Here is a 72,089-nt window from a genome sequence, read left to right on the forward strand (position 1 = left end):
AACAACAAAATTACTCTAGTGATGGGTGCTTTTGAAATGCAACTTAAAAGCAAACTCAAATATTCCCTTTTACTGCAGAGTTTCTCAGAACCTGTATTATAAGCTCTGTGAACACAAACAAGTATCTAGAGTTCCAGTTCTTTCATAAGCACTTTTGACTAAGATATCATTTTGTCATGAAACTCACTTTGGGACATGTGTTCCTGGATGTATTTTATCTTTTTTCTTCAAACCAAATGCTACATTGTACCTATATGCTATAAAATATTATGTAAAATAACTTTGATAATGAATAAATACATGAATGAACAGAGATATTTTCTTCCTATATTTTCTTTCCTCCTTTCTTTCCTTCTCTCCCTTCCATCCTTCCATGTTCCTTCTACTAGCAAATTTTGACAATGAACTTTTTTATTAAAAATAAATAACCCATATTAGTGAACTGTATTTCAATCACTAACAACAATAACTTAAAAATTTTAAGTGACTCTTGAGAAACTTCATTAACAGAAACTATGGGCCAGCATCTCTAAATGTTTTAATTCCCAGTTCATAAACACTAGTCATCTAGGACTCCAAATTTCCTTGAAAATACATAAGGGTTTGAGGTGCTGGTATGCATCAGATTCTTCAGTAAAACAGAGCAACCGAGTATGCTTTTAACTTTAACATTACTCCTCGCTATGGTTGCCTCATAGCTATTTAATCAGATATTGACCACAGTGGATTCATGAGGAAGGCAGATGTGTTTCGCAAAGACATAGAGGTTGACTGTGGGTTACATCACCACCACCCACCTTCATTTATGTTCAGGAAAAAGAAGCCTCTCCAAATGTTTCCAATTTTTATTATGCATTTGTCTCAGGCAGGCACTTCCTGAGAATGTTAGTATCTCATTCACCATGATCTTCTGTCCCTCGATTTTGCTCTTCTGCCTTGCATCTCAGTGGTGCAAAAAGCTCATCTCACTCTGTCCTTGTCTCCCCTCTGGGGATGTGTTCTTTATGTGGACCTCTTCCATTCTCCTTTTGTGGCAGTTTCCTCAGTGCTAAGGGGCTCTATCCTTGTTTTGTATTGAATTCATTTACGTTTCTCATTTTATTTTTAATTTACAACCTTTATTTACCTTGTAGTAAGTAAGGAGCTTGTTTGGCCTCTCTGTTAAACCCTCTACAAAGAAACATCATCTATACAATATTACCTTTAGGAGTGGTTCAGATGGTTTGTAAAAAGCCAACCTTTTGTGAAGCCTGCCTTTTCAAACTCCAAGGTAAATTGACCACTTTGAATTATTTATTTCTATGATCTGAAATGTTTCTGTACATGCTAGCCCTGCAAAAGAATGGGAATGATGGGCACAGATGGAGGGAACTTCAACCACAACTCCCACAACACCTTACAAGAGAGGCCATGTGTCCCTTCCCTGTCTCTGTTGTCTCCCCTAAAACAAAAAGAACTTCCCTTCTGACCAATGCGCAAACTGCTTCAGATGGAGTCATTTAGACTAAAGTCACAGGATGACCAAACATGCCTGTTCCACAAGCATAAAATACTCGTAGTGATTGAGATATAAAAGAACCAACTTTAAGTGTTTCATTAAAATTACTGCAAATACTATGCATAACGATTTACAAAGAACTTACGAAGCTGCTTGTCTAATAAATGAGGTTCATCTATAGTGAATGACTTGGTGCAACCAGAGTGGCTCTAATCAAATTGGGGACAGATGAGTTCTGTAGATGTAGCTTATTTCATTAATTTACTACTGTTTAGGGTTCATAGTCAATGCCCAATTGATATTATTTGTGACAACACTAAATAAAATAAGTAAAGGGAAATAAGTTAGGTGATGTATTGCAGAGATAAATCACAGCCCGGCATGTGGGGAGATGAAACCCTCCAGCAGAAGCACTTAGCACACTTCATTTCATTCCCATTCGTCAGCCTCAGTGCCGGTGGCTCACAAAGAATGCAAAGGTAAATGAACACTGAAATATGATTTGCAGCCCTGGAAAACAGTCCTCCCCCAATAAATCAAGGTTTCACTTCATTTCAGGCATTGGTTTGTTCATAATACAGGGCTTTTACAATCAAGTCTACCATTGTAAACAAACCCCAACAAACACACACCTGCACTAGAAGATAGGCATGATAGTGTGTGCAGAGAGCTAATGAGGTTTAAAAATAACGGCAGCTATTCCATGCATGGAAAAAGGAAATGGGCAGCACAATTTAAAAGACATTGCTGGTTTGGACAATGATGTTGTTGCCGTCTGCTTATATTATTAGGAAAGGAGAAGCCACATCCATTTTCAGAACGTGTAGACTTAAAATGCTTAACCAAGCTGTGTATACAAATAGCTTTGTTAAGACTCTTGGGAAGACTACCGTGAAGATTAATTCTATGTCTAAGATTTCAGGAATTAAATAAGGGTAAAGACAAGAGAAGAAAAGGAGGGGTAAGTGAGAGAAAGAGGTGAGTCTAATTAATGCAGTCTCCTATAAAATGGTTTAATTGTCCAGCTCCTTGGGAGGCTAAGGTGGGAGGAAATTTTGATTCTGGTTAGAGACCAGCCTGGGCAAAATAGTGAAATCCTGTCTCTAAAACACACACACAAAACAAACAAACAAACAAACATGCAAGCAAGCAAAAAACAAAACTAAACTAAAAAAAACAGAAAATAGTTTAATTAGATTTTCATTTTAGATATAACTACTATCTCACTACTGAAGAACTTTCCATCTGATGTACTTTAGAAATAATAAAGGATAACACTGACAGGTTACTATTAGAAGCATGTCTCCTTAAACTAGATATAGGTGGTCACGTTATACATACAAATATATATTAAGTTATTTTTATTAATAATATAATTAAAAGAAATATTCAATTAAAACAAACAAGTTGGGTATGGCAATTCACCCCTGTAATCCAAGTACTTGGGAGGTTGAGTCAAAAAGATCACAGGTTTGAGAACTGCCTCAGCAACCTAGTGAGACTCTGTTTCAAAAACAGAGAATAAATATAAAAAGATCTTGGGTTGTAGATTAGACGTAGAGTGCCCCTGGGTTTAATTCTTAGCACCACACATACTCATACATGTACAAAACCAAAAGAAAAAGCAGTGTAAACTTAAAGAATGTTAAAATTGGAACGAACCTCTTTCTGTATCACTTTAAAATCCAACTTCCAACTTCCAAACTCAAGAAAAAAATATTTGGAAATCAGAGAAAAAAAAACAAAAAAGAGTTAGCCAAGATCACACCATGGATTAACAAGGGAGCAGGCTCCACATTTAGTGAATTCTGTTAGTCTATCCAGCTCAAGGACTTCAAATTCTTAGAAAAGTTAAGCACATTTTGTTCAAAGCTTTATATATTACAAGTTTATTGTGAATGCAAACGAAACAGTTAGATGTCCCACCTTATAAATTCTGTGAATTTATATATGTTCATGAACTTTTAATACGTGTTTATGTATTGTGGATGCTTTTGATTTTAGGTTTTGTGCATTTCTTATAACTCATAGCAATGTTTTATTTGGCTTTGTTATATTCCAACAATTGTTTCAAGAAGCAAGTAGTGTGGTTTCCAACAGGGAAGTATCCTCCCAGATGCTATTTTAAGGACTGTTGCACTTAAATGTCATTTGTTTCCTCCTTCTTAATTGTGTCCTGAGAAAGACACACTGAACTGATTGGCTGTCTCCATAGTGCCAAGCCTTCAAAGGTTATCCATCGACTGTGTTTCCTCTAACAAGCTGCAAAGCGACTGTCTTGAGAAGCATTGGGAGCCAAGTTGAAAAGTGTTTTACATCTTTCCTGAAGATAATGTAACCTTTCCCCCCTCTGTTTGTACTATAGAGGCTGCTTATACTATTGAAAGTTAATATTTCACCTCTAGTTGAGGAGAAATTATAAAGTACCAAGCCTCAGCGACCATGCTGCCTAAACTTAAGATTATACATTGCTGAGGTTTAAATAGGTGTTTGCTTAAGAGTGGCATTCTCCATAGAAAACAAGTTTTCAGAAGGAAAGCAGAAACAGTTGGGTTTTCATTCTATTACCATTGAAATTGCACTTCTTTTTGTTAATGATTGAATAAATCAGAACTTCAGTGGTATATTCTCAGCATTTTCTTCTATTTATTCCATCTGTTATGGGAAAGCACCAGCATCTTGAGAAATAACCCACTTTATAGTCAAAAAGTATAGTCTGCAAATTTAAGCTGTTTATTGTGGGATAAAAATAACCATAAAACAAACAAGCTCTCCTTGAATATTTGTGCCCCTGGCTGGAGAGCTCTTCCTTACCCTTGAAGGGGCTTGGCTATAAAACACTCTGAAAAATAATTCCTCAGTCCTCGCTTGTATGTAAGAAGCTGTGAGTCTCATTCTGATTAGCTTGACTACAGGTTTGGCTGGGGAATAAGTAAACTACCTCACTTGCAAAACCTTTTCCAGGGAGAAAGGTCTCTGCTGCTGTGTGTCACCCTCACTCAGGACCAGCCCTTGACACCCAGGTGAGGTGGCTGGGAAAGTGTGTGTGTGTGTGTGTGTGTGTGTGTGTGTGTGTGTGTGTGTGTGTGTCTGGGAAAGTGTGTGTGTGTGTGTGTGTGTGTGTGTGTGTGTGTGTGTGTGTCTGGGAAAGTGTGTGTGTGTGTGTGTGTGTGTGTGTGTGTGTGTGTGGTGTGTTTGTGGTGGGCGGTCTCGTATGAGCTGATCACAGAAATAAAAAACAAAAGAACATGGAGGTTTCCTATGGCATTGCTGGGAAATAAGGTGCTAGTCCACCTCTCCTGATTCATGTTTTTCTTACCTGTTACAAGTCATTAATTTTTTATGGCATCTTTAATGAAAGTGACCTATAGAAAGGCTTTTTTTTTTTTTAATCTTGGCTGCAGTAAGCTAAGGAAAGAAAAGAAACTTGGAATTATTGTGGTTTAGGTTACCATCAAGGATATAAGCTTTTACAAGGAAAGGTAAGTTATTTAAAAATGTTTTAAGCAAGCTGGGTGTGGTGGCGTACGCTTGTAATCCCCGCTCTTGGGAGGTGAAGACAGGAGGATCGCGGAGGTTTGAAGCCAGCCTTGCTGGCTTAAGATACCCTGTTTCCAAATAAAAAAATATAAAAATAGGTCTGGGAGTGTAGCCCGGAGGTAGAAGGGCTTCCAGGAACCTCAGTACCACCAAAAAAAAAAAGATAATATAATAATAGTATGAGAGGGAGAAAATCTAATTGAGCCCTTTCTCCTACTATAATTGATTCAACAAATACACATTCAAACCCAAACCACATGCAAGGTGCACTTCTATCTGTGTCTTTTCTGCATGCAAGCATCACCATTGCTAGACATATATGTCTGTACTTCAAAGTTAGCATTTTGGCAACAATATATTTTATTGGTCTATGTTAAATATTCTCCCCATATTTACAATCATTAAGCATGTTGGTATCTTGAATGACAGAGAAGCTGGCAAAACAAATTCTTTTCTTTCTTGTATTTATCTGATGCTAAACCTTGAGGGGGAATTTCTAAGTTTGCCTTCCAAACATGCTTGTAGATTATTTCCTTGTTTGGCAAGGGAATGGAATTTACCATCACTTGGGAAAATTCTGAAGTCAAGCTGTGAAATTGAACAAAATTTTCATCAGCAGAAATTGAGTTTGAAAAACATGTGTTTCCCCTTTGGTAACAGGAGGATATGAGGTAGATAGGAAGCAGGATTGTAGACTTTAAGCCTTCATCATTCTTTCCTATGAAGCAAGGCAAAGAATGGAGAGAATGCCAGCTGCGATGCCCAGAGCAAAATCCTTATGAGAGTGAGTGATGGAACTCAGAAGAAAACCAGGTGTCCACCTCTTGATCTTAACACACAACATTTGTATACACAACAGAAAGGAAAGACAAGTCAGGAAAGGGCAGATCCCTAGGAAACGTGGAGAAAGAAAGCAAAGAGGAAGGAATTTTGTGAGGCTACAGAGCCTCGTGGTATGTTCACAGGCACACTGAACAATAAGTCCAAGATGATATTTTCATAAAGGAAATAGCATAATTAGCTATTTCCCAAAGTTATCCAAGCCCAGCCCAAAGGATATGTTTTGGAAGATAATAATGACTTAAGTTTGTATGGCACTTTATATCATCTGTTGATCTTATCCACAGGAGTCTGTAAGATAGGTTATAATTACTGAAGAACTTAATGCTAGAGGTTAAATACTTTCCCCAATGAGCCAGAATTAGGCAGGCAGACTGTCTCCATATTTTTTATGCCACATATTTAAGCAGGTTCGCAAAAAAAGTGAATTTCACAGGCTTGTCATTCTCCTAATAAATATGAAATAATTCTCCAGCTTACAATGAAAGAAATATCCAGACTAAGAATTGATATTATGAACTTAACTAATCATGATACTTTAAGGTGAGTACTCTTTCCAGCAATCACAAACTTAGGGGGAAGCTCAGTCTGTTTTTATTGTATAAACATACTCTAAATTTCGTATCTCACTGCTCAAACATTATTCAGGAGTATCCTTTTACTTCTGGGTGCCAACATCAGTTGTAGATTTTACTTATGTGAGAAAGAAAATAAAAAATATCACCATCATTACCATAAAAGGAATTTAGGGAGGCCTCAATCTGTGCACCTATTGTTTCGCTAAGTGAGCAACCAGACGTGGTTTCTGTCCACTGGGATATTAAAGACAAAGAAAAGCATCCAGAAGGACATACAGACAACTAAACAAGCAATGAGACTTGTACACAAGCACATATGTGCTAACTCTATTTGCATATGGAAATGTCGACTTTGTAGATTCAAGTTAATGATGTTTTGCTTTTGTCAATTCATTATGAGTTGTCAGCTATTAAAATCTGGCCCCAAGTGGTATCTCGATGCAACGACTTGCCTGATCTTGTTTGGTAGTGTAGGTTAAGATCTCAACTTTTCTACTGATCTTCAGGGAATCCTAGCCTATAAAGACTTAAGCATTCAGGGTCACTGAGGTTTCAAGAAACAGCTTAGCCAAACATCAGGTTTTTTTTTTTAATTTGAACAGTTAAACAATTAGTGAGCAAAACCATTCTCCCGCCCCTTTGTATAAAGTAGAGCTTAGAGGAACTTCTTGAATTGAAAATGAAGTTTAAAACAATTCTTAGTTTGGAATTTGATAATAAGACTGGATACAAAATAGAGCTTCCCTATTTTTACTATTTAGTTTTCAGTGCTATGAGCGCACTTATCCCTATGGTGTGAATCCTCAAGTCACATTAAAGATGTATTATGCTAGATAGAAGTGATGGCACACTCTTGTAATCCCAGCATTTGAGAGGCTGAAACAGGAAGATGGCAGTTTTTGGACAGGCTCAGTTACTTAGTGAGGCCTTTTGCAACTCAGTGAGGCCTTGTTTGAAGAGAAAGAATAAAAAATAGGGACGGGGGTATAGTTTGGAGGTAAAATGCCCCTGGGTTCCACACCCAGTACAGCAAAAAAAAAAAAATGTGTTATACTTTATGGTATCATTTTATGCATAAACATAAGTGAAAATAAGAAATCAGAAGGTTGTCAGTCATCACCTTGTATAGCAGCTAATGATTTTTTTGATGAGATGCTACCTTTCAAGACTGTGAGGTAGGTGATACTCAAACATTATCTCACTTAACATGCAAATAGAAACTATCTCCCACCCTTCCACTGAGAAGAAAACTTTGGGTACAAGTCCATACAATAAGGCAGAATTAGATAAAACATTCAAATAATAATTTATTTAAGTTTAAAGTGTATACTTTTGGGTTTCTTTGTTTTGATTCTGAGTGTTCAACCCAGGGGCATTCTTTCTCCTAACTGTACTCCCAGTCATTTTTATTTATTTTTTATTTTGGAAAAAGGGTCTTATCAGGTTGCTGAGGCTGACCTTGAACTTACTATCCTCCTGTCGCTACCTCCCACATACCAAAGCCCATCTATTTGATCTCCATCTCTGTCTATGCTATAAAACAATTCTGAAAGAATTCATGTTTAAAATGTCTTATTTCTCTTGCCTTCAACTTCTTTTCCCTAGAGGTGTGTCTCCTTGGGCAAGCACTAAATGGTCAAACCCTGTCAGAACAGAGCATAACATAAACCTTTTCCTCACCCTCCCTATCGGCTCAGTCTCATCTCCTCCTGGCTTTTCTGCTTCTTCTAGGTCAGCTAAGGTGCTAAGCAGGCTCAGGCGGATGAGTCTGACAGTATCCTCTTAGGCTACTAATGCTGTAGTGTGGCACCCCATCTCAGTCTCATATATACAACCTGGAGCGAGGGGACATTCCTGTCCATGAGGTCAGAATTGAGAGCAGAAGGCAGTGGAGAAGAACCTCTCCCTATTAACTTCTGAGTGAATGACTCTGAGGCCCATTTCATAAGTCTGCGTATAAACCCTGGCAGAATGAGATGCCACTTTTCCATGGTGGTGGCTTATCCTTTAATAAGAGAAGGTTTTCTTTCCTTTTCTGTTTTATCCTACTGCCCCTCACTTTTGGATCCTTGGCCCATATGCCTAATAAGAAATCTGCATGCATGCCGGTCCTTTCCCCAGATTCTGCATTCAAAATATTTGGGAGCTAAGATCTAGGTATTGTGTTTTATTTATTATACGTCTATTCCTATCAATATATTTTATAGAGCATATATAATAATTAATGGTGATAGAATTGAATTTGTGTGTGTGTATTTTTGTATTGCCTAATATAAGACTATATTAAAAGAAGCTAATAAATCATTATTTTTCAAAGTTATAAAATGGTCATGATGCTTATCTGTTGCTATGGATGCGTTGCCTTGGAGGCCGGGGAATTGGACAGGGTTGAATCCATTATGGTCATTTCTAGGGGTGTTAATTGGGCAAGCACATCCAGAATTAGTAACTCCCAATTTTCCATGATGATGAGATCAGTGTAACTAGCACTATTGTTTTCTAATTGTAAAGCCATATCCCTACTAATAAAATTTTAAAAATAATTTCTATCACTCATTTCTTTTTCCCTTTAGCACAGAATGGGTGCTGTAGTAGATTCCTTGATTTTTCTGATATAGATAATTATTTTTAAGGAACTCAATAGCTCATATTCTGAATTAAAATAAGCCTCACTTATTGGTCCATATCTAATTTGTCATCAAATAGATATCAGTCTTTAAAAATAGAGTCATAATTAGGATTAATTAAAATAATTTAAGAAGATCTTGTAAGGGAAGTTAAACACTGAGAAGCAGTTGAAATTGAAACCTTTTTCTCTGTTACTTCCTGATCAATGTTTGAATGCCTGTGGGCTTTCTGGCAATAAAGTGTTCTGGTGTCAAGGATTAAAACTGGGCTCCCTTCAAGTGCAATAAATCCACTTAAAAATATGTAAATGTGTTTCACTTACCACTGACCTGGAGGTGAAAGTTCTATATCAAATTATAAGCCTGAGCTGCCCATTCTTCTATTCCAATTCTAATTAAAAAGAGCTGAGAAATGAGCTATGTAAAAATGTTCATTTATATTACAGTGAAAAAGTAAGGAAAATTTACTGTTACTCACCACACAGAAGCTGTAACTGTGGAAAGCAAGGAAAAGACGACTTCTGTGTTCCTTCCAAATTGCACATGCTTTTCTGAATTTATTCTTTTTTTTGAAATTTTCTCCACCATTATAGAAGAACTTATTGCTTCATGTTGAGCCTTTATAAAAATCTTCTATAATTGAATTTCCAGAGAGCTTGTGTTTCCTTTATGTGTCCTCACATTGCTAAAGTAACCATCCTAAATATTGTGATGTATATGGTGCTACTACATCCTAAAATTGGCTGAGTTCCACCATTGCCCAGCATAGATTACTTAAACTCCTTTATTTAAGCATTCTGGCTACTTTGCCAAGTTTCTATCTCAGAACTAATATGGATGCTAGGAAAAGCAAATAAAAATTCCATGATAACAATAAAAGGCCTTTTAAGTGCATTGTGACTTAATTTCATTTCCATTTATTTTCCTGGTATACTGGGAACTGTGAGGTCAGGAAACTTCTTCTTTACTGAGTTGCTTATATGCATCAAGCACACTATCATTTATTAATTGAATGAGAGTTAAACCTCAGAACATTGTTTAACTGGTGCCCCATGTTCTCTTGCTTTCCATAGTTGTTATGGTTTAGATTTAGAATGACTCCTGTATTAAGGTTCAAAGTTGATGTAACTCAGTCACGAGGATTGCAAACTTATAAGTCCATTGTGATGGGTTTACTTGACAGTAACCAAAGCAGATGGTGTGGCAGGAGAAAGTGGATCCCTTAGGGGTGTGGCCTTAGGGATTGTGCTTCTGTCTTTAAATCCCCTTGCTTGTTTTTTCTCTTGTTCCTGACATCTATGATGAGAGAGCAGAGCCTTTGCTCTACCCTCTTTCTGCTTCCCATCACCATGTCCTAAGATACATAGATGCTAGCCTCATGTGGACTGCACCTGAGATTTCCAAAAGCTGTGAGCAAATAAATCTTCCTTCCTCAAAGCTGTGTGGTCAGTTGTTTTAGATAAAAGAAGTGATAATGTTGAATGAGACAGCAGCAATGGAGGAGGCAGGGCCTGGTTACTGAGGAGTCACTGGGGATGTAGCTTTAGGAATTATATGTCACCCCCCCCCCCTTGCTCTCTCTTTGCTTTTATCCTCCATGATATGAAAGCAGAGTCCCTGTGATCATTCTCTGATTTCTGCTATCATGTGCTGAGTTCTATAGACTTCAACCAGGTTGATATAGACTGAAACCCTCAAAACTGTAAGAAAATAAGTATTCCTTCCTTTAAGTTGTGATGGTCAAGTGCTTTGGGTCACAGCAGTGAGAATGCCGACTAAAATAATATCAATAGGTTTCAAGGAAAAGAACATACTTCAGATAAAATTATTCTGGATAAATACAGTAATAGGTAAAATATGAATAAACTATAGCTAATTCCTGTCTAGCTCAAAGTTGTGCACATAGTTGTGCAGGTGACAATACAAAACTTTTGGAGCCTCAGATGTATTATAGTCAAAGTAAATGGCATCCCCTACCCCAGGAGAGGTATAGTGAAACATCTACAGACAGACCTTTATAATCTTGTAGATTTGGACATGTTTCTTAACTTACCAACATATGAATAGTGTACAAAATGCTACTTTTTTGGGGGGTGCACTGTAATTATACATCTTAATGGGGTACAGATGGTAGAGGCATACATGCACACATCACTCATTTAAACCCTTCCCAAATTCTCATCCAGTTCCCTCCTCCCTCCTTCTCATGTTTCACTTAATGGTTAACTTTGTTATGTTCGTGAATGTACATCATGTACATTATGGAATTTTCCTCTTCCTTTCTCCCATCACCCCCAGTTAGGTTGTCTTACTTGCTTATTTATGGGTTCTCCTTCTTTGACTAGAGTTCCTCTATGACCCCTTTCCTCCTTAGCTTCCACATATTTGGTAAAGCATCAGATTTTTTATTTTTTGTGACTGACTAATTTCACTTAGCATAATGTTCTCCAGTTCCATCCATTTTTGCCCAGTCAAAATGATACTTTAAAGGCCTGTAAATGATAAAATTATATTTATTTCAGTATTATTTACAATTTTGAATGTGGTTTGTATTTAGGTTTTCCATTGGAATATATACCTTCTATGAATGTATAAAATAACTGTTTTTTGTATCATAATACTATCATTTTTGTTATGTGACAGCTATAAAAAGTATTTGTTAAGGGAAATAGTAAATGAGTGGATTAAGTGATATAAAGTATCTGGCACATACCTGGACCTAAGTAAATATTGGTGCCTTGTCATCTCCCTTCTATTGTTTATGAAAGGCAAAAGATATGTAGGAAGATATCATTAAAATGTTTGCCCCATTTTAGAACCTATCTAAATGCTATATATTTTTAGAGTTCTTAGAAAATAAGAACAGAAGATTAAGCATCTGAATAACATATTGTTCAATACCTTGATTACATAAGAAGGGCTTAGCCCTTCTAAGTATTTCCTTTGTAACTGATTCAACCTTATTTATAGCTGGGTATGGTGGCACACACCTATTATCCCAGTACTTGGGTGGCTGATGCAGGAAGGTTCAAGGCTAGTTTCAGCAACTGAGTGAGACCTTTACCAAAAAAAAAAAAAAAGAAAAGAAAAGAAAAAAAGAAGAAGGCAGGAGTATAGCTAGCTCAAAGGTAGAATACCCCTATGTTCAATCTCAACAACTCCCAAAATAAATAAATAAATAAAATTGAAAATCTCATTTTAAAACTATGATCTTAACAGCATCACTGAATCAGTCTGAACTACCTGCTAATTAATATCTGTAGCCATTTCATATGTCACATGTTGACCTATAGCATTTGGCCATTGTGGCAAAGGTTTTCTAGCTGTCCCATAGAATTTTATGGACTCATGAGCTCACTCAATAATTTCTAATAACTTGTATTTTAAAAGGCTCACCTTTTCTCCACTTCAGCAAAACCAAAAACCAAACAAAAACAAAGGCAAGGCAAAACACAACAGAAGAATTTCAATAAATCTTATATACTAATAGAATTTTTGTTTTACCAAATTTTTCTCCAATCATCATTTTTGTATGCATATCTATATAAATTCTTAGATGATAACTAGCATATATAAAATAGAATATCTAATTACATAAAATCAGATTTATTGGTATCTCACTTATCATATAGTGATTTTCATGCTTTTCTAGGTCCACTGTCACTTAGACATATTTAGAAATATTGTGCTACAAAAAATAAACCATATATTTGTAATTGTAATTACAAAAGCCATTTGTTTTAAATATTCAACTACATTGGTTATTCAGGGAGTAAGTTCAGGAAGATTGTCATCAGGTTAAAGAGACAATCTATACAGAGATAAACAATTAACTGTATAAGCAGGATGCTAAATATGCATGAATGCAAAGATTGATATTTGAATTTGTCAGCCTAAGGTAGCATCCCAGATCAGGGTAACCAAGATAGGTTTTCTGAGGGTAGATTTAAAATATGCTCTGATACTTGCTAATACTTTAGAAAAGCAAGGAAACAAAATTCATTTAAGGGGAACAGTAAGTGCAAAGAAAAGCTCAAAAGATGAATGATAAAGCATGTTTTCTAGATGGTGTTTTATTAATGAAACAAGGAGTAATTATATATCAAACTCAACAAAAACAATATTGGTCAACAGGACTTGAGAATATTGCTTTAATTCATTTTATTATAAATCTTTATTATTTCTGTTATTAATACCTAACATATATAAGTTATAAGATTTCAAGACCAAAATCTTTAGTGATGGATATTGCTTCCTTCCATTTTCTTATCCCAAATTTTCCTGCTCCTGTTAGTGTAACTCACCTCATCCAAATCTCAGTAATCATCTCAAATAAATTAAGCCAATTAGCATACCCTTTCCCTTATGCAATAGTGGGGGGGGCATCATCAGTATATCTCTTAACCTAAAGTAATCAAATTCTAGCATGAATGTCAACAATTATTCAAATAAACTGAAAAGAAAAAAGACATTAAAATAATCAATATTAAATTTATTTTCTATGATTTTTATAAAACAATGTTAAATGAGAACAGTATCTTATGGAAGTGCTTTTAAATTGGGGAGATGAAAGGAAAATAAATCTGAGAAGGCTTAGTAAGATAATGGAATTTGCAAAATGGAAGAACAAGATTCAAGAGTGTTTCCAAGTACTCTTAGACTGGAACAAGAATAATGGGATTACAAAGCGAAAGTACATGTTGCTGGAGGTGGTAGTGAGCTATCTTTTTTATACATTTATGGAGCAGCCAATACGTTTGTTTACAGGCTATTTTGGAGTAAGTCCTAAGAATTAAACCAACTATGATGAATGAGACTAAATTGGGCAAACAGCTAGGGTTCACTACATCAATTCTTGAAATCACCCTGGGCTAGAAGAGCCAGGCTTTAAGAAAGATTTTAGTTTAGTCTTTTTTTTTTTTTAACCAGGCTTTCAAGAGATATGTAAGGCCAAAATGTGATAGAAATAAGTATCTGTCAACAAAATTCAACAGTGGAAATGTGTGAAGTTTTTAAGGATCACTGGAAAAGGTTATATCAGTATACTTTCTTCTTGCATTTTGGTTTAAATTAAATGGAAGCTACACAATGGGAAATCAATATTTTGTTGTTCCAAACACTGCATTCACCTTGGGGGCACAATATCCATACTATTCTAGTGGGAGATTCTTTTGAAGGGGAGTTGAGAATGACTGGAAAAAGGTTGAGACCAATCAAAAGGAGTAACCGCCTAGCACAGCGTTGTCTTGCTAAGTGAAAGTCAAAAAATTTGAAAAACAGATTCCCTTATTGAAACTGACACTATATGGCTTTAATTTATGTCTTAAGCCTAAGAGAATTTCTGCCTTAAAGTCATAAATGCATACAAGCCTTATAAGAATGTAACATTTTAGTAGAAAGGTGTTCTCCAGACTGCAGGTCAAATTCCAAGTGTCACCCAAGGTCAGTGACTCATTCCCCTCCACCATGCTGGTGTGTGTTACACTTCCAAAGCTCCCACAAGCACTCCTGCAAAGCAAAGATACACAGAAGATAGGTTAGACTTTTCAGTTTTTGGAGCAATAATTGAGTCCAGGGACACTATTTTCAAAAGGTTCAAATAATTCTGTTAAAGCATCCTGTCTTCAAACATCTCTATTATTTTTTTATCTTTCATTTATTCACTCAACAAATTCTTATTTCTATAGCCTAAACAGCAGTGCTGCTCTTAGCAGTCTATGCCTGAAATTCCATATAGAAACACATTGCTTTAGCCTGGCGTGGTGGTGGACGCTTGTAATCCCAGCATTTGGGAGGCTGAGATAAGAGGAGCATGGTTCTCAGACAGCCTCAGCTACTTAGTGAGGCCCTTTGCAAGTCAGTGAGACCCTGTTTCAAAATAAAGAATAAAAAAAGTAGGCGCTGGGGGTGTAGCTTAAAGGTAGAATGTCCCTGGTTTCCATCCCCAGTACCAGAAACAAAACAAAACAAAACAAAACAAAACAAAACAAAACAAAACAAAACATTGCTTTGAGTCCTGTTTCATTTTCAATAGTGCTCCCTTAAAATGAAGTGTCTTCAAGAAAGCATCTTGTTAGTAGATGCTTGCCATTTATAATAGCTGACTCAAAGGAGGTAGGCAAAGAAGCAACCCCTTTTTAGAGGAGTCTTTATTCAACCACAACTACTTAGGGTAGGTTGGGGATTAGATATTCCGATTAGTTGCTGGGAAAACAAGCAAAGTGCCAAGTATTTTTATTTGCTCAAGGGTGCTGAGATTCACCATTCCTCCTAGGCTGGCCAAAGTTTCATATTTACAAAGGTGAAGCAAACAATTGAGGAACCCCACTCAGTCGATTAGCCAGGCAAAGAATCTGGAAAAATGGGCAAGAAAAAAATCAATGTTTTAGGCTACACAGAGATAGATGGGAAGATGCCAATGCAACCTTATTCACTTCAGCATTTTACTAAGAGTGCTCCTAGTAAGATCTTTAAAAATGAAAAATTATAAAAGGAAGCAAATAAGCGAAATACTTTCTATAGGAAAAGTTGTAAAAAGAAGAAAATAAGCAAAATACTTTCAATGTATCATTTCATTTCAATTCCACAACCTCTCTGTGAGGTCAGTGCTAATTCTAGATCCATGAAAAACTTAGTGATAAAGATGCCATAGCAATGTAGAAGGAGAAAGAAAAAGGGGGGCTGTACATCTATCATAAGAACTTTGTCAGAGTAGAAATTACACCACTGGCTTTCTTGGTTCTGCCGCCTTTGGATTTAAACTAAACCACACTAGGTGCTTCCTTGATTCTCCAGCCTGCAGCTGGCCTACTAGAGGACTTCTCAACTTCTATAATTACGTGGCCAAGTCTCCCAGTTAATCTCCTCTTATTTCTCTCTCTATTCTGGTTTCTTGATTCTCTCTCTCTCTCTCTCTCTCTCTCTCTCTCTCTCTCTCTCTCACACACACACACACACACACACACACACACACCCTGATACAATTGTCTTTACTCTTCAGTGAGTAAATTTTTCTCACTAAAAATATTATGAAATTATAAATATAACAGATACACATAAAAGGGCAGATTATAGGAGAATCTCTGTAAAGAGTGATGCTTAATTTGGGGATCAAAGAATAATAACAATTTTCTGAGTAGAGATAAGGGAAATATCTTCTAAATAAAGGATTTATTCATAACTCTGAAATGAGAAAAATTTTGGTTTATTTATGGAATTTCCCCCTATTTGAATTTCTCTTATTCTCCAGATCAGCTTCAAAAGGTGAAAGAATGATTGATAGAAGAGGCAGTGACTTCTGGGACTTGTGGGAAGCTGGCTTGAATTCTTTAGGAAAACCCCTGTTTAGCATTAGTGGCATAAGGGGCCTGGGAGTGCTTGCCACATGGCCCCATCCTTGGCCACACTCACTATTAAGGGCGAATTGAACACCAGTGTCTCTCTGCTGGGTGTTGCAGGCATGACACAGCAAGTGTGATTAAGAGAAAAGATTTGGGCTTTCTCCCAGCTGATGTTAACACTAGGCTATTTTCCCTACTGTCAGATCAAGGCTGGTGATAGTTTAAGGGATGCCTCTTTCTGAACATAAATATAATTCTGCCAATTCACAGGCAAAAGGATGTTCACTTAAAGATTTTTTTATTCCTTTCAACACCGGCCCTTTGCCCACAAATGATGATAATGGATATAACTCCACACTAGACTCTGATTTCTGCTTTGATGAAACAACATATCCATCCTGACAGATACCTGGGGTCAAGGATGTAGTTTTTGACCTTGGAACAGATCCAAGTTGTTTGGCCCACACTCTGGTGCCAATACCACCATGTTCTAATTCAAGTTTTTCAAGATTGATTTGCAGAAGTTGAATTGCCTGAGAATGCTTGCTAAGAATTTGAAAGGTGGTTTCTAAAAGGAATTGCTATGCAAATGTTCTGTAAAATGACTGGTTTGTAGAAAATCCTAGTTGCTATAGAGATATCATTGAGACTTAAAAATCAGTTCCACAGATTTGATGTAAATTGAAATCATTTTCCAAAAGAACAGATTGTAGATTCATTGTGTACTTATCTCTAGTGTAAGGTAGTACAATTCTTTTTGAAAAAGTGTACTTCCATTCTTTTCCACTGGGAATGTACTATAGAACTATCAAGAGAACTTTGGATTGGGGTCAAAGAAAGGCTCCCAGGAATGATCCAAATTTAAACTGAAAGCAAGAATGTACTCAATTTCAATATGCCTTAACAATAGTCAAGGACATTTGAGAGTGGTCATTGTTACTAGAATATCCTGTAAGGTAGGGTGGAGTATAAAAAAACTCTGAGCTCTTTGAAGAAACATACTACTGTGTAAATGGTACATTGAAAGATGAAAGTCACCAAGAAGAATCTTAACTTGCCATCTCTGGAATTTTTGTCTGCAATGACTGAAAATGTCACAGAACTGAATCAACAAAGCATCGTCACTTAGTAGCTGCTAATTTTTTCCCTGGGCCTATTAAGTATCTCAGCTAAGATGTATGTGATATGAATGTTGCTGTCAAGAAATCAGAAGCTCATATAATTCAAAGTATTATGGCTAAAAAAATACATTGAGACAAAAGATAAGTCTTACTATAATCTTTAGCCCTATATATATATATTTCTCTAGGGTTATACTTTATCTTATTTCTGATTAAAATATTAAAATATTATAAGTATCTTAATCATCTTACATTTTTCATGAGCTTTGGGAAAAACATGTTCATCCATCTACTAAGGGGCCAGTAAGGAAGAATGGTTCACTTAAAGAATATGAGCTATGTTTCTTGAACTTTAATTATGCTATCATCTTTAGTATCTGTGTCACCTTGGCAAGTGACTTTACCTTCTAGTCTCAGTTCTTCACCTATAAAATGAGAATAATAAAAATAAAAGTAATATCTATTTTCTTTTCTTAGTATTATTATGATTATTAAATTAGCTAGTAGTTGAAAACTATTTGGAATATTGAGTAGGTATTAATGGATGCATTTGATTTTTAAGCTTCTCTTAATATCTCTTAGATATCTGTATTCATTTACATATTTTTACATTATACATTCATCTCATTACCCATGTATGCCACAAATGACACCTGCACACCTTCACCTAGATGATTTAGGAACACCTTTGATGACCTGTCATCTCTCAATGTCTCACCCATATGGTCTTTTAAAATGTGACTTTGTCATTTTTTCATCACAAGATGGAGTCTATGTCCCCTCTCCAAAGGCTCTATAATTTTCCTCAATGAAGAAAACATGACAGAAATGAGAATGGCTTCTCAGCATGCACTTTAAGAGGCTTCTAAGCTTCTATATTCACCTCTTAATCTCTATGAAACAGGTCACTATTGTTCTTTATGAAGACCACTGATAATACTTCAAAAATTTATTTATTAATTACAACAGTTAAATGGATAGGCATTGTTACTTCAGTAACTGATAAAATATTAATAAGTATACTGTTATTAACAATTTTAAGCTAATTTTGACTTCAACAATTTCTGAAGTATATCTCTCTTATGAAAGAACAATCTTCAAGATGTAAACAAAGGCAAAATGTTGCATGAAAACCCATAATGCTATCATTAGTTAGAATACCACATGACTTGCATATGTAAAAACAAAAGCATTAATGCAAAGGATGAGTCTAGAAACTGATGTATGTATAGTTGAGATATAAAAAGAAATATGTCAGTAATGTAAAGAAGCAAAATAATTTTAAATAATTTATATTAGAACAATTAAAATATTCCTTTAAGGAAAAATTAAGTTTAGATAGCAAAAAATTGTGCACACACACACACACACACACACACAATTATCTACCAAATGGATTTATTGTGTGTGTGTGTGTGTGTGTGTGTGTGTGTGTGTGTGTATGGTATGGTACTGGGGTCCCTGAAAGCTCTTCTACCTCCGGGCTACACTCAGACCTGTATTTATACTTTTTATTTGGAAATGGTCTCTTAAGCCAGCACGCCCAGCTGAGTTCAAACCTGTGCAATCCTCCTGTCTCCGCCTCCCAAGTGTGGGGATTACAAGCATGTGCCACCACGCCCGGCTACCAAATGGATTTAAATGCCCAATTAAAGAAAATAATAAAGCCGGGCGTGGTGGTGCACGCTTGTAATCCTCTTGGGAGGCGGAGACAGGAGAATTGCCCAGGTTCGAAGTCAGTTGCGTGCTGGTTTAAGAGACCCTGTTTCCAAATAAAAAGTATAAAAAATATGTCTGGAAGTGTAGCCCAGAGGTAGAAGGGTTTCCAGGAACCCCAGTACCACGAAAAAAAAAAAAAAAAAAAAAAAGAAGAAGAAAGAAAGAAAAAGAAAGAAAGAAAGAAGAAAATAAAATGTTGAAGAAAATACAGACTTTATAATCTTTAAATTTAGAAACCATAAGGAAATTCTTGATAGTTTATTCAAGTCAATTTCAAAATTCTATAAAGAAAAAGCAATTAAAGAAAAATTTCAGAAGAAATAAATAAAATATTAAGGATTATTCATTGTATGTATGTTATAAATTACACAAAAAGTCAGAAAACACAAATATTTACTAAAATTACATAAATTGGACAACATTGATGCAAATTAAAACATTTTAATTAAAAATATCAGATTCACAGATTTTTATGAAAAGTTCAATAAACATTCAATTTGAGGAATGCTATAAGAAATGAATAGTACTGATTATTGGTGGTAGGAATAAATAAGGATACATATTTTATTTTGGCACTAGGGATTGAATCTATGGATTTTCTACCTTCAAGTTACAACCTAACCCATTATTATTATTATTATTATTATCATTATTAATAATTTTATTTTGAAACAAGAACAAGATCTCACTAAGTTGCTAAGGGTCTCTCAAGTTCTTGAGGTTGACAAACCTGTGATTCTCCTGTTTTAAACTGTCAAGTGCTAGAATTACATGTATGTACCACCATGCCTGGATATATATATGCTGGGGACCAAATCTAGGGTTTCACAGTCGCTAGGCAAATGTTTTTACCACTGAGCTACATGTCAGTTCCCATGCTACAACTTTTTTGGGCGGCACCTACTAAATGTCAGAATAGTCATATTAAAAAAGATGAGTATGACCACGAGATTCATTTACGACATATAGCACAACATTACATAAACATTTGCCTAAATGTAAGGGCATAAGATGCTCATTTGCAATAACAACTTTCTCTAACACAGAAATGTTTCAAGCAACATTTATGTCCAACAATATGAAAATGTTTACATTCAATTAAATAAATCCATCTAATCATATACTCCATAGCAATAAAAAATTAGGTGGACCTATATGTAATGGAGGGCCATGTGTTTCTAAGACATTGTTGAATAAAAATGTTTCTATAACATTTCTGAATGAAAAAGCTAGCTGCATCCTATTACTACTGCTGTCACTACCAATACTATATTTACTAGCTAAAATTTTCTCTATATATTTTACATGTATCAGTGTTGATTACTCCTTAAAAATTGATTCAGGTGATCAGTATTATTATTTTTATCCCTACTGCTGATGTGGAAACCAGAAGGCAAAGAGTTTAATAAGCTACTAGATTGCACAAGCAGTAGATAGGAGCTGGGATGGAATTTAGATAATCTGGCTCCAAAACACACACTTTTAATTACCACAATATTCATTCATTAACATAGTATATATCTACTTGTATTAGGCACTCTCTTAGGTGCTGAAAACAGCAGAAGATAAATCAGATGAGAAAAATTTCATAGATCTTGCACTCTGCTGGATACACAATAGACACAAAATGTGTTTTATGCCATTTATAAAATTATATTATAAATTAAAAGTTGTGGACTAGAAATGGGAAAAATGTATACAGGAGAGGAATTTTTAGTTCTTAGTAGGGTAGATAGAAAAGTGGATATTTGGATGAAACTTAAAGGTGGGAAGTGAATAAATCTAATGGATATCTTGGAAAACATTTCACAAAGAGAAAAGAGTGAGAACATTCCACAAAGAGAAAACATCTGAGTATAAACTCATAGAATGTCAGAACAACACGAAAAAGATATGTTTGGGGTTAGTGACACGTGAGTACTTAAAAATTAGATATATTCTGGAAGAAATCACATAAAACCACAAAAAGTGATTATATCTGTTAAAGGAAGTGGGGCTTGGCACTTGTATGTGGGGCAAATGTGTAGGTATGTTTGTGTGCATGGGAGCCAGGTGCTGGTGAATAAAGGGGAATGTCCATTTTTCTTACATGCTTCTTTTTTTCTTTTCATTTAGAACATATTTGTTTATCATTAATGTAATAAAATTATTTTGTGGGGACATGTTTGAAAACCCTCAAATAAATCTTATATAAGCCAACATAAGCATTATGGTATCTTCCATTTGCACACGAGCACATGTTTAAGATTTCTTTAGAAATATGGAAGTTTTCTTCAATATATTATTTAATACTTTTATAAACAGAAAAGTTAAGTTTGTTTACAATAACAAAGATATAAACATATACCTGCCTGTCTTGGAGAAAACACTTGAAGTAATTTTTAAGGAGTCATCTTTCATTTCTTCTAAGGGGTTCATCATGGTTAGCCTTTAGTGAAAATGTAATATTTTCCCCATCATATATTGAACTATAGTTCATAATTCACCCTGACATAAATTACAGTACTTACAGATTTACAATACATTATGCAGGGCAAAAGGGCAGAGAGTAGGAAATTACACACACCTTGAATTACGTGTGAATACAAGCTGATAAGTTTTAGAAAACCCAATTGGCAGATCAATCATATACTGATCAATATAGTTTTTAAACCTGAAAGATAATGCCTAGAATATAATTACCTAAATTAATTAAGTGGATCTTGGAAAAATTGAAATAGAAAAATAAAATCTGTTAAATGACACATATAAGGAGTTGTTTGTTTTGATGTTCATAAAATCAGTCTTAATAAAATAGTTACTAGAAAAAGTACATATAAATATCAGTAGGATATGAGACATAACTAAAAGAGAAAGTAATTGCTTAGTATGAAATAAGGTTGAAAACTAAACATTAAGATGTTTGTTTTTATATTTTAAGATTTTAAAAAATTATTTTATTGGTGCATTATAATTGTATATCGTAGTGAGGAATAAAGTGTTAAACACATAAGCCCACATCTCTTTTTGTATTTTCATTCACCTCCCACCCTGCACCTTCTCCTCCCTCCCTCCATGAGTTAGTGAAATTGGTAGTAATATTTTCACATATTGTTATAGTATTATTTAAACTGGTTTTTTGTTCAGTTCTCATTCTTCTACTTCCTAACAATCTTCCCTAATCCCATTTCATATCTCTCTCTCTCTCTTCTCTCTCTCTCTCTCTCTCTCTCTCTCTCTCTCTCTCTCTCTCTCTCTCTCTCTCTCTCTCTCTCCATTATTTAAAGTCCCTTAATGTTTTCTGTTTTCTCTCTAGCATCTACAAATAAGAGAAAACATACCACTCTTGACTTTCTGAGACTGACTAATATCACTTAGCATCATATTTTCCAGTTCCATCCATTTTCCTGCAAAATGACATAATTTTTATTCTCCTTTATGGCTAAATAAAATTCCATTGTGTGAAATATATCAAATTGTCTTTATCTGTTCATCTGTTGATAGACAACTAGCTTAGTTCTATAATTTGGCTACTGTGAATTGTGTTGCTATGAATAGGGTTATTCATGCATCACTGTAGTATTCCGATTTTACTTGTTTAGGAAAAATACCGTGGAATGGTATGGGTTTGTTTATGTGTGTATTTATTTTTATGACACTAGGAATTGACTCCAGGATCCTTCTACCTTTGAGCTTTCTTCCCAGCCCTATTTTAAAATTGAAAACAGGTTTTCCCTAAGTTTCTGAAGATCTTACTAAACTGCTGAGACTGAACTCAAACTTGAGATCTTCTTGTTTTAGCCTTCAAAGTACTGGGATTATAGGTATACACAACCACACCTGGCTTTGTTCCTAGTTTTTTGTTTTTGTTTTAAATTTTTTATTTTTATTTATTTATTTTTATTGATGCATTGTAGTCATATATCTTAATGGAGTACAAGATGACTGAGGCTTACATGCATTCATTACTCAATTAGCCCTTTCCCAATTCTCACCCCATTCCCTCCCCCTTCCATCTTTCTCATGTTTGGCTTAGTGATTGATTTTTATATGTTTGTGAATGTACATCATGTAAATTAGAAAAATTTCCTCTTCCCCCGTCTTATCACTTCAAGTTAGGCCTCCTATGCTCATCTTTGGCTTTTCTTTTTATCTAGAATTCACTCTATGATTCTTTTTCTCCCTAGCTTCTCCATATTAGGTAGAGCATTCAATTTCTTACTTTTTGTGACTAACTGATCTCATTTAGTATAATGTTTTCCAGTTCAATTCATTTTCCTGTAAATGATGCAATTTTGTCCTTCTTTATGGACAAGTAAAATTCTATTGTGTATATATCCCATAATTTTGAAATTCATTCATTTATTGATAGACATCTTGACTGGTTCCATAGTTTGGCAATTGTGAATCGTGTACCTATGAACATAAATATGCATGCGTTAGTTTGGCAGTTTAGTTTTCATTTTTTCCATAGATACTCAGAAGTGATATTGCTGGATCATATGGTAGGTTCTTTCCCATTCTTCTGTGGATCCTCCATACTGTTTTCCAAAGTGGTTGTACTAATTTGCAATCCTACAAACAATTCATTAGAGTTCCCATTTCTCCACATCCAAGCCAGCATTTGTTGTTGTTTTGTTTTGAATAAATGGTGAAATCTTAGGGTAGTTTTGATTTGCATCTCTCTGATTGCTAATAATAATGAGAATTTTTAATATATTTATTGGCCATTTGAATTTCTTTTTTTGTAAAGTGTCTATTTAGTTCACTTGCCCATTTTGTTGATTGAGCTAGTTATTTTCTTAGTGCAGAGTTTCTTGGGTTCTCTATATATTCTAGATATTAGTCCTCTGTTGGAGGAATAATTGGCAATTTTTTTTCCCATTCTGTCAGCTCTCTGTTGGGGATCTTGATAGTTTCCTTTGCTTTACAGAAATTCTTCAGTTTAATGCAAACCCACTTATTGATCCACCTTTTAGTTTCTTGTGCTTTTGGAGTCTTGTTGAGAAAACTCTGTAGGATCTAACACAACAAAGGTCGCGTGTGTGTGTGTGTGTGTGTGTGTGTGTGTGTGTGTGTGTGTTTTACTGTATTAGGGATTAATATTAGGGCATTTTACCTCTGAGCTTCACCCTCAGCCCTATTTCATGTTTTATTTTGTAACAGGGTCTTCCTAAATTGCTGAGAAAGCCTCAATAAGCTTTTAAGGTTAGTCTCAAACCTGTGACACTGCTATCTCAGCCTCCAATGTAAATGGATCACAGGAGTTTGACACTATACTTATCTATGACAAAGGTCATTTTGAAATTCCTGGAGACAGATACAAAGAATCCTCTACACTATCTCATTTTTTATAAGGCATGGAGAAAGGGAATATCAAATATAGGAAGCACAAATACAACGGTAATAGAAAAGAGTAAGATGAGCATACCATTTAGGAGTTCTTATAAATACTTTTTACTGCCTAAGCCAGATATAAGGTATCTTATTTTTGTGGCATTTTGAGAGTTGTAGGCTTCAGGGACAATTAAAGGCCCATTTAGTTTCTGTGTGCTGTGTTGTGAGGATGGCATAGCCTGTAAATAGGTTTACACAGGCAACTAAAAATTGGTGTTTTTTTTTAATTGAAATAGATTGCTTTCCCACAGTTTCAATTTAAACTGTGACAGGATTAATTCCAGTGAGGCCCAAATCAAAATATGATGATAAGATTTTGGGATAATCAAAAATTTCATGTTATCTTGCTATTGACTGGGAGATTTTAGATAATTTCTTATTTCTATTCTGATACCTCTCTCTTCACTTGGCTTCAGGACAAAGTGGTATGTTAGCTCTCCACTTATGAACAACACTCCTCCTTTGACAAGCAAAGTAATTCAGACCTCCCCACACATGTGATTAGAGGACTCAATTGGCAGGAAATATGAAACTTGGGGAAAATTATTATTGGCTTCCATGAGCTACAAGAGCCAAACAGCAGCAATCTCCTCTTAGTCTGAAATCATTTCTTTCCTGCTGTTGTCTCCTCCTCATGCTTATCTGCTCTCCAATCAACCCAAATTGCCCTGTTCACATCGTCTCCCTCAGCTGGGGTTCTTAAAGACACATTCTGGCTACAAGAAGCACGAGGAATTCACAAGAAGCCCAATGCTTACTCACGCAGGCTCTTGCTAGAGGAATAGATCATTGTAAATTGTGCAGAAGCATCTCCCTGGCTTCTTAGGCAAATGATACCAATACTGCTTTCATGAGTCATAAAGCTTTCTAGATTGGTTGAATTGGTCTAAGACCAGAATGTAGAGCAGCAGATATCTTTTCCTAGGTGAGCAGAGACATTCTTTTGGTAGGGATACATTTCTGTAGTTTTCCCAAGGTAAACAAAGTACATGTGTCAAGAGGTATTGTTCTGTGTGCAAGGGATAGAAGCCCAACTTCATATAATTTTAGTAAGTGGAATCATATAAATGTATTTTATAATTAAAGAAACTGTGGGAAGACTGAGCCTGGAGAAAGCAGGAACTGGGAGCCTCTGCCACTCCGGGCTGTAAGTTGCTTCAAGATTCTCTTTGTCCTTCAACTCTGTGCCTTCTGTTGTTCCTTGGCTTCATCCTATAAACACAGCTTTTCCCGTGAGGCTAAACCAGGGTCATGGAAACTCCTGATTCACAGCTTCCCGGCTTGGCTTTGAGAGGGAGAAATCGCCTTTTCTATTAGGTTAAATTTGGAACATTTCAGAGAAAGTCTTTAACTGACCCAACCTGAAACCAATCACTGTGCCTATGAAGAGGGTCAATAATAGTTCCTATTTCTGCACGTGAGAGCACAGGGTAGAATCTGAAGACCAGTGCTGATCTCATTTGAGGGGCTGGGCACACAAATAATAAATGCTCACCCCTGTCTCCTAGTATCTAAGCAGCAAAACAACGAATACTGTCACACCTCTATTTTCACTCCTGAAGAGTGCTTTACAATTTTCAAAGTATTATTTTTAAGTACAGTGTCTCTTTAATTCTCAAATAACTCTGATAGGTTATCTCTCATTTTCAAATATGTGAACTTGTATAAAGTATGGTTGTACAAAAAGTTTGTATCATCTTTCAGAAACAAATGGAAGTATTTGAATCCCAATCTTTTAAACTCTGACCCCTAGCTTTTTATAGGAATGACCTGAGCTAAGGAATGCATGTTGCTAGCAACTTCATAAATACTAATGGAAGATCAAGATATTTTCTTTGCTAGTGGCTCTTCCTGAACACGACACAGTAACATTTTTCGTCAAATATTAAGCCAAAAAGTTTTTAAAAAGAACATAAAGCAGTTTATGAAAACATAAAATAACCAGCTTAGGCTCCTTCAATAATTATAACAATGTTGATAATATGTCTGTAGAGATCACAAAACTCTTTAACATAAATTATTACAATAAATGTCACAACAGCATAGAAAAAAATCATGCTTCATCTTTATTTTTCAGATGAACTTTAGGGAGGTCAAGAAACTTTTTTACATAAACTACTAAGCACTGAAGTTATTTCTACATGTCAGATCCTTCATTGCTCTGTGTTTGTTTTTGCTTTAAATGTTTATACTACAACCTGAGCATATAAAAATCTCTGCTGAGGTTCATGGCAGTACATCAATGCTAGTTGAGTAACTGAAACTCTTGAAATTTAATGCAAATTTGTGTATGAATATATTTTGGGTCTGTACCTTTTACTTGTGTACAAAATGCTACAGTATATCTCACACAAATAAACCTAAGGATCACTGTTTCCCAGGCTTTTTTAAAATTGGTAATTATAATCAGAGTGAGATTTGAAGTGATAAATACATACATGCACACAGCATTCATTGTATTTCCCTTTGGTTGCAACCCTGCCCCCCCTAGTCCTTACATCAGGTAATTTCATGTCTGAACAATGGGTTATTTGAATAGTTACTATCATCTATCTACCCTTTCTCCCCCGCCCTTAGGTTCCTCCTACTCCATTTCCCTGGCCTCCCCACATTTATCTGAGGTCTTTTTTTATTTCCCAATTTCTCATATGAGCAAAAACAAATGGCTTTCACTTTCTGTGATTGGCTAATTTCACTAAGTTCTTGAGTTCCATCGATTTTTCTTCAAATGTCATAACTTATTTCTTATAGCAAGTAGAATTTCATTGAGTGTATATACCATCATTTCTTAGTTTTTAATGTGTCATCACTTAAACATAACATTGACTGAGTACCCATTGTGGCCAGCACTAGGTTTGAGTGCTGAAAGTGCTGGGAGCTTTGGTCCCTGCTTTTAAAGACCATAGCTGACAGGACACTCAGCTCACAATGTCTTACCTTTGTTTTCTTTTGTAAACTGGATTCCATCCCGCTAAGGATATTTATCTCTGTCTGCTAATATTCTGCACCCAGACCAGTCTGATTCAGAAATTCTCCACACTGCAGCTAAAATGCCACCATCCCTGTGCTCAGTGTTTACATGAGTGGGCTGACTCCCCAGTATGCTTTCAGAACACAAATAGCTCTTGACAGATTGGTTGCCTCCCAATAGCTCCTTCTGGCCATGCTCACTTTAGAATTAGTGCCCATGAGAACCATCATGTGTGGTGCATGAGCATTTCAAGTGGGCACCGAGAACAAGAGTGGGTAGAGCAGAATGACAAGCAGAATGGCGGAGTCTGCTGATTGCTGCAAGTGGTAGCGCTGGGCATGGCTGGGACAGGGCCTCAGAAAGCCTCCAGCTGTGCCTTACCATCTCAGCTGCCCAGAGGGGCACCCTCAGTGCTAAGAAGGATAGGGGTCATTGCGATGTACAAAGGCATCTGTGTCCTGGTGGTGGTAGAGTCTGGCCAGAGAGGAGGGCTGCTCTCATAGCAGCATGAAGTCTGATTAAAGTAAAAATGCCAAGTAGAGAATTCCTTCAAAAGACCGGCACAGTAATGGCGATATATCCAAGTTGTTTGGGGCTATTCATTTTCAAAATGCAGCCTATTACACAATGAAAAATAGGGCAACCTGATAGAATAGATGGAGGGCCTTTTCAGAAAGAAAATATCAATAGATAAGATCACACCTGCAAGTGGAAAAGGGCAAAGGGATTCTGAGCAGCAAGTATTTGAAAAGTACTGTTCCAGCCCCTTCTTTTATAGTTCAATATTGTACCACCACATTCAATACGGAATTCAGTACAGTATTATATTTCAAAGTCTGGCCATATTGAAGTCACCTAAAAAGCAAGGAAGCAAAGTCTTTCATCACCCTCATTGTGAATGTGGCTGACTTTCAAAGGAAAACTGCCTTCTGTTTCTGATAGTTCATTCCCATCTCACAAAGACAGGCAGGGATCGGCCCACATCCCTGCCCTCCAACCTGCAGCGGCTTCCCTCCTTCAGTCCGCTCACCTGTGGGCCTGAGCCCATACTTCCCCGGGGACCGCAGGTTGCTGCAGAAACAAATATGAGGTGCTTCTCAGCTGAGGCAGATGGATGACTTCACCCCAAAGATATTTTTCTTCTATCTCCTCATGCCCACTTCTTCTCTCAACACTTAGGTCTTTTGGCCCCAGAGAGACAAGAGAGTGGATAAGATGGAGTAGAAGGAGATGGGACTAGGAAAAATAATTCTAATCTCGCCTCTACTAGCTAGCCAAGTGAGTTGAGCCAAGTTACAATAGCCTCTCTCAGCCGTGGTCTTTTCTTTTTGTAAGGGGAATATTAATTTGTACTTAGTAGGGCTCTGGGGAGAAGTAATGAGATTATGAATGGGGACACCTGGCATTGCTCCTGCTGTGAGCTGTCTTGCTTTGAGTTTTCTCTGTCTCCCAGTGTCCTGCCTGGGTAATCTGCTTTGTTTCCTGACTGGCTTTTTGCCTCAGTGATGCTTGTCTGGATCTTGTGTGGTCCCTTGGTCCCTGCCACTTGTCTACTATTTTGGTCCAGACCTATGTTTTGATCCCTGTGTGTAGTTAAACTCCAGCTAGCTCTTGACAGTGTGTGGACCACTGCTTCAGTGTGTGTGGTGTCCATGGACAGAAGCTGCTCAGACCTGCTGCAGAGAGCATGGCCGGCTGACGGCTGCTGCCCCTTCCACACTTCTTCCTGCCACAGCTTGCTTCTTGCCAGACCCTCCAATCAATGGCTGAGCACGATAGCTATCCTGTGTCAAGATATCTTATATAATGATGTAAAAAGCTACTTGGTCATGCTTTATTCTAGATGTTTCTATGAATGTAGTTTTAAAATGAAATTCATATTTATTTATTTATTTATTTGGTGGTACTGGGGTTCCTAGAAACCCTTCTTCCTCTGGGCTACACTCTCAGACCTATTTTATACATTTTTTAAATTTGGAAACAGGGTCTCTTAAGCCAGTGAGGCTGGCTTGGAACCTGCGCGATCCACCTGTCTCTGCCTGTCTCCCAAGCGCGGGGATTACAAGCGTGCGCCACCATGCCTGGCTTAAAATGAGATTAACATTTAAATCATTATATTTTGGGTAAAGCACTTGACCTGCCAAAATATGGGTGGGCCTTGTCCAATCAATTGAAAGCTTTACTAGGAAAAGACTGACTTCCCTAGAGGCAGAGGAAATTATTCTAGTAGATGGTCTTTGGATTCCAATTGCAGGTCTTCCATGGTTCTCCTGCCCTGCAGATTCTGAGCTCTAGAATCACATGAACCAATTTCTTAAAATCTCCCTGTCTTTTTTTTTTTCTCTTTATGTACAGTTATGGTCACTTAATAACAGGGATACATTCTGAGAAATGTGTTATTAGTCAATTTTATCACTGTGTGAACATCATAGAAAATATTTACCCAAAATCTTTCAGAACCATCATTGTATATGCTGTCTCTGTTGACTGTGACACTGTTTTGTGGTATGTGACTGTGTGTATATAAATAATAGGTATATGTATGGACATAAATACATTTTATAACAAAAGTTTTATCCTTATCCCAGGTGATGATCCAAATAATAAGGAAAAGGTCTTAAAAAGAAAATGTAATTTTATTGATTTTTTAGCAAATGGGAAACACAGCAGACTAATGTCCCAAAACTATTGTCCCCTCCCACATTCTTTCCTTCAAAGAACTTTTTGAAGGAAAATTCAAGAACTGGTCCTGGCTGTGTTTATTAGGAGACATCATTCTTATACAAATGGTGTCCTTGAGATAGCTTTGCTCAGACTTTCTGGCACCCATTCCCAGGTCTGGATTTCTTCATTCTGTGGTCAGTGAGTAAAGGACATGATAACTCGGCCCAGGGTTAGGAGACAGTTTTATTTTCCACATGAGAAGAAGGAGAGGAAGGAGAAAGAGAAGGAATGAAATTTGTTACTTTTTTTTTTTTAAGATTGAATTGCTGTGTTGTAATTATACACCACAGTGAGGTTGGGGTGACAGAAATACACTTGTACATAGCACTTGGTGATCTTTCTTCTAGATCCAACCCCACTGCCTCCCCTTCCCCATACGTGTACACATGCTGCTAGAGATGGATATGAATGATTTCATATATGTACATGCCATTGTTTGAACTGCTTTTTTATGATGTCTTCTTTCCCCACCTGCCTTCCCTACTCTGCTTCCATTGCCCCATTGATGTTTTTATCTGAAGTCTGTTTTGTTATTCAATTTCTTTCTAGTTCCACATATAGAGAGAAAGCCTACAATTATCTGTTTTCTCAGACAAGCTAATCCATTGAACACAATATTTTCTAGTTCCATTCAATTTCTTACCAATTACAGAATTGTGTTCTTCTTTATAGCATATATATACCACATTTTTTGTTATCCATTCATCTGTTGATGGACACCCAGAAACAAGCAGCAAGATTCATACTCAAACTATAGAATGAACCCCAGTACACATATATACACACAAATTTACTGGAAGTGTATATATATATATATATATATATATATATATATTATGTTCACATATTAGGAATATGCACATGTATTATACCCATATATAATATATAATGTGTGTGTGAGTGTGTGTGTGTGTGTGTGTGTGTCTGTGTGTGTGTGTACTAAAAGAGGCCCATCCAGCAAGCTGTGGATTTTGCTGAAGATGATTTTGGTTTCAGAAGTCCTTATTGGCTTTAAAGATTCTTTCTTAAAATGACAGGGACATCTAAGATTCTTCCACGGTTATCTCCTCAGCTGTCTTCTTCCAGTGTGCCTCACGTCTGCATCATGGTCAGGGTCCCCTGAGTTTCCTGCTCCCTCCACCAGCAGATTTCTTGCAGCTCTAGTATTCTTTTAGTATCTACTCTTGGTAAAATACAACTAGTGTGATGTGCTTGTTTCCCTTGTCTCCAGTCTCACATTCTGTCAGCAACTTTAAGATTTGCATAACTGTTCAGCACTTCCCTGAGTAACTTCATCTTGGGCCAAGGACTTATTCTACCTTTAGCATCAAAGCCAGGATTCATTAATCTAGTCACCCTGAACATGGTTAGAGTTCATGCATGGGGTTCATGCTGACCTGGGACCTGGTCCAAACTTGCCAGTCTCTACTTCTCTATCATTCATCTTTCACCTTAAATTCAGATTTCCCTATGAGAACTTACTTTAACTCCAGTCCTGGGTTACATGCCATTTCTCAGTATTCCTATAATTGCGGTGTTTTCCCTAATAGAGGGCTTATTACTCTATATATCAATTTCTTGTTTACTTCTCCAACCTTTTTGAGACAATAAACAGGACTTTGATCATTATTCTTTTTATAATGAATGCCTTCATAGGTGCTCAATAAAAATTATTAAGTAAATGGACTCTTTCTAATATCTAATATAAACAGCAATTTATATAAATGTAAAAACAAGTTTTAACTAAGATGATTATGTATGTATGTGTGTACTTTTGTTTGTTTAAGGTATATAACCTTCAAGGAAGACACTAAAGGTCAACGTCTTGAGCTCTGGTGTATCCCATGGAGCAGGCCAAAAATAGAGCAAGAAAGAAGTTTAGGAATAATTTCTTCACTAAAGAAGTGAAAATTAGTCCCATCTGAAACTTGTTTTTAAATTGCTATTAAGACATGAGTTAAAATGCATAATAAATAATGATCAATAGCTTCTATTCTTTTCACTATTTACCTTGAAGTCAAAGCTGGGACTCAGTCTAGTCACTCGGAACATCCTTTGATGTTTGCAGTCTGTGTTCAGTAGACATTTGCTGTGGTGTTGAGGCAGATACACTTGAGGAAGAGACTCGCTCCTTCCATTGCTAGACCTTTCCATTTCCTTCTGACACACAAGTCCTAAATTTGCTAGTACTTAATACTGTCGAGGAGCAAATATATTACTCAACACTGAAGGGGGAAGGAAAAAGGATGAAAAATTATTTATGGAAAAAGTATCCTCCTTTTTAGGAATGTATAATCCAGTTAGGGATGCAAGAGACATAAATTAATTACAAGAGATACTGTGAAATCTGCTTCCATACACATACCATTTCTAATAGGATCTCATGGAGAAAGCTTAATCTCACCCACCCCTGTGAATGTGTACCCCATTACCTTGCTTAGTAGTTGGTATCCAGCTCAATGTCATTCTATGCAGAAAGCTCTTAATGTTAAATATGAATTGCATAAGTTTGCCCCTCAATTTATTTAAACTTTGTGTTAATTTCTTTGAATTCCTAGAATTATGGGCATGAGGGAATAGAAGTACTCAACTGCCAGTGTTCTCATATTTCATTTTCACCTTCTTCTAACAAATCTTCCTTTCTTTTTCTTCCTTTACCAATGATGTGATCCCGGCCTTATTCATCTCTTCGCACATGCATCTAATCATCACACTTGCACTTCGGTAGACCTTTCCTATAGTCTTTTTACTGTGAACAGATTCTTTATTGAGATGTTCATAATGACTGTTAGACCTTTCTCCTGAAAGGTTATAGTTAATTTAAAATCTATCAGTGTGCATCAGTAGCTTACATTATTCCTTATAATATAAAGCTGATTTTCTTGTCTTGGCTCAGTTTTATCTGACATCAAATTATTCAACTATCTAATTTTGGGGGGTCCTTGTGGAATTCCTCAAAATATTTCCCAGTACTGATTTGCCTAAATAATTCTCCATTACCAATACATTTGACACTTGGTTATTGAGAAACAATTCCAGATTGATTGGTGTTAACATATATATAAGAAATCTGGTTCCAGTATCATTCCCCAGTGCATCATTCTATTAACCTCCTTTCAGGCTAACAATGTCATTTATTCCTATCTTTCATTTACATTGTTATTCAGTTTTTTCAACAGCAAGGTTTTATAAGACAAAGTTTTACCTCTCACCTCTTGGGTCCTACAAAAAGCTGAAATAGATCCTAAATGTCTTCTGCTTAGGGGCTTGATCAAAAGCCTTTTGAATGTCTAAATATTTAATGGCCACTACATTTCTATACTTCACTATTTTGTTAACTCTTTCAAAAATTCCAAATAGATTAGAGGAGCATGATTTATCCAGTCTGAAGCTGCATACACTACCCACCTGGGTGTTTTATAACCCTCAGTAATGATTTTATCAGCTATTTTTCTCATCCTAAAGGTAACACTTATTGGTAAGTAATTCCCCAGGTAACCTGAGCTCATTATTTAAAGATGGGCACTCCTGCCTGTTTGTCCAGACAAACAGGCACCTAATGGAAATTCAGACCAAATAACATAAAACCTATTTTCTCTCTGACATATCCAACCACCAACTTAAAACACCTTGGGGCATGTCAGAGAAAAAATAAAGCCTTAGTTTGATTCTTAAATGAACACCATGTACTTTGCCTGCCCTAAAAGGAACATTAAGCTACATTTAGTTTAGATATAAGGAAAAATTCCTTGACAGGGCTCTTTAACCCTGAAACAGGTAAGATGGGAAGCTGTAATTTCCCTTTCCTCAGAAATCTCTTAAAGTGGAATATGTCTTCATTCTTCAGACAAGAATCCCTACCAATCCTTCCGAAGAGGGAAGAATGCAATAATCCCTGGAAGCCACCTTTCAGTGTATTTTATGATTTCATTTTTTAAACTCACTGTTATCTTAGGGGAGAAAGAAAGAGAGAAAGAAAGAGAACAAACTTGTAGAATATCTCAGGGAGCAAACTGAATGATAGCAGCTGTCAGGAGTACAAGCAAGTTTAAAAATGTATTTAAATTAAAACTGAAGTACCCTCAAGGTGACCCAACTAAATTTGCTGAAAGGATAAGAGGAATTGACAAAACTAATCAACAAAGGTAATCACCTGAATGTACACTAAGTGCTCCAGGTGCAGCATTGCAAAAGGACTCTCCACCAGACAAGGGGGGCTAAATGGATGCAATCAGAGGAGAAGAGAGACACCTGAAGGGGGAGTGGACACAGAGGAGGAAGGAGACAGGCCGAGTGGCAGAAGATTGCTCTTTTCTTTTCTTTTTTGATTTTTTTGTGATTCGAGTTTATAATAGGAGCTATAATATGTTTATAATAGCTGACAGACTGTGCTCAGGGAATGGTTGACAGTGACTACACTCAAGCTGAGGTACAGACTCAAGAACTCACAGCAGGAAGGGGCTGAAGGATAATCTTTCTAGAATAAGAATCTGATCAGGCCATTTCTTTGATGAATTTTATTTTTTATAATTATTTTTTGTGGTGCTAGGGATGGGACCCAGGAACATTCTACCTCTGAGCCATAACCCCAGTACTATCTTAGGTTTTTATTTTGAAACAGGGTCTCATTAAGTTACCAAATGACTCACTAAGTTGCTGATGAAAATAATTTAATGGCTTTCTATTAAATTGTGAAAGAAGAATAAAAGATTAAATCTTTTGTCCATATCTAGGCAGGCCTTTTTATAAACTTTGCGGCGCCCCTTATTCAGAAAGCAATTGAAAAGTGCCAATAAGCTAAAGAGAAATGGGGAAATAAAGAGGGCTTCAAATAAATGAGATAAGGGAATAGATGGGAAGGGGAAAAGAGAGACTTGAAAAAGGAAACAGTCACATAATACTGTGTTCATATATGAAGTTATCAATACCAATCTCGATATTATTTACAGGGATCTGGAGAGTAGCACACCAAATTCTGTGTTCAGGTATGTTTCTATAACTCTGAACCTCATTATGATGTATAATTCCAATTCACCAAGAAAAAAAAAAGGAAATTATTATAGGACAAAATTTTATCTTTCTTCTAAATGTTCTCTTTTTACCTGCCAGGATGGCTTTTCTAATTTCTACTTAACATTGCTTCTTCTCAGGCATGGGGAGCCCCCTCTGGCTTCTGATTTTCTCATTGGAGTGATGACCAACTCGCATTTGGCAGAGACCCTCAAGGGATCACAACCTCTGTGCTGGTGCCTGGATGGGGTTAAACAGGAGGATCATGAGCTACACAGTGCCAAGTTCCACCTCAAGACATCATTAGGCATTCCACAGACTCCAGTCTTCTCTGCGACAGAGACAAAGGGTGGTAACAATTGATGGGCAGTGGAGAGGAGGCCAAGTAGTACCCACAGCATCAGAGGATGGAGAAAGCTAGGAAATATCCAGTAGATGGGGCCCCATGGGAATCCTAGTCTCCCTGCCACTCTCTTCTCCCCTCCCAAATGTCATCCACTGTCTTGTTCCACCAGCTTCACTTCCAAAATATGACAAAGACCACATTATTGAGAATTTCAAGACTGTTACACAGGGCATTAAGCCTGAAAGAGCATAAGGATTGTCTGAGATGGGTCCCCATGTGAATCTACCAGTTACTAGTCTATGAAGCTGCCTCTATTTTTCACTTAAACCTCAAAACATTTGAGAGTGGATGGGATGCCCTAACTAGATACAAAGAGTGAACAGAGACGGTCCCATACATATCAGAATGGTTTATCTGCTTCTAAAAATTGTACTTTATGATTATGTAATTATCTACCCATATATTCTTTGGCTTGATGGCATTTAGATACAACTTCTCGTTATTATTGACAGTACTCCAATATACACATTTAGGCAATTTTGAACATGTGTGGGGACTTTTCTTCTAACAGCATGATTTTCAAATTGAAAGATACAACCAGTGTCTTGATATCAACTGAGTAGCTTTTTGAACAGAGAGAAATAAACTGAACTAAGGTAGAATGGAAAGGGATGAATGGAAGGGGATGTAACAGAATGGGATTCTATTAAATAGGGCATGGAGAGTTAAGTATTTGTTGTTAAATTTTATTTCAACTATAGGTTATGTGGACACATCTGTATGTCCTGTTTGTGATGTGAATTTTTTTTTTTATTTTACTGTGGATTGCTGTAAAGAAAAATTGAAAGCCACTTTACTGGAGCTTGTAAGTAAAAGTAGAATAGCTACGCCATATGATATTTTCAGCTTTTGCAGATAGGGATAATTTCTCTCTAAGGCAGTTACTCCAATTTTCCCTGTTTACATTATATTAAATATCCCTATTCTGTGCTTAAACTCCAGCAACTGGCATTATCAGATATATTTGACCAATTTAATTATAGGAAACTTCAACTCATCTAAATGTACATTTTTTGATGAATAAGCAAATTTACAAATGTTTATTAGTCACATAGTTGTTTCTTTTTAATATTGCCAGATAATATCTCTTGCCAATTTTTTCTTGAGTTGTCTGTGGATAATTTTTAAATCTATCCATCCAATAAAATATACTGACATGCTTAAATACACATATTTATAAACAGCTATGAAAATTGTCTGTATTTGTGAATGGTCCTTTAAAAACAATTATATTACCTAAATTGAGGTATTGGAATATATATCAAGCTCTGAAGCAGATTGTTATGTTCACATACCTATTCTTAATAATATTTTACCTAATTGGTGTCTCAGTAATGAAAGCATTCTGTTCAAAATTCACCACTACGACTATGAATTTTTAATTATTTCTTATAATTTTGTCAAATGTCATTACACTAAATTTACATATTTAGAAACATGTATTAGACTATTAATAAAAGGATAATTATTTAACAAGATAATGGAGAAATAACAGAATATGACAAAAATTTATATGATGTATATATTAGTTTGATTATAGGTTTTTGTCAATCCAACTATACAATCCTTTTTTAAGGATAGATAGATATAATAAATTCTAATATTGTGATTCTTGACATATTTTGAATTCTTATTGCCATTTTAGTTTTGTAATTTCTTTTTTTAATTGTTTCCTTTTATTCCTCTGTTTTTGCCTTCTATTAGACAAGCCACGTTTTTTAAAATCACATTCTGTCTATAATTATTTTTCTATTTAGCTGTAAAGTTTTAAAGTTACTATTTAGCAGGCATCTTTAAGTTTTACTAGTTTTACTTAGCTTGATAAAAACCAAATGAATCAATATCTCTATCATTCTTCCAATCAACAAAGCAATTCTGCTTCTTAGATCAATTATTGTTACTTTCTTTTATACCTTTTACAAACTGTCATGAATATTTACTTTGTAGAGTATTATTTAAATTTGTAATACATATACCATATTTTATTTGTTTGCTATTATTATTGTTATTATTATTATTTATTTGGTACTGGGGATTAAACCCAAGGGCATTCTATCTTTGAGCTCTGCTCCCAATATTTTTAATTTTATTTTTGAAACAGGGTTTTGCCAGTTTGTTGAGTCGCCTAAGTTTCTGAGGCTGGTCTGGAATCTTCAGTCCTTCTGTCTCAGCCTCCCAAGTACTAAGGTCTGCCCCCCCGCCATGCATAGTTGGCATCTTATATACCACTAGTGTATTCTCAAGTTATTCTCACTAAGCCTCTGTGAGGGGTAGAAAATCTTAACCTTCATTTCCTTGAAAATATCTTCATAATATTCTCAAATTTGAGTGGTTGCTTTGTAGTATTCTAGGGTGACAATTTACTGTAGCTGTCTTTTGACATTTATTATTGCTGATGAGAAGTCTGTCACTCTGATACTTTTTTGTAGATAAACTATTTTTCCTTTCTAATAACTTTTGGTATAGTCTGTATATTCATGAACTGGTATTTTAGCATGATATATCTAAGTTTGCATTTCTTGTTATTTTTCCTTATGATTCAGTGTGCTTCTCAAGGTGAAGACATATTCTCAATCCTGAAACATTCTTAAGCCATTTTTTTTCCCCCCAGTACCAGGGATGGACCCAGGGGCATTCTACTTCCAAGCTACAACCTCAGACTTACTTTTTATTCTTTATTTTGAAACAGGATCTCATTGAGTTGCAAAGGGCCTCCTAAGTAACTGAGGCTGGCTGTGAACTGGATCCTCCTGTCTCAGCCTCCCAAATGTTGGGATTACAAGTGTTAGCCACCATGCCGGGCTCTTAGCCATTCTTTGTGTCCTAGTCTATTTTCTGTTGCTATAAGAGGATATATCCAACTGAGTAATTTATAAAGAACAGAAATTTATTTCTTACATATTCTGGAGGATGGAGAATTTATTGATTAAATGTTCAAATATTTCCATATATTCTGTTATTCTACTCTTTAATTTCCATTAAAAATACATATAGATTATTTTTAGAGGGTCTGGGTGATTATTTTACAAAATACCTTATAGGTTTTCATATACCATATTTTATCTTCGTGATTTTATTTTCTATAAAAATATTGTTAGCCCATGTTAAACGTGCTCATTCTATAGTTCTTCAAATTATTCTTGGGAATGGTTATTTCAGTTTATTTGGGTTTTAATTATTTTTGCTATTATTCTAAGTAGTGACTAATACAGGGTTTGTGAGTCCTCATGTTACTATAATTTTTAATGCCTCCAGTTTTCCTTTGTCTCTTTCTGCATTATGGAAATTTCTTTCTTTTATTTTTTAACTTAGTAGTGCAGCTAAAATTATCTTTCTTAGCATCAAACATTTGCATTATGTGTGGGCAAGGAGTCTAATCGTGTCAATCTATTTCCCCATATTTCTGGGTCACTTCACCTCTTCTTTATCCTGACACTGTCCCCCATCTTCTAATTCACTACCACCCTATAGCCAGGCCAACCAACAATTTTGTTAATCTTGTCCTATACTCTCCTGGCTCCTAATGCAGACCATTACCTTTGCAAAGAATACTTCATTAACTTTTTCTCTTCCTTCCTTCCTTCCTTCCTTCCTTTCTTTCTTTCTTTCTTTCTTTCTTTCTTTCTTTCTTTCTTTCTTTCTTTCTTTCTTTCTTTCTTTTTGCGGGTCTGGGGATGGAACCCGGGGGCATTCTACCTCCGAGCTACACCCCCTTCTCTATTTTTTATTCTTTTTTTGAAATCGGGTCTGAGTTGCAGAGGGCCTAAGTAGCTGAGGCTGTCCCGAACCACGATCCTCCAGGTCTCAGCCTCCCGAAGGCTGGGATTACAACTTTTACTCTTTCTATTAATCTGAGTGCAAATGTCACTTCTTTAGGGAAATCATTGATTTAAACCAAGTTTCTGAGCTGGGAGTGGTGGCGCACGCTTGTAATCCCCGCGCTTGGGAGGCAGAGACAGGAGGATCGGGCAAATTCGAAGCTGCGCACGCTGGCTTAGGAGACCCTGTTTCTAAATTTTTTTTAAAAAGGTAAGAATAGGTCTGGGAGTGTAGCCCGGAGGTAGAAGGGCTTCCAGGAACCCCAGTGCCACCAAAATTTTTAATAATTAATTAATTAAACCAAGTTCCTGGATCCCACAATCCTATTCACTGTGCAAGTTTCATGTCACAAAGCTTGTCACCAGCTACAGTGATATATTTCAGGAGTTGATTAATATCTGTCATTTCCACACAAATGTATGGAACTTTGTATTATAGTGTAGAGTGCTAAGTGAGATCTCTCCTTTGGTGAGAGACTGTGGAAGGGAGGTTGGTGACTGAGAATCCTGGCCAAGAACAGAAGCAACCACCATCTTAAGCTGAAGCCCAGCAAGTCCATGTATACCAAAGAACACATTCATTATACTTTTAAAAGTCTACAGCAGTTGTTCTTATAATCTGTATAGTTGCACTAAGATAATCAACAGTTTTCACCATTAAATAACTTTTAAGCACTTAGCTTTGACTATATATTCTATCTGTATTATTTTATTTAATTTATATGAATTTTCTCATGTAATCATCATAAGCAGCCTTAAAAGGTCTGGTGTACTTAAATATGTTGCTTGTTACTAAGAATTTTGACTAATGCCACCTATAAAATGTGAACTTTTAGATTGTGAAGAATTGTATTTCAAGTGCATAGACCTTACTATTATTCATACTACCAGTTGAATGATTTTGTTGAAAGGAAAAGGAATATGTAATATCCATGGTAAAAATTAAGAAAGCCAAAAGACACTCTTGCACACTTTCTTTTCATTTTTATTTTCTGATTCAAGAAACTTAATCTAGGGACAATCTACTTTCTAGCTACCCCTCAGCTGTTTATATGTATGTATGTATATATATATATATATATATATATATATATATATAATTTTTTTAACCTTGAAACAGGGTCTAAATTGCTAAGTATCCTGAGGATGTTCTTGAACCTGTGATCCTGCTGTTTGAGCCTTCTAAGTACTCTGATTACAAGCATATGCCACCATGCCTGGAAGCATATTTTCTTTATAAAGAAAAGTCTATATTTACTTGAGTGTTTGTTGAGTGTTAACTTTTGATAGAGGTTGGACTGAGATGGTTTATATAATTGTGCATCATGGTCCAAATAGTTTTGATTGCACAAACTAGTAAAATTAGAAGAAAGATGCTAAGATCGTGTATCTATTGTTAGCATTCTTTCACAAGAGAAAGGGTATTTTAACATAAAAAGAGGCAAAAAATAATCTTAGAATAAAATACAGTCATCTAATTTGAATAAAACTATCTTCAAAAATTTCACTTCATTTTATTTTTTTTCACCACAGACCAGTGAATACTTCATTAAGAACTAATATTTAGGAACCACTAGTATAGAAAAAAGAAAGTGAACCCCATGCGGCTCAGACAAAGGATCTAAAGGTTAAATGTTAAGATCCATTCCTATTGAAGATCAATCAGGAAAGATGAATCAGTTCTGGTTTTATAATGGGATTTTATTTGCACAGAGCTTTTCAGGAATGCACTATGCCAAGAGAGGTGCAGCTGTACCTTTTTCATGTGTATCCCTATTGGCAATGGAGGAGCAGAGATGTGTAGATACCAATTACCTTAGTCTATAATAGCAAATGATGTGCTCTTCTTAATTCCTTCTCAGAGAAGCTGGCTCCACGTGACACATTATCCCCATCTCCTAACACATCTCTGAATTCTAGACGTACAATGTTGAGTGCCACCCAGCGCTTTTTAATGCTTTCTTCACAGCCAGCTATTTTCGGCTTCATTCTTCACGTTTGTTTTAGCTCTCAGACATGTCAACATGTTCCCTTCAGCACTACATATCATAATAGATCTCTCTGAAAGTGACACACAGAAAAAAGATGCTCATAAAATTTCCCATGCAAAATTATAATGCCACACTTTAAAATAAATTCTGTCTTGACTGGTTAACATATTTTCAGAAATATTCTGACATAATTATCTCCCTGCCCCAATTTCCTCATTTGGCTTCCAAGTGCTTTGTTCTCTGACCTTGTGAGTCAAATGACTGCTTCACATATGCTCCATTCTTCTTTGAGAATAGAGAGCCTCATTTCTTTCTGAGCATCCCAGTGATACATGGCTTGCTGCTAGGGAGGGCAACACATTCTCCCAGGGCTCAGACTTTCCCCAGTACCTCAGAAAGTGACATTCATTTTTACAGGTCATGAGAGTAGCTTTTACCTCATAACAGTGTATGGGTTCAGTGCATCTGAATAACACAAGTCTAAGAGGAAGAAAATGGAATACGAAATGTTATCAGTGCCATTCATTCTCAACACAGTGAACACTGTACAGGAACAAGGGTTGATGGGGAGGCCATAAAGAGGGCATTCCACAGGGACAAATGGGCCAGAATGGGAAACTGCTAGATGTGAGAGACAAAACACTACTACTTCGACACAATGTTTGATGAGGAAAACTAACTCGAGTAATATTTTCAACCTGAAACTTTGTTCTTTCATTCTTTCCTTCCTTTTCTTTCCCATTCCCTCCCTTCCTTCCTTCTTTCTGACTGTCTTGTTCTCATGTTGTTTTTTTAGTACATAGTTTATCTTTTTCAAAATATTCAAAACTAAGAAAAAAATGTGATGCTCTTTCATTAAAAGAAAATATATCTGTTTCTAAGTGTCTATATTTACATACTTTACTATATTTAAGAGAAAATATTTGTGTTATGAGTGAATTACCCTCATAATAATATTCTGGGATGACCATAAATTTTAAGATCCCAACATATGTCTATGTGTGCATATACACATATGCATACGCATACATGTACACAGGTTAACATTATATGTGTATATATATATATATTATCTATATTCATGAATATTTTATTATTCTTGTTAGCTGGGAAATTTTCCACAAAGTATGCAGAATCTCTGCTTTTAGACCCAACTAAAATTTGCCATCTGATTACTTGTTCATTCCCTAAGACTGTGTGACTCATTTTGGGGTTAATTCTGGAATTAATATTTATAAAGCTTGTTTTCTATACAACTATGGGAATAAAGTTTTAAATGAAATTTTTTTGTTGTTTGCTAATTTTAATAAATAGCATTTGGCCTCATGTGTATATTATATACACATATAATATAGTAATATTATACTAATATTTATATCTAAAAATTGGGATTGTTTGGAGAAAAAGCAGTTACTCATAAAAATGTTAGAACTCTGTAGTCCAGGATTCTGACAGAGTTTGTATATTCCAAACAAAAATGAAAACTTATTTTATATCAAGACCATCAATCTGAAGTTGAATTAAGCATGAAGGTTAGCTAGTGTTATATTGACAACTGATTTTCCCTGATGGCTCACTGGAGAAATTATTTAGAAGGTATTATTTCAGGTTATCTCTTATAACGGAACATCAGAGACTTGGTAATGTTTAGTAAGGAGCAGGAGGCACCTACCTTTGACTGTTTAATTAAGGTTATTTGTGCACAGATTTATGCTTTTAGAAAATCGTTACAGAGTCGTTTTCTCAAAAAATTTCTTGTCCAGTAGGAAAGATGACAAAGTCCATAGACATTTGTAACTCAGAACAGTTAGAGTAAACTTGTCAGTCTGGTTCACTTAATTCTTTTCTGGGTGTAGAGGAAGATCTATAGGATTCTATCTCATTCTATGAAGAGAGTTGGAGCAAACCAGGAGAACTGCCTATATTCTTAAAATTTCTGTAAAGGCAGCTAGCTATCTTGCACAGTAGGTAGTAATATTCTCATTTTCTAATAAAAAATTGAGGTTGGAAAAGACACATAGCTATCATGAGGTAGAAGTTGAGTTTGAGCTCAGATCTGAGTCCCTCCAAAGTCATGCTATTACCGCTTCTCTTTATTGAGTCTCAATATGCCAAACTGGCTTTAAAAAGGCAATACCTAATGCCATGATTATCACACTGAACTCTAGAGCTATATGCAGTTCCTGACTATTTTGTGCTGCACTATGACTGCACTCAACAGTGCTTCCACATACATATGTATGCTGGGCAAGTTGTAAAAGAAATAATAAAGAAATAAATTCACAAGGTGCATTCTGTACTTTGATGATGCCAATTTGTTTTCTTTCCCAAATGCTGCTAATGTCACTGTCATCTCTACTGCCAGAGGCATTTCTGTATAACCTGTCGGCTGCTCTGCTCATTTAGAAAAGAAAACCTATCAGTACAACAGGACATGAATTCCCCCCCCCCTTACCACTATGAGCTTCATTTCAAAATGCTGTTTGTTTTGTCCTAATTGTAATTGAATGAGTCTTTGTCATCCATCAGTGTCTGCATTTCACAATCTGAGGTTGATATCTCATTTTCATCTTGGGCATAGTAATGGCTCCAACATGACACACATAATAACTCTGCTTAAAGCTACGCTGGTTCACTCAAGGAGGGGGCTACAACCAAAGAAATCACCTGTCTGGCCTTAGTTTCACATGTGTTTCACAGGGCTTCTGCCTTCTAGCTCCCACACAAACCCAGTGAAGGAACTAAACAGCCTATCGGAAAAGCGTGGTGCTCAGGACACATATCAGCAAAGGTTGACTGAAAAGGTGGCAGCAAAAAAAGAGGTGCTGCCTCTTAAAGCATATTAACCCCTCATTAGAAGCTCAGGGTACTGAATCCAAAATGGAAGTATATTCAGGATTAGTTCTATGTAATCTTATAAAAATGGGGAAACATTAAGAGAAAGCAAATAGCTTTTATGGATGGCCCCACATATACCAGACTCTGCCTTAGGCAATTAAAAAAAAAGAAAAAGTATTTAATTCAATTAAACACTGTTGTACTGAATCCTCACAAGTCTATTAAGAAAGTACTACTTCTTTTTTTTTTTGGTGGTACTGGGAATGGAACCCTTCTACCTCCGGGCTATACTCCCAGACCTATTTTTTATATTTTATTTGGAAACAGGGTCTCTTAAGCCAGCAAGGCTGGCTTCGCACCTGTGCAATCCTCCTGTCTCTGCCTCCCAAGCGCAGGGATTACAAGCGTGCACCACCATGCCCGGCAACTTTGCTCATTTTTATCTTTCAGAAGTTCAAAAATTAGCCAAGATCATTTCATGGTTGATCAATGATTCCCACTTGAGAAGTGTCATTCAACCCTGTGCTTGCCTTACAGAGGAAACAAGTGGTTTTCAGTGATAGGCAAAGCTTGTCCTCAAAAAATCCTGCTGTCTCCTCCATTTGCATCATGCCTACTTCCCTAAAGTAAAGGCCTCCCACCACTTGATCATTTCAACTTCCAGTGTGGGGAAGAAATTCAATCCCTTATCACTGAAGTTGGGAATGATGTCAGGATCAAATTTTTTTTTCCCCATTTGCTCAATCATGAAGATCTTCAACTGCTATTTTCAGGTTGTTGACAAGTGCAATAGTAAGAATATTTCCACATGCCCAGTCCTTGTAGCCTCAGTTCTGCTCTGAGCCTCTTGTCCTCCTTCAGTGGGGTGGCCTGGATGATGGCAAAGTTGTCAAGAGACTTCCTTTTGCCCTCTGAAGGCCAAGTTTAGCCAGCTCTGTTCAAACCTGCTCATACCTAGGTGTTTTTCTTTGCTTTATTCAGGACTAGAGTCACCATCTAAGCAATATGATGCCCCAATCCTCAGATCTAACGCTCTAAGCAAAAACAAGTAGAGGAAAATTCAGGAAGTAATATGCATTTCTGAATCTACAATAAAAAAGAAAGAAAACTTTCTGTGTTTTAAAAAGGGTATATGGGAAAAGTGACATACAAAATGAGATATGTTGATTTTACTGAGGTTGCTGTTAGCTTTGAAGGAAGTTCTTGCTATCTGGTCTGTCCCTTCCAGCCTGTAAGCCTGCCAAGATGGACCACTTATTTATTTTAACTGTTGTAATTGTAGTCTTTTCTATTTTCTTGTTTATCAGAAGTTTGCTATTTCTTTTTCAATGGTTATTTATTCTAAAAATGTCTCTTTTCCTCATTTTTAATTTTAGCATCTTATTTCTTCCTTTTAAATTCTGCCTTGCCACCTTTCCACACACAGAGCAATCCTTTACTATCTTCTACCTTCTATGACTGATCTGGCAGAGCTGTGAGTCTGGATGCGAGGGTCCCCAGATGCTGAAAACACTAGGACTCTCACCAGGAAATCTTAATAATCCTGAGAGGTGCTGGGATAAATGTAATCATCATCACCACCCTATTCTGAATAAGTATATAATTAATCTTCATCAGCATTTATATTCTTACCAGGGAGCTATGAGGAGACCTGTTATCACTGATCATTATAGTAATAGAGATTATTGATGTGCAGGTGAAATATCAGTGCTTGGCTCCCTATGGTATGCTTTCTCAACAGGCTATATTAGTTTAGTCCATCAGATTTTTTCCCTATAACATATTTCTTTTCTATATGATATGTGGTTAAAAAAAATAGAAACAATGAAGCCCATGAAGTGTGGTTATAGTTCCACTCTTACAATGCCCAAAGAGGGCAAGAAAAGTATCTTGGGAAAGTTATTACATATTTGGAATTTTGTCATAATATAAGCATCCAAAAATTAAAGACATATTCTAGAGTTATGTGAGAACGAATTGAAAAGATATTACTACAGTATTCTATGCTGATGTCATAGGTGTGATGGTTGTACAAAGAATCAAGAGGAGGCCGGGCGTGGTGGCACACGCTTGTAATCCCCGCGCTTGGGAGGCAGACACAGGAAGATAGCACAGGTTTGAAGCCAGCCGCTCACGCTGGCTTAGGAGACCCTGTTTCCAAAATAAAAATGTAAAAATAGGTCTGGGAGTGTAGCCCCGGATGTAGAAGGGCTTTCAGGGACCCCAGTACCACCAACACCAAAAAAAAAAAAAAAAGAATCGAGAGGTCAGGGCCAGCTTCAAGGACTATATCTTATGTGATAAAACAAAGATAGATGTGTATTGCTGATAAACTACAGAAATATTCTATGTTGGAGAATTAGCAAGGAAGATTCAGGAATGGATTATTTGGATATAAAAGGAAAATAAGTAGCATATTGGGAAAAAAATACAAGGCAACTGTCTTCTGCCCTGAGAAATAGAAAGGTGTTTAGAAACCTGTAGTTACATGGTGTAGTAGTAGTGTAAGTAGACAGATAGCACTGCTTCCTACAAGTCAAAAAGGGAAGAATCTGCCTGCTCAGATTGGTGAAGTTTTCTGCTTGTTTTGGAGTATGTACCGGCCTGAACAAGTTTTGTGAAAAAAAATTACACATTAGGAGTTTAGAACACAGTGTTAGAGTGATGTTCCAGTGTTGGTTATATTATTGGGCTGAATGTGGAGGTAAGCATAGTCAGGTGGGGATGATTGATGTAAATGTAGTAGAAATTTGGGTTCTGGAAAAAGTGTCAAGCCCAGTGTGAGGCCATAGAAAAGTAAAAAAAAAAAAAAGTGGAAAAGACAGGGAAGAGAACAGTCTCCTATGTCTAGTATACTCTAAGGAACTGTTGGTTTGTGTGTGTGTGTACTATGATCCGAGTACACTTTGATAGAGGGCATTCCAATCCAGAAATTTTAAATTAGAATAGAATAGTGTCATGTGGAAACAAATCCAAGTGAGGACAGTGCTTAGTATGTTACCCGTGGCTTTTACCTACAAACTCAATGCCTGGAATTACTAATTAATTCAGACTTTCCCAAAAATCTGAATTTGCACTGGGGATCCTTCTCAGTCACCCATTAATGATTTATTGATATTGATAAAAGAGATAAAATCTTATTGCTTTCTCTGACTTAGATAAAAAGTTCTTGAAATTGGAATGTGAGGCTAAAACCCCTATGCTGTTTCTGACTTAAGGTGCTGCTTGTGCAAAGGGAAACTATTTATTTTCATTTCCTATCCCATTTCCTTTTGCTGTCAAAAGATTATTCTCTAAATTCTATTTTCTATAGATGCCAAAGTTTTTACCTCTGAAATCAAGCAATATTGTAATACGGGAGCTGATAGGGACTCATTCATTTAAAGAAGTATGTCTGAAGAGTTTATAAAACTTATTTCTTTAAGTAGATAGTAAAGCTTCCTGAAGAAATTTCTATTTATCTTACATTCTCCTCCGTGGCTGGCCCCATTTGGAGTACACAGCAGGTACATAATAAATACTTGTTGACTTAGTTGAATCTCAAGCCTTTCATATAAGCCATTATGATTTAGCTAAAGAATGTTATAGCCTTTAGAAGGGCTAATTAGAGCCAATAATTCTACTGACCTGTGCTGGTTCTGAAGTACTTAGTGGTAATAATACTGTTTTTGCAAGATGGATATTTTACTGTTGAGCCTGTCTGGTTTGAGAGGCTCACTGTTTTATGGTCTGTATGTGGTGATCATTTGGATGTAATGATCAAATGGGGGTTGCCCAAATTGATCGTTATAACAGGATTCCACTGTAATTACATTTCCATAAATGATACTCAAATTCACTAGGGAAATCAACAACCCCTTGGTGTGCCTACTTCCAGCACTGATTACAAGTTCAGGTTCTACAGCACTTTCTAAACAAAAGGTAATTAAAATTTTATAACCCATAGTTAAGCCAAAATGAAAAGGCAGCTTTTTGTTCTAGATTCAAAAGTACTGCTCTTTGTAGACAACAGCAGAAGACATTCCAAACTAGAAGAATAGGTAGATGCTTGCATCTTGTACAAATTAATGCATGCATATGACTGAGACAAAATAAATAAATAAATAAATTGAGACAGAATGATGGGTTCAAACCCCAGCTCCATTATTTCTATATTTATGCCTTTTTGGGTAAGTCATTTAATCTGCTGAGCTTCAGTCTCCTCATCTTTAAAAGGAAATACTGAAAGAAAGGGTGGGAAGGAAGAAGGCTGAGATTAATTAATGGAAAAGCTACCTTTAAATATGTATATGCATGTGAACATAACATATCTAACCTAGACACTCATTATTGGGAGGAGGGATGGGGAGCAGGAGCGGGGGGGGAGCACCAAATACTGTGTGAATATATGCCATTGTCAACATGATCCACATTATGATGTGAGACTATAATGTATCAATAAAATAAAATAAAGTAAAATAAAATAGAAAGAGAAATAATGTAGTTCCTGCCTCTCTAAATATTTGAGATTACTAAATGGCCTGCTGCCTGGAACGTGCTATAACCACAGTGCTGGTTGGGCATGTTAATTAGTGCTCAGTATACCCAAATTATTATTGGTATTCTAAATATTTTTATACAAATATATCCACCATTTTCCTCAAAAGACATCATAAAACATTATATTTTCTCCTTTTGCCTTAGAGTGAGTTGAGTGTTTCCAATTCCATATATACCAATAACCCAGTATTGTTAGTATATTAATTCTTTTATTTTGGCATTTTCTGACTTAGCTCCCATGTTTCAGGCACATTTTATCATGCCCATTTCCAGATAGTAGTTTGTTGACTTTACTATATTAATTAGAATATTTCATCAGCTACAGATTCTTGATATCCTTAAGCACAAACATGCAAAAGGTCACAGGATGATTCTAATGCATATTCCCACAGTGCATTCACACACACACACACACACACGCACACACACACACACACACACACACACACACCCCACACATGAGTGAGGGAGGTTCTCAGTCTGAATACTATTATACCATCAAAATAACATTTAAAATAATCCTATTTTAAATTTGAGCCCTTTCAAATGCAAAGAATCATTGTAAAGCATTACAGTTTAGTTTAGAAATTTCTCTATTCACCAGAAACAAACATCTACATCTATATAGAAAAAAACCAAGGGTAAATGTGGTATGTGTCATCTCCCCATGTAGTCTGTACCCCAGAGGGCATCATCAAGGTTTATTGGTAAGCCATGCTATAGAATTCAAGTAACAGTGAAGCCGCTTTTATAAATACAAAAATATGGATTTTCTTGCATCCTCATATTTCACCTTTTTGTTTGGGAAAAGTATACTCAGTGTGTTGATTTTTGTATCCTATAATTTTACTAAATTTGTTTATTAGTTCTAACAGGTTTTTTATGTTTTGGTGGAGGCTTTAGGTATATATATATATATATATATATATATATATATATATATATGAAATCAGGATGTTTGCAACCAGGGATAATTGAAAAGAACTTGTTCCAGAAGTAATCAAGAGCCAGAAAAGTAAAGGTCTCTGGCCAGAGAGAATTTGAGCCTTTATGCTTCTCTTGGGTTATTATTTCTCGATTTATTTAGCAGTAAGACAAAAATAAGAGGCAAATTGCCTTTATACAATGGGCTCTCAAACTGGAGAAAATCATGTCAAGTTAAATTCTTTGCACACATATCTTATTTTTTCTGTTTTGTTAAATGAGAATAACTACATGTAAAGCCGTTTTGTGTGGAAGGAAAATGTATTCCAATACGGTATTGTTGTAGCTGTCATTTCATCATATATCTTTCCCTTCTGTGTTCTGGTCTTTTAGTCCATTCCTAATTCTTGGGATTTTTTTACTTTTATTAAATTTTTAACTTTTATTAAAAAGTTAAAAATTCCCCTTTCCTCCTCTCCCAACAATGAGTATCCAGGTTGACCATGCTACATTCACACGTATACACATATTTGAATGTAGCTCCTCAATTAAACAACCTCAGCATTCTTCCTTTCCTACCTTTACTTTCTAGCTTTGCTGAGGTTTCCCCTCCATTATCTGGAGTTCCTCTTGCATCGCTAATACTCCCTAATTTGGCCATATTAGAAAAAATATATGTCTCTTCTCTTTCTGTCCTTGGCTGATCTCACTTAACATGCTGTTCTCCTGATCTTTCCATCTTCTTGCGAATGATATGATTTTGTTCTTCTTTATTGCTGAGTAGAATTCCATTGTGTGTATTTCCCATAATTTTTTAATCCATTCATCTGTTTATGGGGACTTAGGTTGATTCCATATTTTGGCTATTACAAATTATCCTGCTATGACCATGGGTATGCATATGTTACTGCATTTCTCTTATTTCAACCCCTTTGGAAAGATACCCAGGAGTGGGAGAGCTGGATCATTTGGTGGATTGATTTCCAGTTCTCTAGGAAATCTCCACACTGATCTCTATAGTGGCTGAACTAGTTTACACTCCTACCAACAGTGTAAAAAAGTTCCTAGCTGGGTGTGGTGGAGCATGCTTATAATCTCAGCATTTGGGAGGCTGAGACAGAAGGATTATAGTTTGCAGACAGCCCCAGCTACTTAGTGAGGCCCTTTACAACTCAGTGAGATCCTGTTTTAAAAATAAAGTATAAAAATAGGGCTGGGGGTGTAGCTCAGAGGTAGAATGCACCTGGGTTCCATCCTTCATTCCTATTTCCCCACATTCTTGCCAGCATTTGTTGTTATTTGACTTCTTTATCCTTTCCACCCTGATTGGAGTTAGCTGGAATCTCATTGTGGTTTTGATTTGCATCTCCCTGATGGCTAATAATGTTGAATACTTTTTCATGTATCTTTTGGCCATTTGTATCTCTTCTTTTGTGAAGTGTCTATTCAATCAGTTGTCAATTATTGATTGGACTATTTGTTTTGATAATGTAGAGTCTTTTGAGCTCTTTGTATATTCTGGATATTAGCCTTCTATCAGAATGGTGGCTGGTAAAGATCTTTTCCCATTCTGTAAGCTTTCTCTTTAGGTTTTAGATGGTTTCCTTTGATGAGCAGAAACATTTTAGTTTGATGCCATCACACTTGTTAATTCTTGCTTTAATTTCTGTGCTTTGGAGGTCTTATTGAGAAAGTTACTGCCTGTGCCTATATGTTGGAGTGTTGAGCCTATGCCCTCCTCTAATAGCTTCACAGTCTCTGGTCTAATTTCCAGTACTTTGATCCATCTCAACTTCATTCATGTGTACATTGAGAGGTAAGGATTTAGTTCCAACTTTCTACAAATGGATAGCCAGTTCTCCCAGCACCATTTGTTGAAAAGGCTATCTTTTCTCCAGCATATCAGTTTGGCCCCTTTGTCAAATATCAATTAACAATAGGTTTGTGGGCTTGTTTCTATTTCCTCTATTCTGTTCCTTTGGTCTGTATGCCAGTTGTTGAGCCAATACCATGCTGATTTTACTACTATTTCTTTGTGGTATTATTGAATTTAGAAATTGTGATACCTCCTGCATAGTTTTTATTACTAACAGTTGCTTTGGCTATTCTTGGTCTTTTATTTTTCCACATAAAATTTATGACTGATTTTTCTAAGTCTATGAAGAATGTCATTAGTATTTTGATTGGAATTGCATTGAATCTGTAGACCACTTTTGGTAGAGTGGACATTTTGATGATATTTATTTTGCTTATCAATAAGCAAGGAAGATCCTTATATCTTCCAAAGTATTCTTTAATTTCTTTCTTTAATGTTTTATAGTTTTCATTGTAGAGATCTTTTATGTCTTTGGTTAGATTTATTTTTAGGTATTTTATTGATGTTGAGATTATTGTGAATGAAATTGTTCCCTTTATTTCTTTCATTGTGGATTCATTGTTGATATATAGAAAAGCAACTGATTTCTTTAGATTGATTTTGTATCCTGCAAATTTGCTGAATTGATTAATCAACTCCAGCAGTCTTTTGTTTGAGTTCTTTGAGTCTTCTAGATAAAGGATCATGTCCTCTGAAAATAAGGATAATTTTAATTCCTCTTTTGTTACTTGAATTCCTTTGATATCCTTCTCTTGTCTTATCGCTGTGGCAAGAGTCTCAAGGACTATACTGAAACAGAGTGGTAATAGTGGGCCTCCTGTCTTGTTCCTGATTTTAGAGAAAATTCTTGCAGTTTTTCCCCATTCAATATGATATTGTCTTTGTGTTTATTGTATATTGCCTTAATGATGCTGAAACATATTTCTTCTATTCCAAATTTTTGCAGTGTTTTTAATATGAATGGGTGTTGGATTTTTCAAATGTATTTTCAGCATCTATTGATATGATCATGTGGTTTGTGTGCTCTGTTCTATTTATGTGGTGAATAACATGTATTGATATACGTATGTTAAACCAGCCTTGCTTTTCTGGAATGAAAGCAAATTGGTCATGGTGTACAATACTCTTGATATAGTTTTGGATGCATATTGCTGGTATTTTGTTTATAATTTTTGCATCTATGTTCAACAAAGATATTGTTCTAAAATTTTTTTCTTGAGATATCTTTTATTTAGTTTTAGTATTAATGTGATACTGGCCTCATATATGGAGTTTGGAAGAATTCCATCTCTTTTGCTTTCCTAGAAAAAGTTGTGAATTATTGGGATTAGTTCTTCACTGAAGGTTTTGTAGAATTCAGCTAGAAACCCATTTGGGCCTGAGCTTTTCTTTGACGGTAGAATTTTTATTGCTGTTTCTATTTATTTTCTTGCTATTGGTTGGTTTAAGCTTAATATGTCCTCTTGGTTTAGGGCCTGGTAGAGAAAGATTTTATTTGTGCCTATATGTTGCAGTGTTGGAACTATGCCCTCTTCAAGGAGCCTTAGGGTTTCTGGTCTAATTCCCAAGTCTTTGATCCATCTTGAATTGACTCTTGTGCACAGTGAAAACGTAAGATTTATTTTCATTTTTCTGTATATGGTTAATTAGTTTTGGTAACATCATTTGCCGAACAGGCTATTTTTTTTTCTTTTTACGTTTTTGGTCCCTTTTTCAAAAATCAATTGCCTTTAAGTGTGCATATTTGTTTCTGAGTTTTCAATTCTGATCCATTGGTCTATGTATCTGTTTTTGTGCAAGTACCACGCTGTTTTGTTACTATGGCTTTGTAGTATAGGTTAAAGCCAGGAATAGTGTTTCCTCCTGCATGTTTTTTTGTTGCTGATAACTATTTTAGCTATTGTGGGTTTTCTTGTTTTTCTAAATGAATTTAAGAACTGATTTTTATATGTGTGTGAGGAATGATCTTGATAATTTAATGGGTATTGCATTGAATCTATAGATCACTTTTAGAAGTATGGCTATTTTGATTATATCTATTCTGCCTATTCATAAACATGGAAGATCTTTCCACCATCTAAGGTCTTCTTTGATTTATTTTTTCATTGTTTTATAATTTTCTTTGTAGAGGTCTTTTACCTCCTTGGTTAAGTTTATTCCTAAGCATTTAATTTTTTTGTAGGGTATCCTGAGTGGAAGTGTTTTCTGGATTTCTTTTTTAGTGGATTTATGGTTGGTATAGAGACTAGCTTCTTTTTTTTTGTGGTGGTACTGAAGCTCCTGGAAGCTCTCCTCCATCCGGGCTACACTCCCAGACCTATTTTTATATTTTTATTTGGAAACAGGGACACCTAAGCCAGCGCGCGCGGCTGGCTTCGAACCTGCGAGATCCTCCTGTCTCTACCTCCCAAGCGCGGGGATTACAAGCATGCGCCACCACGCCCGGCTTAGAGAATAGCTTCTAATATTTTAAGATTGATTTTGTATCCAGACATCAAACTGGATTTATTAATCAGTTCTCTAAGTCATTTGGTTGAGTTTGTTGAAACTTCTAGGTATAGTATCATGTTATTTGCAAATATTGAAAGTTTGATTTCTTCATTTTTTATTTGTACTTTTTAAAATTTCCTTTTCTTGCCTTATTTCTCTGGCTAGAGTCTTAAGTACTATACTGAAAAGAAGTGGCGATAATGGACATCATTGTCTTATCTCTCTTTTTAGGGGGAATTCTCAAGATTCTTTTTCATTTAAGGCCTATTGCAGATTGCCTTTATGATTTTAGGTATGTTTCTTTTATTTTGATTCTCTGCAGTGCTTTTAGCATAAATGGATGTTAGGATGTTAGATTTTGTCAAGTGCTTTTTCAGAACCTATTGAAATGGATGACCTTGCTCCATCCCTTTATCTTAAGTTTGTGACTATTTTTACTTGTATGGTGTGTTTCTTGCAGGCAGCAGATAAATGGATTCTGATTTTTAATCCATTTTGCCATCTTATGTCTTTTTATTGAGGATTTGAGGTCATTTATGTTCAGTGTGACTATTGAGAAATCATTTTAATTCCTAACATTTTGAGATTTAACTTCTGTTTGAGGTAATGTTTGTTCTTCCTTGCTTAGTTGTGTGCTGAGTAGAAAGTTTTGTTTCTCGGATTCTGGTGTGTATTACTTATTTTTTCTTTGAAGTTAATTTTTATGAATATTTTCTCTGGTACTTGTTTGAAAGACATAATTTCCTAAAGCTTCTATTTGTCATAGAAGATTTTTGTTTCTCTGTTTGAGATTTTTTTTTTTTTTTTTTTTTGCTGGGTAGTAAATTTTGGACTCCAAGTTGTTTTATTTCAGAGTTTGAAATATGTTAATCCAGGCCCATCTGGCTTTCATGACTTGGTTTAGGAACTCTGGAGTGATTCTAACAGGTTTGCCTCTGAATGTCACTTGGTCTTTCAGCAAGGCTGGTATGTACTTCTACCCTCAGTTACCATCTTCCCATAACCTCTTTTTTTTTTTAATTTTGACTTTCTGTTGATCTGTATTTTTGTTGCTCCTCCTACTAATTGTTTCAGTCTATATTTTATTCACTTTATAAAACTAATATTCTTTCAAAAGGTTAGTGTAGCTTTGTTCCTGACTGGTTTATTCTTTAATAATTAACTAGAATCCATAATGACCAACCCATAAGGTAAATTATGTTCTAGGACATAGTTTAACCATGCTTCATGTTCTTGCTTTTTATATACCATGCTCTGTTCTAAGGATTAGAATTTTAGGAGCTAGAGCAGGAAGCAATATTATGAAAAAAGGCGGGGAAAATATTATGACTTGAACGATGCAAGTTTCTTTATCACATTTGTTACACATTAATTGTCTTCTTTTCTACCTTATGATCTTCTGCCACAGAACAAACATCAACCAAGGTAAACATCAGACTTGTTCACTGAAGTCCAGTGTAAATCACAGTGGGTTAGATCTCTGTAAACACTAACATATATTTTTTTTTTTACCAACATTATCTACTTACGTTGAAACTTTGGGAAATCTATCAGACAATGAAATACCCTGAAGAGTTTGATCACAACATATTTATATAACTTCCATATTTGTAATATTTTAAGACATACTGAAATTTAAAAGTTATAAATCTTGAATATAATTAATTTACATGAATTACAATTTTTTTTACTTTAAAAAATATCTAGAAGTCATTAAATTTTGAAAGTCATTAGTGGACATAATGTTATTCTTTTCCAATCACCATCACCCTCATCCCAAATCTAGATTTTTTTTTTATACCTGAGCTAAACTTTATTCTCTTTACTTACTTTTTTTTTCCCTTGGGCTTATTATGATATAGAAGCTTCTTTTATTGCTTTAATCTGGGCTGTCACAATATTCTATCTTTTTATTTCTCTCTCACACTCTTTTTCTCTCTCTCATTATTCTATTTTGTAAGAAAACTTTTTATATGAAAGAAAAAAATTATTGGGCAGAAATTAGGGTATTTTTTAGGGTCAAGTACTTTTACTTTTTAAGATGAATATTAAACTATATTTCTTGTGCATATGTATAAGATACAAGGTCAGTTGCTTCATCTTAAAAATTATTTAATCTAACAACATATTATTATACATGTAATTTTTCTGTTACATGGCTAGAAATTGGCAGTTAAGATTTTGAATCTACAGCCTGACTCGAGAACCACCATGTTAGTATTCTATCTTGCCAAAATATGTTTACTTGTCAGTAAAATGATATGAGAGTTATTAGGACCTAGTCCACTGCAATAGGGACAAAAGTTGAGAAAATGGATATGGAAGAATAACCTGCAAATATATTTTATGCTAGAAAGACAAGGGAACACTCTGTAATAGATTTTGTGCTCAGAAAAGCATTGTGAGTGGCCCTGAGTGATAAAAATTGTAAAAAGGCATGACAAGCTTACAGACAAACCACAGAGCAGGTGTATTTAGGCAGCTTAGGATGCCATAGTAAAATACAGGGTGGCTTAAACAACAGAAATTGACTTTCCCAGAGCTTCAGGAGGCTGAAAGTATATCAGTATGCCAGTATGGTTTGCTTCCAGTAAAGTCTCCCTTCTTACCTTTTCCCTGTGTTTTACCATAGGTGCTAATGGAGAACACACTATAGCATCTCTTTTTTTAATAAGCACTGATTCAATTATCTGGGTCCTACCTTTATGACCTCATCTAACATCTATATATAATTATCTCCCCAAAATCAGCATCCCCAGATATAATCACAATGGGGTTAGGATTTCCATATATGAATTTTGGAAAGAAAGAAATTCATACTAGTAGAAAATAGCTGTTTTAGATAATAGAAGATCAAATTAGAGAAATAAGCATAATGCAGAACAAATTTACAAAGAATTAAAATAAAAGGCAGAATAATATTAGATATGGAAGAGGAACCTTGGACATCTAATGTGAAAATAATGTAATTACTAGGGGACAAAATGAAACAGATGTGAAATAAAGAACAAAGAAATAACAACATAACCAGGTTTCTGAACAGAATAAAAGTAAAATGTCCAAAAGGACCATTGTGTTCCAGGTATAATTAACAAGACACACACCACATTATGGTAAAGATTGGTAAAGTTAAAATTTACCAAAAATAAAAGTATGCTGTTTTCTAATTTCTAGAAACCCAAAGGAAGTCAGAGATATTGAAATTATATCTTCAAAAGTTAAGAGAAAAATAACAATTTATATGTAATATTGAACCCACCAAAACTATCTTTAAATAATGAAGACAATTAAGAACATGTATATTTATTTATATTTTATTATATTTGTTATTTATTTATTTATTTATTTATTTATTTTTATGGTACTGAGGATCAAACTCATGGGCATTCTACCTCTGAATTACACCCCTATCCTTATTTTATTTTTGATTTTGAAACAAGTTCTTATTGAGTTGGAGATAATCTCACTAAGTTGCTGAAGCTGGCCTCAAACCTTCAATACTCCTGGCTTAGCCTCCCAAGTATTAGGATCTCAGGCATGCACCACCATGCTCAATATAAAAATATATTTAAAGAAACAAAAAGGACTGTTTGCAACCACTGGAAATTTATAAGAATACATTTCTAAAGAAAGAAAACAATGAAACTAGGACCCAGTTAATGCTGTAGTCAAAGAGACCATTCCAAAGTTTTGTCTAGTGAGCCATGAAAAGCAGGGGCATGTGAGCCTGATGATAGATGAGATTCCAGGGTAGCATCACAGTATGATGGGGTCCTCATCAGGTTAAGTTCCTGACCATGAAGATATTATGTAGGTTCACCTATTCTCATTTGACATGTAATATGAGTGAGAATTTTTTTGAAATTGTAAGTTAATTCATTGCCCCAGTATAACCGACCTATTCAGACTGATACAAAAAGTCCAAGACTAAGAAGCTGATGAGCAAAGATATTAAAAACATTGAGGATCCTAAAATAAATCTGTGATTTTGTTAAGAAACAATAAACATATTCAATTTATGTGAATAAAATAAGTAAAAACCGAGGTAGTGTTGGAGGTAAGAAGCAAAACCCATTGCTTCTCTTTTCTGTCACTTAGCGAGACTGCATTAAGCAGCTGCTCTTGCAGTCATCTGAGGTCTTTTGAATAAGATGGTTACTGTGACTTATTTTCCTTTGTAGCTACACAGAATGGAGATAACCTACAAGATAACCTTCAGAATCACATTTTTTAAAATGACAGAACTACCAGTTGGATGAATCCTGAATTCTGAATATTTCCTTGAAATAACAACCAATATATTTTTTAGACTTCCACATGGGAAATAAATAAATGTTCGTTTATTTATTCATTGAATTTTGCTGTATGGTTTATTTAATTAAGACAACTAAAGAATATCTAAACTTCTTAAAATCTTCTGATCGTTTTTTAAATGAACCATATTCCTGTCCATAAAGAAAGTCTCAAAACTGATAGCGGAATAGAGGAAGACAGCACATTTTGGTTGCTCCAAGACTCAGAACTCAAACAGTGGGTAGACTGCTTCTTGGGAAGAGAAGGAACTCAGTCATAACTCAACAGAAGAAAGATAGTCAAAGTGTGGTGGAACTGGACACAGCACAAGAGCAGAAGACTGAAATGATCTCACACAACTCATCTGGTGAGCAAAGAACAGAGGCAGCACCTTCTTGCCTGCCCAAACCAGGGCCAGCAGCTTCTGGGACCTGGTGGTTCTCAAAGACCAACTTCAGTAAAGAGGAAGCAGATTCTCGTTGGGACAATGATTGCAGAAAATCTACCAAAAGCAATCTCATACTCCTTGCCATACTCAAATACTTCAAGACTGGTTCCCAAATCTGCCCAGTCAAACCACCTAGCCAAACTGCCTCTCACAAACTCCTGAGGTTGCAGCTGAACTAAAAACAAAAAACTACAGGACCCAGTGGCTGCAATCTGGCTCATAAAAACGACTGTGAATCTACAGACCAAGGAGCAAAATTTTTTCAGCAAACTCCTAGAGCTACAGCTGAACTCATTCCTTCTTACAGAGACCCAAGCAGCACTCGTCAAGACCCGGAATATGCAAACTGTTCTAATGGAGCCTGCAGGGCCAGAAGGACTTTGTGGCAATGAACAGACTTGGGGGGTCTGTGAACTGGAAAATCATTCCTGCAGATGTGAAAGCAAAGGCTACAGCTGGACAGGTAAGAAACATGAATTATCAGACAGTCCCTAGGGACACTCAGGCAGGTAAGTTCTAATGTCTGTAGTTTACTGTGTCCTTGCACGATCTCCAGAAATCACCACAGGACCACCAGCATGTCTGTGTCTGTGGGTGATATAACTCAGCCAACCATGGTGCAGGCTTAGGAGGCCATAAAATCATGCCTGGCAGTGTTTGAGTGCCATAAGGACCAAAGTCAGAGGCCAGTGAAGTCTCACATAATCACAGCTGCCCAAAGAGGAAGTGGTGTCCCTGGGGCAAAATAGCTGAGTCACTCAAACACTAGGCTCAGAATGGTACAGTCTTCCTGCCAGAGGTTCAGCCCAAAGCAAGGAGACCAGGAGGCCAAAGTAGGTTCACATGATCACAGCTACAGGCTGGGAATTTCACTTTTTTTTTTTCTACCAGCAGAGTCTGTGCCTGGTGACCATGCATTTCAGTGACTGAACTGTGCTCCATGTGTACTCAACTAGCAGATTAGCTGCAGTGTCCTTGGCGCACCACAGCTCAGAAAACCAGGCCACAAGCTCAGAACATAGTAATCTCTGGCCCTACTGAGCTTGTGCCCGGTGACAACAGAGGCCAGAGGCATGCTGCAAGTTCTCAAAGGTTTGCATTCAGCAGAAAAGCAGTAGTGTTTATGAGACATTAAATTCCAACCAGCAGACAGGAGGCTAGGATCTGAACATCATAGTGTCTGGTCCTTCTGAGTTTGGGCCTGGAGAGCACAGTGGCATGTAGCTAATTAGAGACACGTGTGTGCAAACTGACAAAGAACTGTATCTTTTTAAAGAAATTCTAAGGGACAGACTCAAAACTTGATTATATAAGACAGATTCATTGAGGCAAATATATACCCTTAGCATAGGCCTTATTAAAAAGGTACAACAAATAGATATAAGAGTCTCACACAAAAAGAAAGACAATTCCAAGACAACAGAAATTCATTCCTGAGAGTTCTGAAAACATGGGAATGAAGACCAAGAGGGAAACAATAATTCCCACAACTCAACAGGAATATCACCAATACTGACCTGCAGACAATTTTAGAAGAATTCAGAATACTGATCTTAAGGCCTTAAAATAAAATCATAGAAAGTATATGGTAAATGAAAGAACATATGATTATTGAAACTGAGGTTCTAAGTAAGAAACAAAAAGAGGCTTTAAATGAAGTGAAAGAGACAATAAGTTAATTAAATACCACAAAAGAAACCAGCAGTGGCAGACTAGACCACATAGGAAATAAAGTCTTACTCTTGGAAGATGGCTTACTCAAAACTGACCACACAGTAAACAATATAGGGAAGATAATATGACAACATAATAAGAACATCCAATAAATATAGGATAATATGAAATAACCAAATTTATGAATAATAGACATTTAAGAAGATACATATAAACAAACTAAGGACATTACAGACTTCTACAGAGAACTAATATCAGAGAATTTCATAACTATAGAAGAAAGAATTGAACATTCATGTACAAGAGACACTCAGAACCCCGACAAAACAAAATCTAAGGCTTTTCTTTGTCACATAATAATCATAATGTCTAACAGAGAGGCCAAGGAAAGAATTTCAAATGCAATGAGAACAAAATAATGGGTGATCATCAGGGACAAAGCAATAAGAATCATTCTGGACTTTTCAAGCCAAATCATGAAAGTTAGGAAGGGCTTTAGGTATGATGTGCTCCAAACTGTGAAAACTAAAAAGAAAACTTCCAATCAAGACTGCAATATCTAGCAAAGATATCATTTGAAATTGGTGGAGAAATAAAAACCTCTAAGCTAAGCAGACACTGAAAGAATTCATGACTACTAAGCTAGTACTAGAGTAAATAAAGCAGAAAGAACAGAAAATAAATAAATAACAGAACCAGAGGAAGAAAAAACGCTAACTGATAAAAAACCAAAGAAAAGAGTAATAACACTATATCAAACAGAAATCATAACTCAAAATATCAGGAAACAAAAATAATCTCTAAATTATAACACTGAATGTCAAAGGTCTAAACTCCCTAATTAAAAGGCATAGACTGGCAATATGGATTAAAGAAAATAATATAACTATATGCTGCCTGCAAGAAACTCATATAACAGGCAAAAGTATCCATAGACTAAAGGCGAAAGGATGGGAATGGATATACCATGCAAATGCAGACCAAAAACAAGTAGGAGTAGCAACACGCATTTCTGAAAAAGCAGACTGTACGTAAAAATTTATCATAAGAAGCAACACAGGTCAATTTTTGCTAATAAAAGGAATAATTCAACAAAAAGATGTACATTTATCCCCAAATTTGAAGACACACATTTTCAGAAAACAAACTTTTTGGGACATTAGGTCTCAAATAGATCTCAATACAATAATACTAATAGACTTCAACATACTGCTCACATCACTAGATCAATTTCTCAGAAAAAAATGATAAGTACAGATTCTTCATACCTAAAGAATACTATAATCCTAGTGGACCTAATAAACATATACAATATATTCCAACCAACAACAGCGGCATATACATTCTCAGCTGTCTGTGGAAGATTTTACAAAATAGACTACATTCTGGTTCACAAAGCAAGTATGAGCAAATTAAAAAAATATAATTTCTTGCATATTTAAATCATAATGGAATGAAAGCAGAAATAAAAAACAGAAATGATATACCAAAAGAAATTACATAAAGACATGGAGACTGAATAATACACTTTTGAATGAAGACTAGAGCATAGAAGAAATAAGGGTAGAAATAAAAATTTCCAGGTTTGAATGAAAATAAAGACACAACATACCCAAATCTACTAGACACTTTGAAAGTGGTTTTAAAAGAAAAATTTATAGTTTTGACTGTACATATAAGAAAAACAGAAAGTCTCCAAATAAACGACTTAATGACATACCTTGAGGATCTAGAAAAACATGAAATAACTAATCTGAAAGCTAGTAGAAAGCAAGAGGTAACTAAAATCAAAGCAAAATTCAATGAAAGAGAATAACTAAAGAATTACAAAACATCACCAAAACAAAAAGCTGATTCTTTGAAAAAATGAACAAAATTGATAAGCCCTTAGCCAACCTAAGCAAAGAAAAAGAGAATCAACTCAAATTATTAAAATCAGAAGTAAAAAAGAAACATCACCACAGACAGTGGGGAAATTAAGAGAATCGGCAATAGTAATTATTAAAATTTATACTCCAATAAACTGGAAATCATAGAAGAAATTAATAAATTTCTAGACACATACAACTTTCCTAAACTGAGTTGAGAGAATGGAGAAAAGCTAAATCAACCAATAGCAATTAAAGAGAAACAGCAATAAAAAGCCTTCCATCAAAGAAAAACTCAGGTACAGATGGATTTCTAGTTGAAATCTACAAAAGTTTTATGGAGAAACTAAACGCAAATAATTCACAAATTATTCCATGAACTTGAAAGCGAGAAAATCCTTTCCAACTCCTTCTATGAGACCAATATCACTTTAAAACCAAAACCAAATAAAGATCCCTTTAAAAAAGAAAATTACAGACCAATATTCTTGATGAATATAATGCAAAAATTCTAAACAAAATACTAGCAATACAGATTCAAATTCATATCAAGAAAATTGTACACCATGAACAAGTAACTAAGCAGGTTTCATTCCAGAATGCAAAGCTATTCAACATATGCAAATCAATATATTTTAAATAAAACCTCTGATGAAATTAAAAGAAAATTAAAAAATACAAGCACATGAAAATAGGAATGAAAAATGGGTTGAATTTCAGAGTAAAATAGCAATTCTAAATACACTGACTGAAAGTCAACAAAAACAACCTTGAAGAAAAATTGTTTCTAACTTTGGTACTGGCTCCAGCTTCACATTAACCTTTTGGAAGCTGAATAGCCTAATTCCTTCTTCAGGATTAGTGCTTACCACCCCTGATATTTTAAACACCCCTATTATTCATAACCATTACCTATGTTAATGAAGTTATAGATTTCTATAATAAATGATCACTATATCTATATTAATAGAAAAAAGGTCTATCATTTGAAATCATTGTTACCATCCATCTGTTCACATTAAAATGTAAGCAAATATTTTAGATCTAATTTTTTAAGAATTTGCATTTTTATAATAAATTAGATCAGTCAGTTGGAATATACATTCTTATCACTAAAAGAATAAAATGCCATAATAATTAGTGATGCTTATGAAAACTTGTATTATGTACAAAGTAATTTTTAAAGAACTAGATAATGTGGGGAAAGAGTGACAATGAATATATTAATATATGGAGATTCCATCAGTTTAGCATACCATTATAAGGAAAATTTCATCTCTTTGGAGCTCTCAACTCTTTGTTTTATTTACATAGTTACATACATACATACATACATAATACATACACATATTGTTACGTAACAATATAAAATGAAATAATAGAGTTTAGAGGATGATATGGTTAGTATATGCTTATTCTATAATATGATTATTATGTGACTCATCTAATCTGGCTAGTATTATTGGTATACTAGCTGTTGTAGACATACCTGAAAGTGACCCTCTATGAGTCACATTCTGATCTAATCCCCTCCCCATTTTTGTAGTGGAGACTGACTTGCTTCTCCCCAAAAGACCTTGACAAAGGTGAACATATGTTGCTCCTCCATAATGTTACCTGCCAAAGGTCATAATAGTATGGCTGTCCTTGATTGCATTATAGTATATATGGCTGTTTTAGCACAGTGGGCAGAGACAATATTGCTTGAAGAGGCAAACTGCCGTGCTATGGAGAACACAAAGGACAGGAAACTGCTGTTGCCTCCTAGAAGTGGGGTTCAAAGAGACTAAATTCTGTCAACAACCTAGGAACTTAATAACTGTATATAATCTTAACATGATGAGTGGATCTGAACCTTGATTTTGGACCAGAAGAGGATGGATTCTTAGCTGTACCTTAGTAGTTGTATGATTTATGGTACTTTTTTTTTTCAAGTGGTCAGAGAATTAGTGTCTATAATGGGAAAATAAGAGCAATGTTATTAGCATTATAGTGTTGTGAGGACTAGACAATGCGTGTAAAATGTTGGGCACATATAAGGTTTTCAATTACAGTTATTGTAGGAGGTAATGAGTGGAGGTCACTGACTTCTCCAGCCTCTGCCTTTGATCTAATAATAACATCTACAACATCACTAGAAGAATTAAATAACAGAAAGGAAAGACCTTGGCTGGTATATTGCAAGTGCTCAGTGAGAGGTGGCTTGTCTAATACTGAGGCTGAGATGGCAATGCTATTCATCCTGATTTACTCATTAACCATAATGTATACGTATTGAAATACAACATTATAGGCCATAAATGTGTAAAATAATACATGCTAAATAAAATGAAAAATTAAAACTTACAACATCAAATACTAATGATGTAGTTTCTTTCATCTCTCATATTGTACATATGTACGTACATCTATCTATGTGCATACACACACATATATACATATATATATACATACATACATCATACATACATACATACATACATATACATGAAAAAATATATATGCGCAGATAGGGAGAATGCTAATATTAAAATTAGTTCATCTCATAAACATGTATAAACCTTAAAGTTGGCAAAAATATTAAGATTTGTGATTAATTCTGGAGCCACTTTTTATTCAGAATAAAAACGTCTCTCAAGATGTCTCAGAGAACAGTCTATTCCTCTTATATAAGCTATCATTACCATTTCTCTTGCAGAAAATGAAACCATCATTTCCGGAAAGGAAACGGATGCAAATCCTCGCATCTTCCACCGTGCTCATCATGTCTCACAGCTTTCTGCAATTCCCTCTCTCACTTTTTACTCTCAGGATTCAGAGACAGCCATTGTGTAATTATATGTTTTTCAAGAGGAATTGATGAAAATGCGAATGCACTGAAGCAGTATCTTGTTTCTTTAGATAAAGCACAACACTATTTTTTATTTCTACAGATGGCTTGAAAAGCCAGGGCAATCAGTACCAATTTCTCCTCACTTAAAAAGAAAGCACAGCCCTCCTGCCCAGAGAGCACTGTTTTCATCTGTGACCTCAAGCAACACATGTACACCATCAAGTTCTAAGATTTTCAATGTAGATGAACTTAATAGTTCTATTTTTACCTATGAAGAGCACTTCGCAGATTCCGAGTACTTTTACAAAAACTATCTCCTCTGACCTTTTCAGCCACAGAAGTATTATTATCCTTTTGTTTTAGAAATAAAAAAAATATATGTATGTAGAAGTAAGTTCCTTTCTCAAACCCACTTTACAGGTAAGCGGCAGGGCCAATCCCTGGCATCCTGGCATCTCTTTTAATGGTGTCTTTTTAAAGTTATAACGGTGCCAGGGGTGGTGGCGCATGCTTGTAATCCCCGCGCTTGGGAGGCAGAGACAAGGAGGATCCTGCAGGTTCTAAGCCAGCCATGGTGGCTTAGGAGACCCTGTTTCCAAATACAAAAGTATAAAAATAGGTCTGGGAGTGTAGCCCGGAGGTAGAAGGGCTTCCAGGAACCCCAGTACCACCACCACCAAAAAAAAAAAGTCATAATGGATATACCTCGGATAATTATGATCTTGAGCTTTTAGGATTCAATGAAACTTGGTTTTGAGCCTTGTCTCCTCCTTTTGCCAACTGTGCAACTATGAACAGAATATTTAGACTCTATAATTTCATTTTCTCATTTATAAAATGAGGCTAGTAATTGGAAATTTAGGATTATGAAAAGGTTAAAAGATAATATTTGCAAAATATTCAGCACTTGATAAAAACTCAATGTTAGTTATAGTAATTGCCATAAGAAAAAATGTATTCTGTTATCTTTTATGAATAATTCAATCGACATAGGAAATATTCAGTATATGATACCAATTTCTGTTGAATAGAGATGGTTCTAGAAATAAAAAAAAAAACTTTACTATTTGTAAAAATGGAATAAATTTCTTTTCCTGGGGTTCATAAAAAATGAAACACTTATCAAGTTGCACTTCAAATAATATAGGTTTTCCATGCTCTCAAAAAGGCATATTTTCACAGGCAAATGAGGCAAAAATATGCCTTTTGTCATTCTAAAAACCCAAGTGGGACAGTTTCAGTGAAGGCTCAGGAATATATATTTTTTTCTTAAATGATGAAAATAGTTTCTCCAAGACCATATCTATTTTATCTTTATATCTAGGCAAACTATCTATATAGAATCCCAATCAAGAAAAAAAAAAAAAACAGAGCGATGTGTCAGTATAGAACTTGGTAAATGGATATTTTTCATTGATTTTGGACTGTTTCATCAAAATGACTTGATATTTTGGCATCAAGTAGATAGACACAGCTTCACAGCATGTAAGAGAGAAATTACATTTTGTCAAAGAGAGGATAAAGGCAGGCAGATATTAAGGTGAATAGCTCAAATATTTTACATTACTGGCTGCATTTTTAGTTTGCTTTGTGCTTATATTTTGCATGTTAATATGATACATACAGCAATGTCAGGGGAAGAATTGGAGTAATTGCATGTCAGGCAGCTCAGTATAGCATAAATGTGACCATATTAAAAGAGTTTTTCAGTGATTTTCATAATGAAAAATAAATCAAATCACTATCATTTTTGGTTTATGAACTAAGGTAAGAGGTGTCAAAATTATCCTGAAATATTTGAATTGTATCTTTCTGTCTTTATCATTCTTATAAGCAGCAATTGATACATATAACATATGTCTTTGGATATCTAATATAGATAAACATATACTGCATATAACATATGTATTTAGATATCTGATATGTAAATATATAGTATATAATATATTGTTGTCATATAGGCATATAATTTTTTTGGTGGTACTGGGGTTTCTGGAAACCCTTCTACATCCGGGCTACACTCTTAGGCCTATTTTATATATTTTTTAAATTTGGAAACAGGGTCTCTTAAGCCAGCGAGGCTGGCTTTGAACTTGCACGATCTTCCTGTTTCTGCCTCCCAAGCACAGGGATTATAAGCATGCACCACCATGCCCAGCCTATGCATATGATTTCTAAGAAATAAACAATTTTATTTATCAGAAAATTAGAATCTTGTTTTTTAATCAAATGAACTCTAAAGAAGTGAATTTAAAATTGCTCACCAAGTGCTATGAGCACATATGTCTTTTTTACTCTGAACGTCATTATAATATGAGATTACAATTTTAGTAGTCAAAGTATATTTTTAAAGTGTTAAAAATAGAGCAACACAAAGGATATTTATCTTATTTCAAACTTTGTTGCTGGAAAAAAAATGGCCCAAGTGTATTATTATCTATCAAGAGATGACTTTAGACAGAACCTCATGCCATCCCTTTCTCTTGGAACATCATGTGGATGATGCATCATCGCTGAACTGAGATCACAATAAAAAGAATCACTGCATCACCACTCATCAAAAGGTTCTCAGAGCCAATAATTTTTTATCTGAAATGTAAATGAATGGAAAACATATGGAAAGAAATTTAGTTTGCAGGTGATGGAAGGTGTGTGGCAGAGTGCCAAGGAAAAGATCATCTTTGTGCATTATATTCCAAGAGTTTTTGGTTTCAGGCTTTATAGCTTCTAGTAGATTTCTCTGCCCAAACACACACACACACACACACACACACACACACACACACACACACACGGTCCTGTTGTTTCAATCATGCTGTGAATAGTGGGACTCTGTAAGCTCTGTACACAGGTCCATTTCAAATATTTTGCTGGGCAAAGATCCTAGAACACCTTTCTGGAGGAGGCTTTTGTGATCAAATAGTGTCACAAGTGGCCTGAAAGGGGGTATAACACTTCTCCACTAAAATCAGGACAGAGGAAGGGTACCGAGCTGGTTTGGATCTCTGGGGGTCTTTAGTTTTTTACTTCATTTCTGTGCGGTATCGGACTGATTTAGAAATTCATCTCCCACTTTGCCTCTCTTAATATTCTGTTTCCCTCCTGAATTAGTTAAGGTTCTTTGGGTTACATTTAATAACAGAAATCAAATTGAGGCAACACAAGCAAGGAGGAAAGAAATAAGGGAAGCAGGAAGCTACAGCCTTGGGGGACCAGGGCACTCAATCTCTGCAGCTCATATCTTTGTTCCTCTTAGCAGATGTGCCCCACTCTGTCTCTCTCCAATCCAATCTCCAAACTTTCTTCTCTTCACATAGTGGAAAGAAAATGAGTGACAGGTTCCTGGTCTCGAGTATAATTTTCTAAGAAAGAAGTAATCTAATTGGTCAAGATTTAGTCAGGGGACTCTTACCCACTAGTCCACTTACCTATGGTCAGGGATATGGGTCTTATGTGACAAACAGTGCTGTCACATCCAACATATGAGTTGAGATGTGACAAGCAGTTTAGAAAGCTGGGGGGGCCGAGAGTTGAGCGGGTACCCCAGAAGTTATCATCTGCATTTTATTTTCTACTGCCAGGAAAGACCTATTAATATAGACTAGAATCATCCGAATCTTTTACTACTCAAACACCCCTATCCCCAGGGATACTGTTTGTGTTTTTAATATGCACACACCAGAGAGTGATATAAGGAAAGTTTTGAAAAGGGTTTGCAGCAAGGCAGACACTGAGTGGGAATTTGGTTTTTATGTGCATACATGAAAATCATAGTATTGTCATAGTTCTGTCCTGACTGATACTAATAATATTTTTCTATGGCTGGAGAACCACTAGAGAGGGAAAGAATGTCTCTAGTCCACTAGGTAAAATACAGGGCAGGAGCTTTTAACAAAGGATGTTCTAATGATAAAAGTAACAAGGCTGTGAGAAATTTTGAGATGATTTATAATGCCTTTGTGCTTAGAGACCATATATTACTACCTTAGATTCACATATTATGCTTTATTATGCAGAGAATAGTTAAGATCATCAGCAGCAATAATAAACACCTAGCAGATAAGTAAAATGTGTATGCAATTTTTAAATGAAATATTGTATAGGGCTTACTAAGTGGATGTTAAAGTTATACTACCTTGGACTTCAATCCAAGCTATGATCTTACCAGCTATGTGGCTGTGGCACATTATTTAACCTCTTCATTCTGGATGTATTTCTTTAATCTTTATATGTGATTAATAATATCTACTTAAAATAGGTATCACTATTTACCTAGTGTGTAGCATACATTTGGAAAATGCTAGATTTTTTTCATTTTTAATACAATTATGTGTAGTAAATAAGTAGTCAAGTATCTAGATATTATGTTGTCCATTTCAAAAATCAATAAATATAACACCTAAGTCTATATCCTGGAGGATATGCCATTTACTGCATAAGATTATTAGATATAGAAGCCAGAAATCAAATTTATTTCATGGTTTGAGCAAAAGCAAAAAAACTAAAGGGCCTAGAAAGACCCTCGAAGCCATAACTTAGAAACTAGCCCATTGAGGGCAAAGCTGGCTCTGATGATCCCCAGTTTCTATTCTCTCATTCTTCCTGAGCCATCAAAGCTGTGACTTGTAGCAGTACTCATCACTTCTCAGAACAAAAGTTACACTTTCTGATCATCTTTAGAGCTGCACGTGGTTCATTGGCCAATGGAATGCTACCAAAGGTGCTTAGTATTCAATGGCCAGGGAATTTTCAGTTGAGAGGGTTCACCTCTGTTATCGTCTGTTGTCTGTGATGGAAGCACCATGATTGGAGCGCCAATAATTTTGTGGATCATAAGATGGTCTTGGGATCTGAAGCCATACATGTTTGAAAAATGAAATAAAAGAAACCTAGATTATGGCACTATAGACCATCACATCAATGCTACATTAAATCTTTGTTGAGGAGAACCTGGAAGTGTATCACCTTGGTTAAAGCATAGCTATTTTGGTTTTCTGACACTTGAAACTAAATGTTGAGGTTTGCACTCAAATTTAATTCAAACAATGTTTATCAGCATCATCCCAAGACATAGTGCACCAAGTGCCCATAAGAGGCTAACGATCACTACAGGTTTTAAGGTTACACATAATGTCATGTAATCCTGAAAAAAATTTGAATATATACATTAAATAATATAAATTATCATATATAATAAAATAAATTATCATATATAATATAAATTATAATTTATATTATTTAATGTGTGTATTTAATTTTTTTCAGGATTATAGAAAAATGGCAGATACTAGCACTATAATACATATATGCAGTAGGATTTGTTGAGTGAAACTTAAAAACAGTGAAAATTCAGAGCACTCACAATGGCCCTGGCTTGTCTCATGAGAGATCTAATTCAGCCTAATGTGTCTAGACTGGATGTACCATAATAACCATTACATGTCATTATACATGCTGTACTTTGCAGGGTCAGGGGCTGGAGAACAAGAGGATCTCTGAATAAGATTGGTAGAACTGGATAGGGAGGGCCTGAAGTGCTCAGCAGCTGATATGAGCCTGTAATGAATGACATAGCCTAAGATTACCTTGTTTATCTTAAATGGTCAATTTGTCTCATGATGTATCTCTGGTTTAGGTGACAGTATTGTATGTTGCCCTACACAAGAAGAAACTGTTTGAACAATAATATTAGGGGGTAGGAAATATTTGTTTTAGAAGTGAAGGAACTGAGGCACAGGGATGTTGATGAGTCTGAAGGTCCTACAACTAGAATAGAGTGGAATGAGGCTTTGGACCCAGGAAGTTGGAATCAAGATTCCCAACCCATTACTCAGTATGCTATGTGGACTCTACCACTGTCTCTCAGGAAAGGTAGCTAACATTAATTGGCATATGTGCTATGTGTGGTATAGTACGAGGCACTCTATATACATTACTTCATTCAATCCTCATACTAATCTTAGAAAGTAGATATCATATCATTTTTAGTCTCATTCTATGGATAAGTAAACTACAGAGCAGAGAAATTAAATTCTCTATTACAAAGTTTAAAATGAATGAGCTAAGCCAGGCATGGTGGCACAGGCTTGTAATCCCAGCATTTGGGAAGCTGAGACAGGAGGATTGCACAGGTTCAAAGCCAGCCTCAGCTACTGAGTGAGGCTCTCAGCAACTTAGTGAGACCCTGTTTCTAAATAAAGTATAAAAATTAGGTCTGGAAGCATAGTCCAGAGGTAAAAAAAAAAAAAAAAGAAAGCCCCTGGGTTCCACCCCCGGTACCACAAAAAATAAATAAATAAAAATAAAATGAATGAGCTAGGATCTCAACCTTGGTCTTTTCTGGATTCTAGAGCATCTACTAATAGCCACCACACCATTTTACAGAATGAGCAAATCAAATTAAGGAAGAGAGGGGAGGCAACCTTGATGTAATTCAAACTGGGTAAAAGGAACTTAAAGGTAAATATGGGAGAGCCAGGAGTAACAGGAACACATACATTCCTCTATCACTAATGCAATAATTTTGTTTTCTTTTAAGAAGGGTATGTTTTATTCATTGGTATAAATCGAATCATAAACTGCATTGCATGAGGCAGTTTATGAAAGGCCGGGACTCCAACCATAGGAGATCTAAAATTAACAAAGACCTCTTCTGAAGTCTAGCTTGGGGGGCCCAGAATTTAAATTTATACCCCCTAGCTGGATTGGAAAAATATAAAAGTCAAACTGCCAGGTTAGCCTTGGGAT

This window comes from Muscardinus avellanarius, assembly GCF_963383645.1.
Source record: "Muscardinus avellanarius genome assembly, chromosome: 3".
Taxonomy (NCBI): Eukaryota; Metazoa; Chordata; class Mammalia; order Rodentia; family Gliridae; genus Muscardinus; species Muscardinus avellanarius.